General features: G+C 39.6%; 3 protein-coding genes across 6 annotated transcripts; 1 reads left to right on the top strand and 2 right to left on the bottom strand.

Moving 5' to 3' along the window:
- Positions 1-4,501: 4,501 nt before the first annotated feature.
- spcs2 (signal peptidase complex subunit 2) lies at positions 4,502-10,918 on the bottom strand. Of its 2 annotated transcripts, none has more exons than XM_077207660.1 (5): positions 9,768-10,918; positions 8,436-8,519; positions 7,181-7,341; positions 6,924-7,058; positions 4,502-5,784 (listed from the first exon to the last, which is right to left on the bottom strand). In XM_077207660.1, exons 1-5 carry the CDS (start codon positions 9,804-9,806, stop codon positions 5,598-5,600), a joined length of 606 nt encoding a protein of 201 aa, XP_077063775.1. In that variant the 5' UTR covers positions 9,807-10,918; the 3' UTR covers positions 4,502-5,597. The 2 variants fall into 2 exon arrangements, with proteins under 2 accessions (XP_077063775.1, XP_077063774.1); XM_077207659.1 differs by having other exon boundaries at positions 6,924-7,066; positions 7,189-7,341; positions 9,768-10,689.
- A 2,930-nt stretch (positions 10,919-13,848) lies between these two features.
- rnf169 (ring finger protein 169) lies at positions 13,849-23,170 on the bottom strand. Of its 2 annotated transcripts, none has more exons than XM_077207663.1 (6): positions 22,810-23,170; positions 21,539-21,612; positions 20,226-20,312; positions 19,948-20,054; positions 19,383-19,473; positions 13,849-15,648 (listed from the first exon to the last, which is right to left on the bottom strand). In XM_077207663.1, the coding sequence occupies exons 1-6, from the start codon at positions 23,168-23,170 to the stop codon at positions 14,470-14,472; spliced, it is 1,899 nt and encodes a 632-aa protein (XP_077063778.1). In that variant the 3' UTR covers positions 13,849-14,469. The 2 variants fall into 2 exon arrangements, with proteins under 2 accessions (XP_077063778.1, XP_077063777.1); XM_077207662.1 differs by having other exon boundaries at positions 19,383-19,485.
- Positions 23,041-31,923, top strand: lipt2 (lipoyl(octanoyl) transferase 2). Of its 2 annotated transcripts, none has more exons than XM_077207665.1 (3): positions 23,041-23,178; positions 24,846-25,321; positions 27,803-28,616. In XM_077207665.1, exons 2-3 carry the CDS (start codon positions 24,877-24,879, stop codon positions 28,030-28,032), a joined length of 675 nt encoding a protein of 224 aa, XP_077063780.1. In that variant the 5' UTR covers positions 23,041-23,178; positions 24,846-24,876; the 3' UTR covers positions 28,033-28,616. The 2 variants fall into 2 exon arrangements, with proteins under 2 accessions (XP_077063780.1, XP_077063779.1); XM_077207664.1 differs by lacking the exon at positions 23,041-23,178 and adding an exon at positions 24,224-24,286 and having other exon boundaries at positions 27,803-31,923.
- Positions 31,924-72,089: the final 40,166 nt, after the last annotated feature.

Genomic DNA, 72,089 nt, shown 5'->3' on the forward strand with positions numbered 1-72,089 from the left:
AAAAGAAATAAACAAAGGCATAATCTCACAACTGATGCAGATAAAGGAATGAAAACTGTTATTGACTAGACTAGTCCCTCCCCTGAGCCGCTGCTGTACAGTATAAATGTGAGCGGTCAGCCGGAGAGACAGAGATGCTACAACATGAGGGCACTGGGACTGATTATAATAACTCTGCTGCTGCTGACAGCGTGTCAAGGTACGTTTACATTTAAATATGCAATAGCTATACTACATAACAACAGGTCTGGATCTGTAGATATTACTGCTAGTATTAACAATGCTGATGTGCATTGGCAGATTAATAGCATTATTTACTAATTGCTGACAAAAATTTTGACTGTTGTTGGACAAGTATGGATTGTGCATGATGATTGTTGTTTATGTACAAAGCGATCTTCTCCCAACAGCCGATGAGACGGAGGTGCAGCGATGGACCTGTGGATATCGAGGACTGTGCAGGAAGCACTGCTATGCGCAGGAGAACATGATTGGTTATCATGGATGTCCCCGAAGATACAGGTACTGAAATGTTATGCATATATTAAATTTTGTTTTATTTTATATAGTCTTTGTAGATATAGATGTGAATTAAAAAAAAAAAAAAATATTCGCAAATATTCACTTACAATGGAAGTCTCGGGACTATATATACTGTATACATGCCCCATAGACATCCATTGTAAATGCCAACAGAATCTTAAGGCAATTCGTAATTATTTTACGTTTGGCGAATTGATGGCCCGTGTAACGGTAATCAGTGCTGGGCATTAACTTATTACATAAAATCTGGATTACATAATCAGATTCCAAAAATTAAGTACTTGAAATTAAATTATATTATGTTTTAAAATACTCAGACTACAGTTACGTTTGATCGATTACAGTATTACACATTATTCTCACAATGGTGGTAAATTATTAATTTGAATGATCCCTCAGTGAGTTATTTAACCATGTATTACTTTTGGAAGGCTTTTGTCTTTTCAAACACATTAAAATGTACAAATTCACATCATCTCATATTTACACGCAATGCAACTTTTTTGTCAGCTGAACTTCTTTGACCTAATATATTTACTTGAATTAACCCCTGAGATTTTAAGTTAATAAGTTAGGTCAATAATAAAATGAAGTCAATAAAAATTATGTATAATAAACCAGTAACCAAAAGTAAGAACCAAAAGTAAATATAGTAACCAAAAAGTAGTTAGAATACATTACTTTAAATAGGCCTAATGGATTACGTTACTAACTACAATTGTTGTCATGTAATTTGGAATCAGTAACCGACTACATTTTGTAAGTAATCTACTTAGCAATGAGATAAAGATAAAGATATTCTGAAAACCGTTGTAAATGTAAAAGAATAGCAGAAATTCACACCACAACTTTAACGTCACAGAGAAATTAAATCGTTGGAATCATTTTCTGATCTATTTTTTCCAGCTGATGAACGATAAAAACATTGACAGCCAATCAGAATCCATCCTGCTGTAAAGAGCTCGAGCAATTAAAGCAGCAGTCAACAAAACCTGCATGCGCTTGTAATAAACAGAGCGTTATGGACACTAATTAATAGTTATCTTAAAAGTCATCGTTCTTTGTGTGAACGGGCCTCGCTTCGTATGAATTCATCCAATCGTATTCATGCATTTTCATATGATGCGCTTACGCCCCATTAAAGGTTAGGTTTGGGTTTGGGTAAAAGGTGGACCTTCATGCTTTTTTTCTAATAATCGTATGAATTCATACGCAACACCTTGTAACTCAGCTATATGTTTTCCTGTCAGATCAGGTTGGTAAGTGCATACCTGCCAATTTTTTTTTTTTTTTCTGGTGACGCTTTTTTTGATTTTAACTAGTAACCTTAAATATTTCTGTTAAAAAAGTAGCACAAATAGATATTCTAACCAAATATTTGTATTCTCAATTTCTAGGTGCTGTGCTTTGCGCTTTTAACCTTTCTGAAGAAGCTCCTGTGTTATCCAGACTGGATGCCGAACCTCTTCTTTCTCAGAATATAAGAAATGCTGTGTTGATTTACGAATGATAGTGTAAAGGCGCGGTCATATTGGTGAAATTTCGTGAGCAATATTGCCAATAGCGCAGAGATGCACGAAGCAACGCTTGCACAGAAGTAATATTCAAACCGTTCTGTTGGCCAGCAAATCTGTATGACCAACTTGAACACAAGCAGAATCTGCGTGGGGAAAATATTCGCCCTCACGTAAAAAAAACTCACGATCAAGCCGATTCTTTTACTGGAATCTGCGCGGTTCTTATTGGACTTCGCCTACGAATTTTCACCGAGCAACAGTAAATGTGACCGCACCTCAAGAACGATTTATGCTGCAAATTGTAACCAACAGTTTGGATTAAACTGAGTTTGGATGAGTCCATCACCTGAAACAAGGCTGAGCAAAGAAAGCAGCTAAACTTACTCCTAAAGATATATATCCATATTTTGTTTGTCAAAGGGATCAGCCAATATGAACTGAAAAATCTATATTTAGATGGCCCCTTTGTTTACTATTAGACTGCTCCCTTTATACATGCAGTATATTTGTTTGTGATTTGCTCTAACTGGATTAGTGGAGTGAAGCAGCTCAGCTTTGGTCTCCGCAATATGACCTGCACTGATCAAGAGTTCACTGACCCACATATCTCATAACATGACAACAATCCCTTCGATGCACAGAGGGCAAATGCAAGTTTGACGTCCTTTAACAGTTCGGTCATGAAGCAGCTGGATTGCTGAATACTTTGTGTTGTACTTAATCGTGTTTCAAACTGAATAAAATCAATCTTTAAAAAAAAAATAAAACATAGGTCTATATACAGTTTCTTCAGAATGTCAGTGATGCGTCCAATTTAAGATGTATATTTTTGATGGTTTCACACTTACATGGCCGAGGTATAATAACTTATTTATTATAGACGAGGCAGGTCAACACCTTGTTTTATGTAATGATACACTGTTAAAAACGAAGGTTTCTTTATTGCCATGGAATCTTTAACATTACACAAAAGTTTCTTTATCGTGGAAAAACGTTTTTAGATTATTAAAATGCTCTTCACATGGAGAAAACAATGGTTCTTTTAAGATCTGTTCACTGAAAGTTTCTTCATTGGAACAAAATGGTTCTGAGGCATCACTGCAAAAAATATGTTTTCGGAACATTTATTTTGTAGAGTGAATGTAAAATTGACTTGCGCTCCTGATGATTTGACTTAAAAAAAGGTATTTGTTTTATGTAAATGTGTCAGACTTTGAAATCGGTTCTATTCAGATTTAAAATGTCCACAGTTCAAAAGGAGGAATGTTATTTACTACAATGCATTTTTTTCATGAGTTAGTAGAGGCACGTGCACGAACACTTTATTGGATGGGGCCAAATGTGAGTCATTCCATCAATGTGCATACACAGGTTGGCACAATGGGACAAACCCCCACAGCTCTGCCATCACAATGCCAATAATGACAGTTCAAGAATGGAAATAAAAAGCACTGTTTTCCCTTCAAGTTTGCATATCTGGAACTCAAGTAGTATTAAAGATATCCTTATATCATTTTAGACTTTGGTTCTTTCCAAAAATTTTTTGGTATCTTCATTTTTAAGACCCTATATCCCACAATTTTAGGCCCACAATCCCAAAGATATGGAAATTTCAGAGTGGCCCCAGTTTTTATGTTTGTCTTTCTTAAATATAACATTTTAGCTGGGAAAGTTTCTGAAACAAAATGACCATATTTTGAAGTGAATGAGTCCATTTAGATTTTATTGGAATATGGTTCTTTATTCTAATAACATATGCATGTACACAAGGAAGTCAATATTATGGTTTCTATAGAAAACGTATCTGGCACATGCTAGTATTAAAGGGGTGGTATAATGACCCTTTCACAAGATGTAAAATAAGTTTCTGATGTCCCCAGAGTGTGCATGTGAAGTTATAGCTCAAAATATCCCACAGATGTGTTTATATAGCATGTTTAAATTGTCACTTTAGGGTGAGCAAAAACGCACCGTTTTTGTGTCTGTTTGTTGTAGTCCTTGAAAAAACGATTTCTTTAAAATTATATCTCCCTTTGAGCGTTGTAACTTTGCATATGTTGTTTATGCTCAAACAGCGACATTACACACCGACTAAAGTTAGAAAAGTGAAATCATAAAAAAACCACCCCTTTAAATCAGAATTCAGGGTTAGTACCAAAACATCCTGCACACACATCTGGACGTAGTTTTAGGTGAAACAAGATACAGATGGTTGCGAAAATTCAAGAAACCGAAGACATTTTTTGTTGGAATATTTACTATATTACAGTGGATATTCAAAATCTAAAAAAATAGAGTTGGAATCTAATTTGTGTACCATTTGCAGAAACGCTTGATCAGATTATGAACTCCAATTAGAAAATGAGCAAATGAGGTCAATCACAAAAGCGGCAAACAAATTTGGTAAATGTTCCTGAAATAAGGACAGCGAAACACCAATGTAAAAATGCCTTACTTTATTTAGTTTTTTTTTGTTTGTTTTTTTGAGAATAACAGGCACATACAATATGGGTAGCTAAAGCCGAATATCATTAGAAACAAAAACCGTTAAGAAGTCCCCGTGGATTTCAGCAGGCCTAATATTTCACAATATGGAGAAACAAACTGCAACCAGATGTACGGTTCGAAACTTTTCAAAATAAATTACAATAATCTATATGAAAATGGCTGTTGAAAGCTCACCAGGAAATTCAGGTCCATTTACTCCTGAGTGTGAAAAACAGGTCAGACTGATCCGATGCTCACAAAAAAAAAAAGGGAACATAAAACGGTTATCCCTGGTTCAAGCATAGATGGCCAAACACAGAAGTAGCTAAGCGCTAGGGGGACAACATGACAGATGGACAGTTCATTTCTTTCCGTAGTCCTTTAAAACCTAAACAGATCAAATTCAGAACAGGAAAAAAAATATGCAGATGGAACAGACATTTAATAAGGCTCTATATATACACAGTGGTGCTCAGATGTACACAAATCTGCTTGTTTCAGACACTGAACGCTTCACAAGGCGTCGAGCACTAAAGTAGATCATCTCTGATCCAGTGAACACTACTAAAGTAAGGAGGGAATCCTTTTGTTTTATGAAAATATAAATATTCTTCCAACATTTAAACCCTAATGTGAACAGTTTCTGATTACAAAAAAAAAAAAAAAATTTATATAGGCTATATCATGTGAACTTCAAATTAAAGTGAGTGTTTAAATGCATTGATATTGAAGAACACTGGTTTTCTTATCCAAGCATATGGCAGAAATGCCTGGCTTTTTTATTTTTAATTGAGCACTAAACTGAGACACCGGTATAAATTGAACTTGCATTTAAAAAAAAAACATGGCTCACAAAAGAGAAAATTGGACAATTTTTTTTAACATTAGCAATAAAAAAAAACACTGTGCTGACCTCATGTAATAGAGCTGAGAGCTAAACTGTGACAACACTCACTATCCTGAATAACATCTGTGTTTTGTCCCACTATAGCCACTGTTACTGCGTGCGCTGGGTCGCTGAAGGCCTGTGCCGTCAGTTTCCACTAACCGTTACTTTGTCTTCTTGTCTGTGGCCAATGTGTCATGAAGCTTTGAGACATATTTTTCAAATTGGTCCATCACCAGCGTCCCGTTCTCGTCGAAGAACACCCCGACCGACTTTGTAAACTCCGCCTCCCTGAACAGCTTGGTTTTCCCGTCAGTGAAGGACACTCTTAACGTATACTGGTCATCAAACCTAATGGACACAAGGCATTCAGTACTATAGTAAACCACAGGATGAAGCTTTTTTTCTGAGGAATGGCATTGCTAATAGGGGGGAGCTTCAACACAAATTTCACGATTAGATTTAAATTCACTTTTTAAAATCGGATAGCAGTCCTATCAGAGAAAACGCATGAAGTCATCAGGTGTAAACAAGCCCTAAAACAGTGCTTCTCAAACCTGCCCTGGTCACACCCGACCACTGCACATTTTGTATGTCTCCCTCATCTAGCAAACCTGATTCAACTCTTAAGCAAGACTTAAGAAAATACCAAAAGATTTGGCTTGCCTGATCTCAATCGGAAGAGAATTCCAAAGTTTTGGAGCTAATGAAGAGAAAGCCCTATCTCCCATTAATCTCAAACGGGTTAAGGGAACAGTTAAAAGACCAGTTTCCGAAGAACGAAGATGACGTTTGCAGCGTGTGTCCAAATTTCAATCTTAACCGTTCTATTTCATCAGAAACGATCTTTAAACAGGGCTTTAAGTGTAAAATACCGAACTTGTCCTTTAAAACGAAATCAAAGAAATTAACTGGTGTGACGTTATTTCAAACAAAATCAGGCCAAAACTAATCCAAAAATGAACTTTCGCTACGAAATCTTGGAAAAGTTCGCCCGAGCAGGTAAACGCCTTCAAACTATCATTGGTCCGTGGTGATGACATTATAGTTAGGCGTGTCTCTGAGGCTCCGCCTTCTATGATGTGGAAATCTTCTAGGGTTCGTTTCTTCTGTTTAGTCCATCAAGATCAGACGTCCACGAGTAAAAACATGAGCTTGTAATTCTAAATGAAAATTCTAATTATTTTTCATGTTTAATACTGTAAATCTGTGCTATACAATGTTACTTGACTGCTGAAATGCAGAAACATCCATATCGCTATGATCAGATGCTTTCTTAATTCGGTCAATTTTGTTGCGTGTTTTTTTTGGGGGAAGAACACAGAACATATTTAAATATTCATCTAAAAGCCTCTCTCAGCAGTGTGGGCCACGGCACCAGTATATCGCTGGCCATGTATTTCGAACGTCTTTTAAAGCATGTATATATGGGTCTTCATGGGTAAGGGTTTGTTTGATCACCACTAATAAATATAAGAAAAGAAAATCACCTTTTTAGGCTAGAGGACAGCTGCCAATTGTGATCTGGGTCCATTCCAGCTGGGTCCTTCTGCAAGGCCACAAGGAAGATGTTCCTCTCTTTGTAAGAAGTGTACAGGGTCAAAACCCCCATCATTATGAAGTATGTGTTGATCTGTTAAGGACAAGAACTGAAGCAGTGCCCAATTAACATTCATTTACAATGTCAAACCTCCAGCACAAATCGTTGCGTCTCTAAAGTGTTTCGAGTTTGCTCAATGAAGGATATGAAACAACACAACACGCCAGTACGGGCTTGGACTCTGGGAACGGGTGGAGGTAATCCCAAATTAAAGCTACAATGGCGAAAAGGCAGGAGATCGTGCAAATGAACAGACGTCCATCCACTAAGTTGAAGTTCTCAATGTAGCCATATTTTTCAATCAGAACCTATGGGGGGGGAAAAGAAAGAAGAGCAGATGATTTAAAAACTCATCTAATGGACATAACCAGTTTAAAAACAAAGTATGCAAATAAATACATCAAGAAACCACATAAATAGATCACATAATCAGTCAAATGTCTTATTGAGCAATTACAATTTTCTTAATGAAAAGTCTCTTCTGCTCACCAATGCTGCATTTATTTGATTTGAAATACAGTAAAAAATGTTAATATTGTGAATTTGTATCACTATTTAAACTAATTAATAATTCATAAAGTTAATATATAGTTAAATGTAATTTATTCAGTATCATAATCCTTCAGAAATCATTCTGATATGATTTGCTGCTCAGTTATTACTATTATCAATTTAAAAACAGTTTTGCTGCTTAATATGTTTTTTTGTAGAAAACGTGATACATTTTTCAGGATTTTTCGATGAATAGAAAGTTCTAAAAAACAGCACTTATTTTTTTGTAACATTTACGGTCAATTAAATGCATCTTAACTGAATATGCAAGGTATTAATTAGATAATGAGAAAAGTTTCTTGAGCAGCAAATCAGCATATTAGAAAGATTTCTGAAAAATCATGCGACTGAAGACTAGAGTAATGATGCTGAAAATTCACCTTTGATCAGCTTTTTATTTTCAATTGCATTAACATACACTACCGGTCAAAAGGTTTGGGAACATTACTATTTTTATTGTGTTTGAAAGAAATGCTCAAGAACGCATTTATTTGATCAAAAATACGAAGAAAAAAAATATTGCGTATTAATATTATGATTTAAAATAATGGTTTTCTATTTGAATGTACTTTGAAATATAATTTATCATGTGATTAACTTTTAATTTATTTTTATTCAAAACTGTTTCCAACATTGATAATAACGGAATATCAAATCAGCATTATTTTATATTTATTGCAATAATACTTCACGATATTACTTTTTTTTTAATCAAATAAATGCTGGCTTGATGAGCAAAAAAACTTTCAAAAACATCAAAAATAGTAATGTTCCCAAAACTTTTAACGTATGTGTAATATGAAAAAAAAAATATATATATATATATATATATATATATAAACAAACAGACCTTCTTAGCTGCATCATCTAGAGAGTTCTTCACAGCTGCACCGTCCCATTTGTCGATCTTCACTGGCTTTTCATCAATCCTCCACTGAAACACATGCAATATGATTTTAGTAAGCCTAACCAAATTGATTATTTTCATGTGTGAAGTAAGATAGGTAACGTTATGCAAACTAACCATAGTACAGTTACTGTACAACTTTTTAAGCTAAATGAATGTCTGCGTGGCTCCTAAATAGACAGCTATAATTTTTTTTATAAGATTTTATTATATTAAGTTTGTAGTTTGAATTGAATGTGAAAAGGCATCTATTACAGCTTTCAATTGCATTGCCTTCACTGGCTGGACTCTGTAACATATGGTTGCAACTAGTGTTGCATGAATCCTTTAACAAATCCCTCAAAAATACTTAAGTTATTGATCTAAATCAGTCCACTGCTACTGAATTATCATCTGGCATATTACTTTTTTATTTAGTTTTATTCAAGGACAGGAGGTCATCTCTAGCATATTACTGAACAGAAAGTCATCACTTTCAGCCACGTCAGAAATGTTGTGTATTAGTGAAAAAATTAAATCTGCATCATTACTGACTGATTGTTGGAACACATTAACAGCAAGTATTTCAGCAACAAACGACAAAGAAAATTAAAAAAACATCGTTAAAAGACCTGAGGGTATTTGGGGGATTTCTGAATTTATATAACTTGCATAATAGTGCATATAATATAGATTTCCTCAATATCGATAGTATGTTAGTAGATAGCACGATTTAGGCAATTTTGCCTTTTAAATTATATCGGGATTTTTATTTTAAAGCTTGTGCATTTGTATCCAGTATTTAAAATATTGTAAACCAGCTTCTGAAAATCACAAATTTGAAATACTAAGTTTCAGAACACAATTAACAAGAAAGTCACAGTAAAAATGTCTTGTCCATTTTGACCGAAATGGACACCAAATGAAAGCATACTAACGTTATCTCCTGACTGGAAATAAAATGACACGCTTGAAGGCGAAGGAAATGATGAGCAAAACACAATATTGTGTGCAACAGTACAATGCGGTGTAACTTAATCTTCTGTATCTAGACATTTAAACGCTATTCGACAGTTTTCAATACACAATATACAATTTTTACATTAGTCGCGTGCATTCATTTATACAAGTTTACGTTTTATCTCCTGACACGCAAACGAGCGCCACGGTCACATCAACATCCACGTCCGAATAACGAGTGCAAACAATGAAATATGTAACAAATAATAAACTACGTTGTGCCCTCAAGACTCATAAAATCTCCAAAAAAGGGGATATACAATAAAGGTTTCTCACTTTTTCCAGTAGACCATTCTTTCCGTTCCTCGCCGCCATCTTTTCTTCCTGTTCATTTGTTCTGACCTGGGTGAGTGTGATTGGCTAAAATCACTTAAAAATCGTCCAATCGAAATGGGTCTGAAACAGGGAAACAGCTGCTGTAGCGTCTGACGTCAAAAGGGGCGGGGCCAGAGTGGCTAGATGCGGTGACGTTCATCATGTACATTTTAGTACACATAAAAATGTAAATTCTCATGTTTGAAAATAAAAAAAAAACCTGTGCCCTTTATTGGCACGGAGATCACAACACACGAAGTGAACAGGTAAATTAAACTTACTGATTTTCCCGCCCTAACATGACAGCCGCAAATCCTGACGTCATCACCGATTCTCTATGCCCCGCCCACTTTGGAGATTCATGATTATTTCTGTACGTGTACTTGCACACGTTTGCAGTCATGATGGTTACAGGCAGCAAACTTTCAAATAAATATCTAAGTAAATAAGCCGTCTTTTTAATCCTGCTTTTTTTCTCGAACCCCAGAGCATGTATCCCACACGATTCAGGGTTTTCACAAAGATGATGTATACCTGTATGATCTATCCTATTCAGCATGTTTATTAGCAGATATAGCTTTTTGCAGAGGTATGTTTAACATGTTATGAAATAAGGGTGAAGACCTCTAGTTCTTACTTAGCTTTTATCTCCTTTTATTAATTGTATACGATGTTTTTCCCCCATCTTGATTTTCTTGAATAAATTCCTTCAAGGTAAACATGAAAAAAATACAGGAGGACTGCCAAATGTATCAATTGAAATTTGTTTTGATAATGAACACCCTCAGAAGAATAATGCATAAATGCTTAAAGGTGCAGTATGCGATTAAAAAAAAATGTTGTTGATATTTGAAATCACCAAAAACAAAAACGCCCCATCTTGATAGCTCTGCCCATAGATATACATATAAAGATATACCAACTTATACATAATAAAGTATGTATATTAATAAAGTGTATATCTATGGCTCTGCCCCCAAATTCATAAAAAAGTTATGCAACACAGCCACTAATGAGTGTGTACTCCCCTTACTGCTGATTGGCTACAAGTGTGTTTTGCCGCTCAGTTCGATCCGCTTTCAACAGCATTTCTCAGAAATTGCTTGATACACCTTTAAAAACAAACAAAATCTTTAGTTTAAATTATTTTAAAAACAAAAAAAGGCAAAAAACTTGCTTGCAAATTCTGAATGAATGCTACATTATTTAATTCCTGCTCCTAGTGTTTTGTTGACCAGAAAATCATGTATAAAGGCAATATTTAAAAAGATGACATTGTTACAAAGTACTGTTCAAATAAATATAATGTGTTCTTTAGATCTCCACAGAATTCATACATGTGCCACATTCGCTTTCAAATCCAGCAATACCTTTCGACAATGGAAGACAATCCGAATCCTTCGGAAGCCAGTCAGAAACAATCCCTAATAACATCTTTGCATCAGTATCAATATCAATATAGGCAAGTCATATTTTCAAAATAGTACAGTAATGCATTAAAATCTATTTATCTTCTCCAATAGTACAGCTGGCAACCTACAGTATTGTACAGAACTGAAATAAAGGAAAACAAAAAGGAAAGACTGCGTGATTGCAGAAATCAGGCATGTTGGCACATGTATACAATGTATACATGTATACAAAGACGTATACAGGATAGAAATAATCGGTCTATAATAAAAATGAGTTCAGGGTAAAAAGTAGGCAACAGTAAATCGATGTGCATATAGATGTGGTCCAACTGAATGTGTCTTTTTACAGTAAAAGTAACATGATTAAAGCTTTCTTGGCAGACACAAGTCACAAAATAGATCTCTCTAGTAAACAAAGCCTAATAGATAAAGTTGTGAAATGAAGTAGCCCTTAAGAGTGGTGTCTCGCCGTTAAATGACGATCAAGCTAAATGTGAAATATGTAGAAACTCCCCAAAAATACAATGACAGAAACCAATGTCTCAAATACAATCCGCATATCTGTTTTGCCAGTTTCCGAATCAAGTAAACATGCATGATTTTCGTTTTGTCATTATATGCACAGCTTTTGCAGAAGTATCCAAATGCAGTTACCTTATATCCTCTCAATCAGATTAATTATATTTTATTTAGATTACAGTTTGGAGACTGTCAAAACCATAGAGAAAAAATAAATAAAAAAAGCTAGGATTAGTTTAAATAATAAAAGTCAAAATAAAACGATCAGATTTCTTTCGAAATCTTAATCGTCAACATTGTCACACAATGCATTTTAGCATTTTTACATCCCAAAATATTTTATAGCTATTTTACTTAATGATAAAAAAATAAAAATATTTGCACAGTTAGGCCAAAACATACTCTACAGACAAACATGTGACCGCAAGCGCTTTCTAAAGTCTTTCTTTTGAGTTCGATTTCAAATGATGAAATGTGTAACACAAGTGTTGCATTCTCAGCACTGCCACGAGGGGTGCTACAGCAGCATTAGCATAAACCGTAATCTGAGATCAGTTTTCTCTGGTGAACCATTTACCACCTCCTTTGAGGTAACAATGCAAATTCCTTAACCAGACATATTTTGGAAACGCTTCATTTTACAGTACAGTACTTACAGTGTACTTACCTAGAAAGTACTGGGTAATATAAGGTAAGTACATGGGTTTAGGTTGGGTTTAGGGGTAGGTTCAGGGTTAGTACCTAGGTATTACCCAGTTATAATAACTACTATAATAAGTACATAGTATGTACATGGGAAAAAGGACTGTAAAATGAAGCGTTACCCATATTTTTATATAAGGAGATACCAACTTCCGCAGCTCTACCATTAGAGAAAGCATTAAAGGGATAGTTCACCCAAAAATGAAACTTCTGTCAGTATTTACTCACCCTCATGTTGTTCCAACCCCGTAAGACCTTCGTTCATCTTCGGAACACGAATTAAGATATTTTTGATTAAATCTGAGAGCTGGATCACTCCTCCATAGGCTTCTAAAGGGATTGAAACTTGTTCCCCGAAAAGTTATTAAAGACATTGTTGAAATAGTCCAAGTGACTACAGTGGCTCAATCTTAAGTTCATCAAGCGACGAGAATACTTTTTGTGAACAAAAACAAACAAAAATAACGACTTTATTTCAACTATTCATTTCCTTCTCTCTGGGCCTCGAGTCAGTTCACTAGTGTAATAGCGTAAGCTTCTGTGTTGTACGTCACACGCATCACCCACATGACCAGCGACGGCCAATAGTGAGCCTACGTGTGACGTAGCACTACGCAATCAATCTATGTTAACTGACTCGAGGCCCACAGAGAAGGAAATGAATAGTTGAAATAAAGTATTATATAAAGTCTTTATTTTTGTTTGTTTTTAACACAAAAAGTATTCTCGTCGCTTGATAAACTTGAGATTGAGCCACTGTAGTCACTTGGACTATTTTAACAATGTCTTTAATAACTTTTCTGGGCCTACGGAGGAGTGATCCAGCTCTCAGATTTCATCAAAAATATCTTAATTCGTGTTCTGAAGATGAACGAAGGTCTTAAGGGGTTGGAACAACATGAGGGTGAGTAATTACTGACAGAAGTTTCACTTTTGGGTGAACTATCCCTTTAAGCTATTGAACTGTTGTTGGAGTTTTACTACAGTCAATCACTGTCTGCGGATACCATATAAATTAAAATAAGCTTTTTTAGTTTGTCATTGTAAACTGCAAAAATAGTTGAACAAATGTGTAACGGGGTGTTACGCTTTTTTGGTATCCTTAGATGTTTGTCTTAAAGCGGTTCATAGCTAGCTAACTAAAAATAACACATCCTGATTAATGACAAACATTTGAAGGCAACTCTATGGCTGCCTTGAGTACTTATGTTTTTTTCCTTCCCAGTACTTAAGAATGCAGTAAACAGGTTACGCACAAACAAGACTGCACTCTTGCAAACCATTGACCAAGCATTTGCGTCTATGTGCTTGTGTAGAGTAGTTTTCTGACCTAAGGCTACTATTTTACTCTTTCCCATCCAAATAATATATATATATATATATATATGTGTGTGTGTATATTCGTACGAGTTGTTTGATACATCAAGGAAAACTTCCCAGGCCACTGGAAACAAGAAACTCAAAAGAAAAAGGGTTATGCTGCACCTTTGTACAAAGCACCTTCTGTTTTAACAAATGTCCTATGATAACTTTAAAACATGCAAACAAACTTATTGAGGAGCTATTGTGATTGTGATGAGCACAAAGAGATTGTAAGGAGTACTATTGTATCTCTTATATATAAGAAAGCCGAGTTCTTATATATAGTTCTGTATGCATTTTCCGTCCCCAAAACAAAATATACCTAGTTTCCTTTTTTTGAGTAGTAGAAGCCAGTTAAACAGTAACAGAGCTGGAAACAAAACACTTCAGCTTTGAATCCCTATGCATGGGAAAGTTGCCGAGAGCCCAATCCTGTCCTGCGACCATTGGCCTTGAGCAAAGGCACTTAACCCCAGGTTGCTCTAGGTGGACTCGGATGAAACACTTTGGATGAAACGCATCTGTTAAATGGCAAGTGGAAAAAGTAAATACCATATCTTGCAATACTCATCCAGATGTTAGAAAGCCTCTATAGTGCCTAGGCAAAGAAAGTGTTTGCGACTGTTCTGAATCACTACGATAAAACACTACTATAACCGTAAGTCCCTTTAACAGCTATAGTTCAAGTGCTCATTTCTTTTGGAGATTCTTCCTGATCTGCGTGAATTGTGTCCTACCATCCCATCTTTCGTAGCCCAGGACCTGAGTTCGTATTTGTTACGACTTGTTTTGTGCCTGTCCACTTTTTGGCATTCTCTATCAAACTGTCTTTGTAGCTTCAGCGCCAGTTCTCTGTCCACCTTTTCCTGATTCATTCGCCGGAAAATAGGATCATCAAGCCTGTCGGAGGCATTGCAGCTATCGGTCCGAGATATTTTTGCCTGGAGGTTCTCCTCCAAGTGTTTGGTTTTGTGGCTTCTCTTTTTGCCCCTTTTTGAGGTAGGTCTGTTAAGTACACAGTTCCTGGTGGTGGGCTCGTTTATAAAGTTCTCAGGGTCTACATTTCCCTGATTACAAGGTCCAGCGTGTTTATCTAACATCGGCGCACAGGTTTCTGTGGGTTCACAGAGTGCTTCACATCTGCTACGCCTTTTTGGGGATGAAGTATCTGCAATAGTTTGAGTTGTCGACCTGACATGAGCGCTAACTGGCTGTGTATCTTCCTCTTTGTTACACTGATCAAATATAAGCCGTCGTTTATTACAGACTACAAGTTTATCCTTCTGATCCTTAGACCCTTTGGCACTTGACTCACAAATGCACTGATGATCCTTCAAGCCGTCCATGGCTACAGCACAGCTGCAGAGTTGGCTGTCCCGTTCTTCTACGGGACTCAGCTTATGGCTAGGATCCTCTGCGATCGGACTTGTGACTGTACCTTTTGAGGTCACCTTGATGCTCTGACGATCGACTTCAATCTGCTTCCACTTCTGCAAGATGGTGGGGCTGGCCTCGTAGCTTGTGGACTTCTGCAGAGTGCGTGTCAAGTTCCTAGGGGTCGACTTCACGATCGTAGGCTCCAAAAGTCGCCCGTCGGGCAACCTTTTGGGTGGCGTGCATGGTGAGCAGACGATAGGCTTGAAATGGTTGAGTTCTTCCGATATGCTATCATTACTCTCGGGGCTAATGGACCTCTCTGGTTTCGTCTGAAGCACAACAGAAACGGAAGAGGTGTGGATGCCCCTCCAGTGGTGTCTCTTATCTAGGCTCAGTACCGGGGCTGAAAAAGACAGACTGTTCTCCGAGGAGAGAAGGATTCCAGCGTTGTAACTATGAGTGATGCTTGCCTAGAGCGGGGAAAGAGTGGGAGAGTGGTATTAGGGCTGGGTAAAAATATTGATTCATCAATGCATTGCAATTATTTGTTCCTCAATTCAATATCGATTCATCAAATCCTATGAATAGATTCAGCCCACCGGCCAGTGGCGGCGCTGTGGGCAACACTCTAATGAGAGCGTTCAGTTGTACAAGACGCGCTTTACCTAAACAGCAAGATGATGGACAGTAGCTGCACTCCGTTCAAGCCTGCACCACCAACCAGGGACGTCGTTAGGCCTATTTTAGGGGGGCTGAAGCTTCCCAAAAAATGTTCCTAAGCCCCCCTAAATGATAATAAAAACAACAATAAGTCTCCGGGAGTCTCCCGCATATTGATAGCGGCTCCCTGATGTCCGCAAATTAGTTCAAATCTCCCGAAATCTAGAGCTCGCGAGCTCCAAACCGCGTAGCGCGCGCACGACAGAGGAAGAGAGTGAGAGTCCTTGCGTGTTTTTGCAAATGTGCGGGCGTGTGCCTCACGAAGTGCATTTTTGTTATGAGTATGCACATTTTGTGTTTCTGTTTACATTTCTTTTATAACTTGAATGTATAGGAAGAAAGAAATATACTTTCTATTACAGTTACATGCACTTTAGAGGTGTTAATAAAGCACCTGTTTGTTACAGTTGTGGTTTATTCAACACATGTACAATATTGTACAGTATGTTCTGCTAAATAAACCATGACAGGAAACATGCTGGGGTCAATTTGTTCTTAAACATTGGTAATACTCCACACATCATTTAAAAATATACTCAGGTACTTAATTACTTGTGTATTTACTAATTATTGAATCAATATCGAAGCTAATAAATCAATATCGAATCGAAATCGAATCGAAGCTTCAAGAATCGAAATTGAATCGAATTGTGAAATTCCTAACAATGCCCAGCCCTAAGTGGTATGACTGACAATAAAAGTGGATTCACTGGAAAATTTGCCTTTTGTCAAGCCTACCACTGATTGCAACAACAGTCCAATTGTGCTTCTGAAGAGCCAAGGTCTGGCAGAGATTAGCTCCTACCTACCCCTAAAACACTCTCCTGGAAGTTTCTAATCATTTTGAAGACATTGATTAACTGGTTCAGCTCTGTTTAATTAGAATTGGAGATAAACTTCAGGAGCAGGATTGGACACCCCTGTGGGTCGGGTTCGGTATTTGTGGTCTCAAATAATTTAAAATGAATGAGCTTTTTCCGAATGTACGTGAGAAGACTTGAATTCTTTTAAATTATGTTGAGCATTTCACAAAATGTTATTATTTAAATCAATGTTACCTCACTTTTTCGAATTTTTCTCCGAATCCGCACTTCTATGTGCAATGGACTATATGCACAGTTGTTTCTGCAAATCATTGATCCACAGTTTTTCTTCTTTCAACGAGCGTCTTGCATTAATTAAAATAAACTTTAATAATCTTATGGTCAGATAAATAACATTACCTCAAAAGTTATAGGACGTTATGAGGTTACAGTGATGAGTGATTGACATTTTAGCACTTCACCGCGTACTTGTGTGTTCATGTCAAGTGCATTTTTGAGAAACGCATACAGAAAAGTAAAACGTTTGTAACCTCACACACAGAAATCCAACTTATAGCTATGAGATCCATCAGGAAAAGCCATTTTCTTAATTATGCTGCGTGTTCATGCAGGGATTTTCTTTTATGTGTGCACCGTAGATGAGGTAATTAACGTTGCAGACAACACTAGCAAATCAAAATTCACTGTTCACAATTGAAAGCCGAACTCAAGGGATAACTTTTATCCATCGGGCAGGCAATAATATTAAATAAGTAAATAAATAAATGAAAGTAATGGAGCAGTGGCCAAATCAGTCAGCAGGACACTTTATGTTCGGGTCCAGTCGGGTTAAAAAATAAATGCCTTTGGGTAGGGTCGGACTCGGGTCTACTTTTATCGGGTCTGTCTTGGGTCGGGTTTTTCTTTAAAAACAAATAATTTATGCATGTCGTATTTGTGTAAGAAGTGATTTGAGTCGGGTACAAATTTTAGAATCCGAGAAGACCTCTAACATGAACATCTCCAAGTAGAACGTCCCGGGTTGTCTTCTCATAATTACGGTATTTACAACATAGCTTGAACCTATAATCACCCAATCGTTGCCCACTATGCCACAGCATCTATATAGTAGGACATGTCCAAGGCACTCAACGAAGTTTTGGACCCGAACCCCCTTGGATCTCGGGTCGGACCTCAGGTTTTCGCATCCAAGTGGACCCGTGAAGACCTCTAGTTCACGTCCTCGGAATCAGAATTATGCATTTCTACAACAACATTATCAACTTTTTTTTGGGTGGGGGTTGGGGGGGACATAAAAATTTAACTTTTTGTCAAACAATGTGCTGAGCAATGAGCTTTACTGTTAAAATCAAAACATGGAAGAAATTGTGATTATTCCTTAAAAAAGAAATGTTTGATGATAATCTATTTGTATTAGTATTATCATTACATTGAGCCGTATCTAAATTCTACTGTACAACAGTAATATATTTCTATCAAGTTAAACCGAACTTTTATTTTGACGGGTTGCCATGAAGACCTTTGAGTTTCTGTGTGTTTGACATGACGAAATTTTTTCTCAAGTGAAGCGGTTAAATCCTCACGAACTGACTTTCAAAGTGGATCTAGAATCTGGAGATGAAGTTCATGCATTCGTGTCCTCATTTAGGCAAAAAACAGCACGAGCGCCACACATGCTTCAGTGTGTGCGTGTGTGTGTGTGTGAAATGAAATTCTGCGTCATCTGCACCATTCATTCACACTGAACATGTAGGACTCGTATTTAAATAGTATTTTTGCAGTTTAATATTCACACACTATATCGCTATTTGATCTCAAGTGTACTGAACTTCTATATTGCAGAATCATAGCCGCTAAAGTTACAACATAGAGCTCGTGCGCCCGTTTTTTATTTTATTTTTATATTTATAATATATTTTTGTCATTATTTCAGGGGGGGTGGTGAGCGTTTTGAGGGGGCGACCAAACAATGGTGGGAGTAACACTGCAACGGCAAAATGAATCTGGACCGGTCATGTGGCACAAGTCAGAACAAGCTCTCAGACAATTCTGAGTTTAACAAGATGTAATTACAAGTTCTATGAGGACGTGAACTCTTTGTACAAGTTGAAATCTTGTAATTACGGTATTTGAACACACCTATACACTAAAAAAAGCTGTGGATTTGAGAAATAAAAATGTTCTGCACTGAAATCTGTTTTCTAGTGCAGGGAGAACTCCAGCGTTTCTACTCAGTAAGGCAGGTTCGATCCCCAAAAGCATACTTCCTGTGTCCACGTTCCACTGTGGAAAATGAAGTATACCTGAGCCTGCAAACTTAGGTTTCTCTAGGACAGAGTTCTTCAAATCTGGCCTTAGAGGTCCACTGTGCTTTTTTTTCAAACTTGCCTGCTTGTAATTTTCTAGTAATCCTGAAGACCTAGATTAGCTTGTTCATGTGTGTTTAATTAGGGCTGGACCTAAACTAAACTGCTTTGGATAAATGTGTCTTCTAAAGGGTTGCTTACTAAAATATATTCACATTTTTTTCAGCACTCTGAAGTGAAGTCGAGAGCCAAATATATTTCTCAGAACAGGACTGGTGTTTTATCTAACAATACACCCTAAACAACAAATTAGACTGATGATTACACATCCAGGCAATAACTGAAATATTATACCTTGTCAGGAACAGCATGATGTGTGTGAACTCTGCTTTTTCCTCTGCCATCCTCAGAATCCGTACAGCTCCTGCTCCTCTGAACGGCACTGCTATGAAGACAACTGTAATGCAGCACAATGATGGTATGGATGTTTATTATCTCTATGTAACACCTCAAAATTTGATATTTATTGAGAGAAGGATCACAATTAAGTCACAATATTTAAGCTTTCCTTTAAACTGTAGATATTCTGCTATAATCAAACGTACATATAAACCTATATATACATACATATATATATATATATATATTAAAAGGTTCAAACAACATAATTTGCTTGACACTTTTGGCCACTACATAATTTGTATGCCTCCATGCCTAATTTTCATAGTTTTGGTAACTGTTTTTAAAAAATGTGGAAAATTGTCATATAAGGAATAAATAGGTGTTTTTTTTTTCATGTTAGTGTTTTCCATGCCCCGCCGTTCTAGATACAATGAAAAATCGTAATTCTACCACTAATTATAAATACTAAGCACATAAATGCATTTAAAATATGAAGTAAATATGTGAAGTGCAATACCCTCTATTGAAAGCAGGGGAGCATCTCGTTTTTCGTACAAATGCTGAAACGTGTCTGGTCCTCTTTCCCACTGGCTCTTCATTCTCAGAGTCTGACACTCCACAGAACTGAAACACAGTAACTACAGTGTAAGGCAGATGTAATTAAGCAGTAGCTAAATAGTTAATAATAGAAATATGCCAAACTGTGAAGTTTATGAAATAACTGTATGTGTGCATGTTTGTTTACACCCAGCTTGGACCTAAGTGGGTAACAACGAAGAAGAATTTTAAACATACAGGATATTGACAATGTATGAGCATCCCACAGTCTTCTTTTCTATGGATTTTTTTCTTTTTCTCTTCAGTTTCTTCACTGCATCCACCCTGAAAAATAACCCTGTGCTTTATATATATATATATATGCAACTGTATTTCATGCTATCCACCTTATTCCTGACGAGCTTACTGCGTTTTGAATTATGGGCGGCACTTCCGGTTTGGGGAACTCCCATTCAAAAAGACTGAAACGAATCATTTCAAATCATAAGGTTGCCCTACAAATAAAGCTGATCCGTCAGTTTGACTTAATGAGCTATCAGTTTTCTTTCATGTTTTATCTAAGAATAACATTAGAATAACGTAACACTTGGTATTTTAACGTAACATGTTATAACAAGAATATCTATAGTAAGAGCTCTGCATTTTTTTCCTCATGATTATTTTCTCTTTTCCTTTTGAATTTCGCTGTAATAGTATGATAAAGGTCAACATATACTGCACATTTGTGGTCTGTTCTCCCGATTTAATTTACGATGTATAGGCCTACCATTAATTATTCACTGGAATCCTCCCCAAATCCTCACGTCTCTTTCCAGGTTTGGTTTCTCAGGTAAATACAATTTATTATGTGTCAAAATGACTGAAATCACTTTATAACAGTATCACGCAATGCTGAAGTAAAACACTTTTTTTTTTTTATTAAGGCAACATATGTTACATAATACAGATTACCACAGTGATATTTAACCGTCCGATTTTGCTGTGGAAACATTCACGCTTTTGAGATTATTCATGGTCTGTTGAAAGTACCTTGTTGATGCTTTTACACTTTTAAATGTCCTTTTAATGTACAATGGTTGAAGGGTGAGTAGAATAATGTAATGTCATCGTACACGGTTTAAAAAAAAATATATATATATATTATTGCATCCATAGAGCTAGCATTCACTGATTGTTTACAGTTTAACGGAAGTTACACCCATAATTCGCGCAAAGCGTCATGGGCCGCAGGAATACTGTGGATAAGGAGAACAAGTAAAACAAGCTTATTAGAAATGCCAAATATGTGCAGACCATTATTTAAATCCCTTATGAACGATGTTTGTGAACTTTCCACTTTGTTGGAACAATAGTAATTTGATCAAATGTTAATACTGGGGTATTTACAAGGTACTACAGGTTAATAAAAAAAAAATAGCATGGTCCAAGAACATTGTAATACTATAATTTGCATTTGTAAAGTAGGCAAACATTAATGTCATGTGAGAAAATGGCAATGAAGAATGCAATGCAAACAATTGACTCAGTAGTGTCATGACTCTGTAACTTACCTTCATCTTTTGTTTCTCGTACTCTTGACGCATTTCTCCAGGCTTATGAATTGGCACAGGCGCACGAAAAATGTCTAAGACATGAAAACATAAACATATCCGAAATCACAAAAAAAGAAGACAAAATGGTCAATTGGCTTCCCTTTGTTTTAACACCAATTTATACACACTATTGGGACCAAACCATGACAAACACATTTGATGCTCTCTAGACTCTCAGTTTTGTCACTAGCTCCGCCCACTGGACACACACATGCCTGGACAAGTTACCTCTCATTTCACATTCAATCAAGTTTACAAACAACCAGGTTAGGAATAGGATACCAACCACACTAGAATGTCTTGTAAGTCATAGCGAAAACTAAATTTTGAATAAACAATTTTTTTATTATAAAACAAATTCTTAAATTAGTTTCAATACTTAATAAAGTCTAAATTCCATCACGTAGTTATCACGTTGACCACGTTCTGATGGTCATTAACTTGTTTTCTGTGTATTATCCGAGGTCTGAAAACATGCCATATTTTTTCGTTATTTTGACCAGTTGTCATTTTATGCAAATAAATGATCTAAATGACAATATTTATGATTGAAATTTGGAAATAATGTCAGTAGTTGGTAGAATAATACAAAAATGTTAATTTTACTCAAACAGATACATATAAATAATAAATCCAGATAAACTGCTAATTATGCAGTGGGTTCTTATTCTTTTCCCAGAGCTGTCAGAATATAATAATAATAATAATAATAATAATAATAATAATATATATATATATATATATATATATATATATATATATATATATATATATATATATATATATATATATATACATAAAATACGTGTTATAAAATTAGCTACTTAAATCGTCTTACGTTGTGTTTATTTATTTATTTTTATTAAAAACGCTCGTTGCGCGTCACACGCGACGTCACTGTGAATTTGTAGACACAGACCAAACGTTAAAAACAGCGCAGTCAGTCCTGTGTGAAGTGTGTGTGAACGCCCCCCAACAAAACACTGCTGTTTTCCTTCGGATTACAGTTCCCGGTTTTAAAAATCACATTTATGTTTCATATTATAATATCAACACTCGACAATAAAAATATAATTTGTTATTCTTGAGTTATTTGGTGAAACGGTCATCTGAACTGAAATCACTGAACGCGTACAACTGTCTGCAATGTCATTCGGCGATTTCTCCAAGAGTAAACAATGATTTCAAACTCATGATTATGTAATATTCGTCAAGTCACACTGACTAACCCCCGTCCGCGACCTCCCCGTCCCTCTGCTCCATCCTCCGCTTGCATCTCTCCGGGTGACTGAGGCGGACCAGCTCCCACAGCTCGGTGTTGACCAGGCTCTTCTCCCGGGACTGTTTGCGGGCCCAGCTGGACACCCGCAGCCGGCACAGCGGACAGCACAGGCTGATCAGCTTCACCGTCCGCTGGAAGCAGTGCAGGCACACCGAGTGTCCGCAGGGCATCGTCACCGGCTCCAGGAGTATCTCCGAGCACACCGGACACCGAGCCTCCTCCAGAGACAGCGGAGCGGCGTGAGCGCCAGGCCTGGTTTTGCCTCTCTGTCCCAGTCCAGTGGATTTGGCGGACCCCACCGCCGCCATCTTCGTTGGTATGAGTCGAGTGACTCGAGTCTGGGTTTGAAAACACGCCCCGCCCTCTCGTGACGTCACGTGCAGCGGTGGAACCACAGTCTATGGGAGGAACGACCATTTTAATTTTTTGATTATTATTTTATACAAGTATCGGGGCACTTAACTTAATCTTTAAAAAAATATATATATAAAAGTTTTGAACTCACTATTTTTAATGTGTTTGAAAGAAGTCTCATCAAGCCTGCATTTGTTTGATCAAAAATGTAATTTTGTGAAATATTAGTAACGTACAATTTAAAATAATGGTTTTCTGTTTTAATATGTTTTAATATAACGCAAAGCTGAATTTTCAGCATCATTACTGCAGTCTTCAGCGTCACATGATCCTTCAGAAATCATTCTAATGACAATTTATCAACAATGTTGGAAACAGTTGTGCTGCTCAATATTTGTTATAACCTGTGATACAGTTTTCAGGATTCTTTGATGAAAAAAAGTTTTAAAACAACAGCATTTATTTCAAATATAAATATTTTGTAACAATATACACTACCAGATTATCTTTAACTGGACAATAACTAGAGCTGTCCTAGAGCTGTGGTAAAGCCCTAAACAATATGTTACGGTAATTTCTATTATCACTGTAAAGCTGCTTTGAAACCATCCATACATAAAGCGCTATATAAATGAAGATGACTTGACCAGTCAAAAGATTGGGGTCATTATTATTTTTATTTTTTTAAAGACATATAATACTTTTATTCTGCAAGGATGTGTTAAAATGCCAGCAACATTTTTGTTTTTTCAACATTGATAATACTCAGAAATGTTTCTTAAGGATTAAATCAGAATGATTTCTGAAGGATCATGTGACTGAAGACTGAAATTATGTGAAAAAATCAACTTTATAACACAGAAATAAATTACATTTTAAAGTATATTAAAACCATTATTTTAATTTTTAATAAAATTTCACAAAATAAATCTGTATTTTGGATTTAATTTTTAAACTGCTAGCGCACTAAACCAGTAGATGGCAGTACTGCCTCCCGCTTCCGCCTTCTCCGCCCTCTGGAGCTGAAGTAAGTAGAGTAAGTCCGTACTGGCAGCACTACAGCGCGTACAGTAAGAAGAATGACTGTCTTTTAACACATCTTGTGTTTTTACTGTACACGCTCATAAAGCATAGATGGAAATCTCTGCTTAATGAGCGTACAACATCATATTATATTGGAATTTGCTGTTATCATCTTTATATTCGGTGCATCCTCTTTTAGAACTGGTGTAAAATGAGGACATTACAGTTAGTGATGGATTTCTCGGAAAAACTATCAGATTAATTGCAGATTAAGTTAACAGATTAATTGATTCGTCGGGTCATAAAAGTATATATGGATAGTTGATAGATAGCAGAAATTAAATGTAAAGAAAAAAAAAAGAAGTTGTTCGTATTTATTGCTACGTGCTTGTATTATACCCAACATGATTCCATAAAACAGGATTGCTATTTATGAAATTATGAAAAAAAAGTTAAATTACTTTGAAGAAGAAAAAAACTACACTGCAGGAAACTGCTTTCATTACTTCACAATGTCATGCCAACCTCCTTTGAATTATGTTTTATGGACAAATTAAGTTGGGCAAAATATGGAACTAATTGTGACCTTGTTTTCCACCCATGTAGTTGATGCTTCAAAAGCTCATCTGAAGACACAATGTCAGTCGGTAAGGCTGCTGTCAAGGTGCTGCATTTAGGGAGGATATCCTACGGTAGTGCCTTGAAGATACAGCAGCAGCACATAAAGCAACATCTGGCTTCGTCAAGCATCAGCCCAAACACTTTATTACTGTGTGAACATGAGCCTGTGTACACCATTGGCATCAGACAGGCTCCTTACCCTCCTGAGGAGGAGCGAAGACTCAAAGACCTGGGCGCAGACTTCTTCCGTACCAACCGAGGAGGTCTAATAACTTTCCATGGACCTGGTCAGTTAGTGTGTTATCCCGTCCTCAACCTGGGCTGCTTTAAGAAGAGTGTGAGATGGTACGTGTGTGAACTGGAAAGGACTGTGATCAAGATGTGCAGTAAATTTGGGATCAACGCCTCCACTTCTCCAGATACAGGTGTCTGGGTGGGCAACAACAAAATTTGTGCAATTGGTAAGTAACTTATACCACAGTGGGGCGGCCAGCATAGAGAGGACTGACAGCATAATAGGCTGTCAGCTCAAAATGTTTTTGCTCATCTGTGTGTGTATGTATGTATGAATATATATATATATATATATATATATATATATATATATATATATATATATATATATATATATATATATACACTACCATACAAAAGTTTGGGGTGGCTAAAATCTTTTTTAAGGAAAGAAGTTTAACTGGGGCTGCATTTATTTGATTAAAAATACAGTAAAATAGTAATATTGTCGATTGGATTAATATTACAATATAATTAAACGTTGAAATATTTTTAAATATTTTTTTTTTTATCCTTCAGAAATCACTCTAATACGCTTATTTGGATTTCGCAAAACATTTATTATTATTATCAGTGTTGAAAGTTGTGCTGCTTAATTTTTGTGGAAACCATGATATGTTTTTTTTCCAGGATACTTTGAATAGAATGTTTAAAAGAACTGCATTTTTTTAAATAGATTGTTTGGAACAAAGTCTTTACAGTCACTTTTGATCAATTTAATGCATCTTTGCAAAGTATGGAAGCTATTTCCGCCACACAATAAAACATTTTAAAAGATAATTGCGACTTTTTATCTCACAATTGCATGTTTATATCTCAAAACTCTGACTTTATAACCTTCGTAATTGTGAGTTTATATCTTGTAATTCTGACTTTATAACACGCAATTGTGACTTTATATCAGACAATTCTGACTTGTGAACTTCTGAACTCGCAATTGAAATTTTGAGAAACTAGCAATTGTGAGAAAAAAAATACTTTTTTAGCTTCCATGGCAAAGGTTTAATTTCTTTAAAAATAAATCTTATTGAGCCCAAACTTTTTCACCAGTGTATAGAATGTTCCCAAAAGCATTTTCATTGTCACAATTTACATTTGATTGGTTACTTAAAAAAAGTGCATTTTATTTTATCATATAATTTCTTTGTATAAAATGTTTCAACAATATATTTCCTGCTTTAAATGGAGAGAAAAGTCATACGGAAGAGGATTAGGGCCAAGCAATAATAAAAAATAAAACCATCTCGAGAATAAAGCCATTGTGATTCGAGAAAAAAATCGTTAAATTTCGAGAAAAAAAACTAGAAATACAATCTTGAGAATAAACTCATTAAATTTCGAGAATAATGTCATTGTGTTTCGAGAAAAAAAACTCGTTAAATTTCGAGAAAAAAGTCGAAATAATCGTGAGAATAAACTCATTAAATTTCAAGAATAAAGTCGTTGTGTTTGGAGAAAAAAAGTCGAAATGAAATGTAGAGAATAACGCATTCGATCAGTGTTCATTGCATAGCCTATACTGATAGAGGACATGGCAGAGTTAGATCACTTAGTCAAGCTATATTTTAGATTTTCTTTCAGTAACAAAGAAATACTATCAACTTTAGCTAATTATGACAGAATAATAATTAGCATACAAACTTTAAAGAGAATTTGCAAGCGGCTAGCTCTTTTTAGAAGAAAAAATCAGTCCAATTTCCTCAATGTACTCGCTTTTGTCCAACATGAAATGACAACCAGTGGACGAATGCAAGGTTACCGCTGGCTTCACCTACGCGCAATTCATCAGGGTTTCGTGGTTTCACAGGATACCATCAGACGCATTATTATTAAACTTGTTGATCCTCAAGGTATGGAATTTCGACGAAGGAGACGCTTGAGAAGATGCCAGTAGCCTACACTTGCTCTGGCCCAAATGCAGTCTGGCATATGGACAGCTATGATAAATTAAAACCGTACGACATTGCCATTAATAGGCAATAGCCAGTTACTTCATAAAAACAGTTACTGGCATAGGAGGGTGTCCAGTTATTACTGTTGTCCAGTGTGACAGTTATTATTCTGTCATAATTAGCTAAAGTTGATAGTATTTCTTTGTTACTGAAAGAAAGTCTAAAATATAGCTTGACTAAGTGATCTAACTCTGCCATGTCCTCTATCAGTATAGGCTATGCAATGAACACTGATCAAATGCGTTATTCTCTACATTTCATTTTGACTTTTTTTCTCGAAACACAACGACTTTATTCTCGAAATTTAATGAGTTTATTCTCACGATTATTTCGACTTTTTTCTCGAAACTTAACGAGTTTTTTTCCCAAAATTCAACGACTTTATTCTCAAAATTTAACGAGTTTATTCTCAAGATTATTTCGACTTTTTTCTCGAAATTTAACAAGTTTTTTTTTTCAAAACTCAACGACTTTATTCTCGAAATTTAATGAGTTTATTCTCAAGATTGTTCTTCGAGTTTTTTTTTCTCAAAATTTAACAAGTTTTTTATCGAAACTCATCGACTTTATTCTCGAAATGTAACGAGTTTATTCTCAAGATTGTCAAGATAAAATCAGGACCCCAGATTTTGGACAAATAAAGTTCAAGAGAAGAATGTGATCAAGTATTCTGTTGGTAATTGTCTTGTTTTGCAGGTATCCATTGTGGAAGATACATCACCTCTCATGGGTTGGCTCTTAACTGCAACACAGACATGAGTTGGTTTGATAACATTGTGCCATGTGGGATTGTGGGAAAAGGTGTGACCTCACTGAGCCGAGAGCTGGGACGGGATGTCTCGACTGAAGAGGCCAGACCAAAACTGCTGGAAGCCTTTACTGAACAATTTAACTGCACTTTAACATATAATGTTAGCTTCAGTTGAAACACATTTATAATTAACTTCTTAATTGTAAACATTAGTCTTTTTTAATAAACAAATGTTTAAAAATGTCTGCTTGTAATATTATTAAAAAATAATTGCATTTTTTGCATTGTCAATTTACCTTCCCATAAAAATATTTTGTTGGTACCATGGGACAGTGAGGGTTTCAGTGTTGCTATTACTACATGGTACCCCAAAGTGCTTCAAAGAATATCAATGTGCACTTAGTGTAAAAAAAATGTTGTTCATGGTCGACCAAACCAGATTTTCTTCAGGTTTTTTTTTTTAGGAATAATAATTGCTTTACCCAGTAGAGAGACCAATATGAACAATAAAGACCAGGAATGCAGTTCACATCTGCAAAGGTAAAAGTGAGCAATAGATCAATGAGTTTTAGGATCCAACCTTGATCTAACTTAAAATACAGAAACACTAATATTAGGCCTATGCAAAATCAATTAAGGTCATCTGTGCAAATACTAAGATTCTGATTGGTCATGAGTGTAGATAATTCTAGAAATGTTCCAGGATTGTGTTCCACAAAGTAAATGTTGTTATTTAAATAAAATAATTGGTTACCCTTCGATACACTATATTCTTGATTTTTAAGCAAAACATGTTGTTCGCATGTGAATCCAGGAGGGCTGGATTGCCAAAACATTAAAACCACCTGACTAATATCATGTAGGTCCCAAAACAGCTCTGATCGAACGAGGCATAGATTTCACAAGAGCTCTGAACGTATCCTGGGGTTTCAGCCACCAAGACAAGTTGTGAGATGGGAATTGCAAGGCCTCCAGGATCGGATTTGTTGGTTCAGCACATCCCTCAGATGCTCAGTCAGATTGAGATCTGGGGAATTTGGAGGCCAAAGCAAAACCTTGATTTATTTTTGTCATTTTCCTTAAACCATTCCTGAATTATTATTATTTTTTTATTTTATTTTTGCAGTGTGGCATGGTGCAGTATCCCGCTGAAAGGCCACTGCCATCAGGGAACACCATTGACATGTAGAGGTGCCCGTGGTCTGCAACAATCTTCATGTAGGCTGTGGCATAAACAATGTATGTCAAAGTAACATCCACATGAATGCCAGTACTCAAGGTTTTCCAGCAGAAACATTATCAAGAGAATAAAACTTCCTCAGTGCGTCCTGCTGCCATCTCTTCCCCAGGTAAATGATGCACATACACTCGGCCATCCAATAGATCTAAAAGAAAACATGCTTAACCTGACCAGGCAACCTTCTTTCATTCTCCATGGTTGAGTTCTGATGCTCGCACACTCTTATAGGCGCTTTCGGCGGTTGACGGGTCCAGTCATCATGGGCAGTCTGACCAGTATACGGCTGTGGTGAACTTGATTTCACCAAATCCAACATCTCTGATCCTGGAACAATATTCCAATCAACCAATCAGATTTGAGGGACAAGTTTACAGTTTAAGCTTACATCCAGGGTTAGGTGCTATTCACATAATAATTGTTACTCACCTATCATTTCCCTCTCATTTCAAGGTTATGGGTAGGGTTAGATTTAGGGTTAGGGATATTGTTAGGACTACATTTTCGATCAGAACTGTTGTTCCAGGATCAAAAAAATATGTTGACCCAGGAACAGGTCTTACTTGGCAAAATCACGGTGACTCTGTGGCTAAACAGACAGATACTCAGCAAACTGTGATGCACGGTGTGTTCTGACACTTTTCTATCATGAGCAGCCCAATGTTTTTCAGCAATATGAGCTACAGCAGCTCTACTGTGTGATCAGACCATGACGGTCTAGCCTTCACTTCCCACATGTGTTTTGATCGATCGGATCAAAAGTAGATAAAGGAGACACATTTCTGTTTACACCTGGAGTTTTTAGTCTCTAGTCCACTTTCAATCACTTCTGTCATGATTTGTTTGAAGGGGGAGGGTCTATGGGCTTTTTTCAGATATTTCGATCTAATTGACGAAATAAGCTCACACATTATACATATACGGGACTAGAGGCGACGGAGAGCAGCAAGGCATTGAATGAAGTGAGTGCATGTTAGAATGGTGATGGTGGAATGGTGAGAATAAGTAAGTAAAATTTATTTGTATAGCACTTTTCATAGATAAAAATCACAAAGTGCTTCACAGCATAATGTTATACAATACAACAAAGTACAATACAATGCATAGGGAAAAAATTATTAAAAGACAATGGAAAACGTAGAAGCAAAATACCATAAAAAACCCACGTCTAACTAAAAGCCTGTTTGAATAGCAGCGTCTTTAGTTGCTTTTTAAAAGAATCAACGGAATTCACACAACGTAGAAAACGAGGTAAAGCATTCCACAGCCTAGGTGCCACTGCTTGGAAGGAACGATCCCCTCTGGTTTTAAAATGAGTGTGGGGAACCACTAACAACCTCTGACCTGACGACCTCAAACTGCGGGTCGGAGTATGAAGCTGTATCAACTCAGAGATGTAGGGGCGAACTTGACCGTGCAGGGCTCTAAAAGTAAGGACGAGGATTTTAAATTGAATTCTATACTGGACAGGTAACCAGTGAAGTGCGCTAACACAGGTGATGTGTGCTCTTTTGTTAATGTGAGTTAAAAGCCTTGCAGCAGAGTTCTGAACAGCCTGGAGACGGTAAAGCTTGCTCAAACAAGTAAAAAGACTGTTACAGTAATCTAAACGAGATGAGATAAAAGCATGAATAATCACCTCTAACTCGCCCCTTGACACCAGCATACTTAATTTGGATATATTCCTCAGTTGGAAGAAACAGTTTCTGACTAATTGTTTAGAGTGATACTCTAAGGACATCGCAGAATCAAAAACAACACCTAAGCTTCTGAGGCTCGGCTGAACCGAGCCTAAGTCAACAATATGCTGTGTAATCTGAGGGATTTTACTTTCAGGGGCGATAATCAGTGTTTCTGTTTTCTCTGAGTTCAGAAGCAGGAAGTTGTCAGATAACCACTGTTTAATACTGGTCAAGCAGTTGGCTAAAGAAGACAATTTATGGAACTCAGTTTCCTTGAACGAGCAGTACAGTTGAATATCATCCGCATACAGATGGTAAGATATGTCATTGAATTGACTAATTATCTGTCCTAGCGGGAAATATATACAAAAGGAACAGGATGGGTCCCAAAATAGAACCCTGAGGTACCCCACACGACAATCCTGCAGTTTCAGACATGATCTGATTTACATAAACACTAAAACTTCTACCAGAAAGGTACGATGAAAACCATTTTAAAACTGATCCAGACACCCCTATCAGATCATGGAGTCTATTTATCATAATATTATGATCAACCGTATCAAAAGCAGATGAAAGGTCCAAGAGAACCAAAACTGTGTATTCCTTAGAGTCAGCTGAGATCAGAATGTCACTAGAAACTTTAAGTAATGCAGTTTCTGTGGAGTGCTTTTTACGGAAACCAGACTGGAATTTGTCAAACAGCTCGTGATTCTCTAAGAAAAGGGTGAGTTGTTCAGCTACAACTTTTTCTAAAATTTTTGACATGAATGGAAGTTTGGATATCGGCCTGTAGCTCAGGTTGCAATGCTTCCAAACTGGGCTTTTTAAGTACAGGCTTAACAACAGCATGTTTAAAAAAAACAAGGAGCGACACCAGTTAAAAGTGAAGTATTTAACAACTCCACAATTCAGGGGCCAATAGAATCAAATGCTTGTACAAATAGCACAGTTGGGAGAACATTGTGCTTAGTATGTTTTTCATCTTCAAACCAAACTTCAGAAGAATCAGAAAGAGCTTTATTGCCAAGTGTGCTTGCACACACAAGGAATTTGTTTTGGTACTGAGGCTTCCAGTGGACATATACAAATACAAATACAACATGAAACATAATACTACAAATTATAAGAATAATAAAAATAAAAATATATGAGAATAAAACATAAAACAACTTGGGTCTTCAGCCAACGAAGTTTAAATCCTGTCAGGCTAGAGCGCTTCCCATAATGTTTACATGCCAGTCAGTCACATTATAGGTTCTTCATGGAACCATAAATGCCAATAAAGAATTTTTTAAACCTCAGATGAGATTTATGACTCTCAAAAAGGCCTGATGATGTCACCAGAGAGCATCCTCATAAAAAAGTGCCTTATTGAGAATGTCTGAAGCCATGGTGAAACAGTTTCATGAGTCTGTCAACTTCCAAATTCACTAGTTCCATTTTTTTTCTCTGTCCAACTTTTACTTTGTGTGAAAACAGTGCCAAATTTTACGAGCAGTAATTATGTTTTTGGAGCAGCTCTCTGTAAAGACTCTTTTGTAAACATGATTTATAGTCTGTCAGGCTTGTGGAAAAGGCAGGCCTGTGGTGGACCAGCAGTGATTTATAGCTGTTTTTTCCCTCTGATCATTCCAGTGGCACTGAGTGGACGGCTATCAAAGGGACGGGTGCTAGATTCAATTACACGTCCTGTCCTCTACAGAGGGTGTGTGTCCTTGGGGCCAAAATCTTATGATTACATTTGTACCTGCTGCAATGTCACCTTTTGAAGCAGAGACTGATTATTATACAGGATGGCATCTGTCTCTCTTTTGATCGCTACCAAAAAAAAGTACTGTTAATAATTTCATGACAAGAAACAGCCTTTTAGGTATTGGCCTAGGGATTGTTGCATGAAGTAATAAAGGAACAGTTCACCCCAAAATTTTAATTCTGTCCTTATTTATTCACCTTCATGAGCAAAACCAGTTTGCTGACATTTATTTTTCCGTGGCACTAGAAAGGAGAGTTTTTGAAGAATCTCTTCAGCTCTTTTCCAGTCAATAACAGTTGTGAATCTTCAACAATGACAAAAAAGCACGCTAAAAGTATAGTCCATACTTGTGTTTTATTCCAAAACATTTTTGATGTCTAGCTTGCTTATGCCATATTTAATTTAAGAGCCATGGTGGAGTTTCCCAATTAACATAGATCTTGAGTATCGGTCTGTTCCTCACGCAAAGCTTTAGTATGGATTCATAAGAGTTGTAATACAGCACATATGGACTACTTTTTTATTGCTTTTTGGAGGTTGACAGATGTTGTTGCTTTGAACTAAAAACCTTTGGTAGTGTTTCTAGTTTTTGTAGACCAACGAGCTGTGTGAAGGTTCCTTAAAATATAAAACCTTTGAGTGAACTTCTTTTAAATGAAAGGTATTTACAAACCTAAACCAATAGATGGCAGTGCTTCAATGCATATCTGGTTTTGAAAAGGGATTGTGACGATAGATGATAGCAAATGAGAGTTCTGTAGGATTTGTAGTGTTGTAATGTGGAAGCATGTGCCATATATGTGGATGCTTTACTTTGGAATTTACCTTTTGTGACTGGATTAATTGATTTTCATGTTTATCTATCAAGTGACGAAATCATACTGGAAAAAGGTAACAGTGACTATATCTGTATCAAGTATGAACATTTTGTGCATTTGTATGCAAAGACATGAAGAGGAAAGAATGATGCCATAGAAGAAAGCTGTTTTCATTAACTTCTCTAACACCTTCATGCCTGGTACATTTTCTTTGTTCTGTTTTATTGATTGTGGCCACTTGATCATTCATTACCTATTCATATGCAAGCCAGGACAGTTATGTCAGATGTGTCAGTTATTATCAGACCAAGCAATAAATTGATTGTCACCCCAGAAATGTGCATAAAAATGTGCTAAAAGCATGATGTTATCATCACCAAACAAGCTGACCAGCTGGAATATGTTTTTATTGGACAATAAGGATGAGAGTTTGACATTAACAACAGCCCGATACAAAAGAAGTTTGTAAGAGGAGAGCTGCACTTAAAGGCAACCCTAATACAGCCTGTCCTCGGGATTTTAATGGCCCTCTAGAGGATTCCAACACAGCAGTCAGCTTTAATGCAGTAACAAACAAGAACACTGCTATCCTTTGCAATGTGCGATGGTCACGCCGTCCCCTTTGCTTAAATGCTTTCATTGACGGCTAGTTATATTGAGACAAGCACTGTGATTGGATCAGGAAGCACCAGCACTAGGACGTCCTTTTCCTCCTGGAGAGAGCGCTAAAGAAAGCTTGAGCGAGAGGAAGCTTGACCAGTGTTGCCACCTTGTGAACCAACTAATTAGTGCATAAGTGCAAAGTTCATGGAACCTTTCGATTTTTCGAATTAGTGCAATTAAAAAAATGAGCTGTAAGCTACTTTGCTGACGACATTTATGCGCAATGTATGCATACCCTAGTGGATACTAGCCCAAAGTATTCTCTGATTTTTACATGTACACTAGGATATATAGCGAGATGAAAATGTCGTAATCAACATACACGTGTACTTTTCTCAGGTGTGCCTTGATTTTTATTTTTATTTTCTTGCACTTAATAGTGGATCCACAAGGTGGCAACACTAGATCGGCCTGTGATTTAACAGTCCAAAATGAAAGAGAATGGAAAATACAGATTTAAAATACTTTTTTACATGTCGGAATTTTGCAATTGCTTTAATTCCAACATGTCATGAACACATGGAAACCTCGACTCACTAATGAATTTTACTTGTTAAAAATAGAATGTTTATCATGTGTGACGTCATGTTGAATGTTTTGAGTAAGCCCTGGTAAGAATTTCCCAGTTTGAACTTAAAATGCCATTCTGTTGCATTTTTAGCAAGTTAGAAATCTTGATTTTCCTAGTTGAATGTTATGCAGCATAAGTTTTCTTGTAATGATGACTCACTGTAATAGTGCAAGTAGCTGTGAGTCATATAGCTGGTGTATATGTGAAAACTCTTCAAATCAGCCATCATGAGAAGCAGGAGGATGTGAAAATGATGCCACGACCGGTGCTTCAGGCATAAGCCGTAGTGTGGAAACACTCTGTTATCCCTGCTCTACTCTGGGTTGAGCAGTGGGGGTTGAGTTGATGCCAGGAGGGAAGAAGTTAGTGTCAAGAGAGCTTAATGAAGAAGCTGGAAAGTGGTGCTTGTCATCGATCTTTACACATTGAGAACAATGGGTACGCCAAAATAGACCCTAGCTAGCCCACTTACAGTCAGAACCCAGACTCTGTAGCAGGCAAATACAGCATTAACGTGACTTTGCAAAGTATGGCATGTTCCTGGATCAACATCATCTGCTGAGAATTCCTATTACTGTCTCTTAACATAAAGTACAATTAAACTGCACTAGCATCAAATGACTACTTTCAATCAGGTTTCCCAAACATTCTCGTCTTTACTTTTAGTTTTCCAACATTTAAACTCGAAGGAAAGATTTTGAAAACCCCTAACTTCAGTCCTACACCCAAAGTATACGTTCAGTTTAGCATATACGTACAGCCGCCATATACAATAGTCCATTTCATACCGTGGTTGACTCATTCTCACCAGAAAGAATAATCTTTCTCCAGTGTCTGCACTATTTCTCTCCAGAAGTTATGTTCGCTGAATCTGAAATGTTGCTCCATTTAGTTTGAAACTTACTTTGTGGCCGTTAAAACAGAATGGTCTATAGTATAAATGTGTGAATGAAATTCAGACAAACTACATGTTGTCACTGTCATGTGACTTCACCGCCATTCACAAATCCTCTCCCGTGGTCTCTTGGGATAGTAAAGTGTCCATTGTGTACACTTCAAATTCTTGGCAAAGTTGGTCTATTGTTTTTCGAATAATGTGTATTCGGACAAACTACTCTGTTGGCAGGGGCGTAATTTACGGGTGGGACATGTCCCCACCACTTTTTGCTAAGGTCGATATTGTCCCCACCACTTTTGAAACATCTCGCGGCACGGATGTACCCATACAAATAAAATATCTCCAGTTAACTTGCAGAGCATGCATTTCATTCGTTTGTTAAATAAGAGGTGATCTAGCACGCTGAAATTTGTTTTTGAAATCAAGTGATCAAAATGGTCGTTGACTCTGCGATCAGTGGTGCAGATAGTGTTCTGCAGTCTTCACATGAATACTGTGCTTTAATCCGTTTCGGAGACTCTCTATTTGCTCCATTCGATGAAATCACAAAATAAAATGCACTCAAATGTGTCCCTGCTTGATATACATCCACTGATAAACATAATCAGTTCTGTTTCATTCTTACTGACCGCCAGAGGCAGTATAAACACTATGGATTATCGCAGCGCCAGCTAGATAGGTCGAGAGAATATACCAACAAAGTCACGTGGCGTGACGTATGCTGAGCCCTGGAGGTTAAAAGCTATAGTAGCTCAGCACTCTACCTCTTTCGCTTTCTCGTCTGGTTGAGATAGGTTGTATTGATTGAGTGATTATTCGCGCTGTGAAGTGCAGCTTTCAAGAGCAGCGAGTTTCGTCCTCACAAGCTGTGACAGCGCGTGTCTACTCTACGCCATTACAAGGATCTGGAATAAAATTTTGGTGAGTTTATGTTGCTTCGTCGGTGACACTCTGTGCCTCTCGGTGCTATCCGGTGGCTTGTGTTATCCGCGCCTATGAGTTAACGGTCTCCCGTTACTCTATTAGTGTGTTTTTGTCTCTAACCCATTTTACACTTTTTGTCCCTCGGTTCAATCCGCCGGCCATTTTAGACAATTTTTATCTTTTTCGTGAGATATTTCTTGGTATTACCTGTCGGTTCACCCGAGGTAATCCTTTTATTTAATTTTTATTATTTTTAATCCCCCTGAACTTAACCTTACGGTGCTATCCGAGGGTGTTATTAGCGTGTAACTATGGCTCACGGCTCGATTGCCACTGGTTTTCCACTAACTTTTTGGTGTCATTATCACGTTATTTACTTCTCTGCCCCAACAGAGAAAACAAGATGGCGCCAGGATGTTTGCCGGCTTGCCACAGTCTGTCCTTGTCTCTTTTATTTTTAATGTTTCTTGTTTGTTTTATCACGCGCTCTGTTTGCTCCCCTCTGGTATATGATCGCATGACGCTATTTAATATTCGATCGGCTGTGTCTGATTGTTTATTTTGCAATCCCAGAGATGATTGGCATCTGCACTCGCATTATGTGCCAGTCGCATTGAGGAACATGTGTTACCTGCCGGGATGTCTCTGCATGTGGAGGAAACGGAGAAGGAGGCGTGGGAAGCGTTTTGGAGTCCTTGTGAGATCGAAGAAGATCGGGAAGTTTCCAGTCATCGGACCTGCTTCTTCGATGGCGGAGGCCGTGGTCGTGAACCTGAGATGTTCATACATTGTGCCTGTCTTCCCGTCTTCGGCGCTGATGCCTCAGTTTTCGCGGCGACAGTCTGCAGATCGAGGAGTTAATCATCGGAATCTTCGCTCTCTACATGACGGGAGTCCGGTAAAATTTTATGATTCCTCTCTGCAATCCTCTTCCGATACCACTCCCACTCCAGTGACAATGGCGTTGATTAACGCGAGATCTCTGGCAAATAAGACCTTTATTTTGAACGATCTTTTTCTTTCTCATGAAATTGATTTTTTATTTGTCACTGAGACTTGGCTTAAGGCTGGTGAGATGACTTCTCTCTCTGAACTTTCTCCTCCTGGTTGCTGTTTTTTTAGTACCCCTAGGTCTGTTGGCCGGGGCGGGGGTCTTGCAGTTGTTTTTAAAGACAAGTTTAAGTATAGACTTTCACCTTCTGCATCCTTTTGCACTTTTGAATCTCAGCTAATTACGCTGAATTCTCTTAAATCTGTGTTATGTGTTTTGATTTATAGACCCCCAAATTTTCATGGGGATTTTATACAAGAGTTCTCTGAACTTTTATCTGGTATTGTCCCTTCATTTGACAATATTCTAATTTTAGGGGATTTTAATATACATGTGTGCTGCCCTTCAAAGCCCCTGGTCAAAGAATTTTTAAATTTAACAGAGTCATTTGATTTTTTGCAATGCGTTTTGGGTCCAACTCATGAACGTGGTCATACGCTTGACCTTGTATTATCTAAGGGATTCTCTGTTGATAGCGTGAAGATTGTCGATACTGTTTTTTCGGACCATAAGACTGTAATTTTAAGTTCTAACTTTCCTTGTGGCGCGCCGAGTAATATTGCTTCTGCCTCGGTTTCATCTCGCATACTCAATCCATGCACAGCTAGTAGTTTTTCAGCTGCTTTTAATGTCTCTTCTTTGTTTTCCTTGATCGAGTCACACTCTCCCTGTATGGGTTTGGAAGAGTTGGTCGATCAGTTTAATTCTTCTTGTTTAGAGATTTTAGATGTTGTGGCTCTTGTCAAAGTCAGGGGGAAAAAAGTTAAATCACAGCCCTGGTTGAACAGTACTACCCGCGCTCTTAGGCAGGAGTGTAGGAGGGCTGAACGCAAATGGGTCAAAGATAAATTACAAGTCTCTTATGAGATTTTGAAGAACCATTTGAATGAATATCAAAGAGCTGTTAAATTGGCCAGATCAAATTATTTTTTCTGATATCATCTCCAGAAACTGTAATAATTCTAGAGTACTTTTCTCGACTATAAATGCTGTTCTTCATCCTACTGCTACTCCTTCATTCACTCCTTCTGCTAAGATGTGTGAAGAGTTCTTAAACTTTTTTATTGGTAAAGTTGATGGAATTAGATCTCAGATTTCATCTGTTGTCAATGATTGTATTGCTCATGTTGACCCTACGAACCAATTAACCTATTTTATGCCTGTTTCTTTGCAGCAGCTTAATGATATAACTGCTCATATGAAGCCCACCAGGTCTCCTGGTGATGTGCTCCCTTCTTCTCTGTTTAAGAAGGTACTTGATTCAATTGGCCCAAGTATTCTGTCTATTATGACTACTAGTTTGTCATCTGGTGTTGTTCCGGTTAGTTTTAAGCATGCGGTTATTCAGCCCCTTCTAAAAAGAAACGGCTTAGACCCCTTTGACATGAGTAGTTTTCGTCCGGATCAGTTCAGTCGTCTGGACAAGCCCAGTCCTCCTCCGATGATACTTTGGCTGTGCTTCGAATGGCAGCTGCTCGTCTAGGACTTGATGAGTCACCTGTCCAATCCACCCAAACGAATGTGTTTTTCAGACAGACCACAGCTGCAACTTCTTTTGCCATGCCACAATGTAAGGATTTTGTGGCTGAATTCTCAAATGCTCTCACTTGTTCTGATCCACCGAAGCGGCGCTCTAAGATTGCTCGAACGCTAGCATCTATGGCTGAAGCAGATACTATCGGGGTGGGTCATGCTCTGGAAATAGAGCAGCCTGTGGCAGCTTTGGTGGTGTCTCCTGATGAGGCTCTACGAGAGAATGTGCGATGTCCCAGTGCGCAGTGCGGTCGTACGGATTCCTTGCTAGAAAAGGCATATGAGTCTGTTGCTTACATTACTCGAGCAGAAAACACAATCTGCCAGTTACTTCTTGCTGCCACCAGTACGCTAGAACCTGCAAATGCAGATCCATCTATTTCACAATTCCTGCAAACTGCTCTGTTGGCTACAGGCCATGTGACCCGCGAGCTGGGTAGTCTTACAGCCACGCTTCTGGCAGCCCGCCGCCAAGTGTGGCTTGCCCAAGCACGAATGCCGGAGGACTGTAAGAAAACCTTGAGAGATCTTCCTTTTGTTCCCGGGCATCTTTTTGGTCCGAATGTTCCGGAACTGTTGGAAAAGAGGGTAAAGCTGTCTGAAGCTACTCGTCAACTGACGCAGGTGCAGCGCAACCCTACCTTTAGGATGCCAGCGGTTCAGACCCGACATCACTATGCCACATCGGAGCTACGTTTCCGCCGGCACGCTACACCTCAGTCACAGCCCCCACAAAGACCTCGTGTTCCTGAAGATGCGAGAGTTTTTCACCCACCTCATCGTCAGTTTCCGGGAGGACCCCGTCAGCGTCCCCCCCGGCCACTACAAATCGTACACATAAAGCCTGAGACAGTCAGGCCGGCGGTCGATCGTTTTTCTATAGATCAATTGGAGTACTGGAGATCCAACACAAAAGACCCCTGGGTGTTGGCAACTCTGAGCAGGGGATATACTTTACAATTTCGAGGCCGGCCTCCCAGATTTTCAAAAATCGTTCCTACGATTGTCAGAGACGCGGTTCGCGCAGTGGCAAGGTGTGTGAGTGTGGCTCTGTCCCCTCTTTGGATGAGAGGACTGCGTATCCTTCCTTATTTGGACGACTGGCTTCTCTGTGCCCCCACAGAGCGGCAGGCTGTACAAGACTCCAGAGTGCTTTTGAGACATGTGCAGAAGCTGGGTTTTTCTGTGAACGAGAAAAAGAGCCGTCTGATTCCATCACAGACCCCTACGTTCATAGGAATGACCCTGAATTGCTGCCTAATGTCTGCCTCCCTGTCTCAGGAATGTGTGACGAACATTCTGCAGCTTTTGGCTCGCTTCGCCTGGGTGTGTCTTTGCAGTACGAGGTGGTCCTACGACTGATAGGGATGTTAACAGCGCCTACAGTGGTGATCCCCTGAGTTTACTCCACCTCAGACCACTCCAGTTATGGAACAACAGTTTGCGGCTAGATCCCACCAGACATCGCCATCGACTGGTTATGATTTCCCACAATTGCATATGTGCGTTGAGGCAGTGGAGACAGTTAGAGTTCCTAAAGGTAGGAGTGCCTCTGGGTGTTTTTCCCTCTCGTCAGGAGTTGGTCACCACAGACGCTTCCCTCACAGGATGGGGGGTAATGTGGAATCGGAGGGGTATTTGTGGGCGCTGGACACCAATCCAGGCCACAGAACATATCAACCTGCTAGAACTAAGGGCAGTGTTCTTGACTCTAAAGTACTTCATGCCGGTTCTGGCAGGCCGCCATGTTCTCGTTCGGTCAGACAATACCTCAACAGTGTTCCATCTGAATCACCAGGGCGGCACGAGATCCCTCAGGTCTCTACTGCTGACTCACGAGATTCTGACATGGTGTCAGCCACGACTCGCTTCACTGAGGGCAGCTCATATTTCAGGAGCATGCAATCAGACAGCAGATGCTCTTTCCAGGGATCAAGTACATCCAGGAGAATGGAGGCTTCATCCAGAGGTAGTGCAGGAGATCTGGCTACGATTTTGAAAGAGCAGAAGTGGATATTTTTGCTTCAGAGATGACCACCCACTGTCGCTTATGGTTCGCAAGGACAGAAGTGTCTATCCCCCTGGGCCAGGATGCGCTGTCTCACGAATGGCCGAACTGCCTGCTCTATGCGTTTCCACCTTTCCCTCTGTTATGGGAGACGTTGCACAGGATCTCCCTGTGCAAGCACAGAGTGTTACTCGTGGCACCACAATGGCCAGCCAGACCGTGGTTTCCTTTGTTGCTGAGACTTCTGACAGGCAATCCATGAAAGCTTGCCCCCAGGAAGGACCTCCTCTCCAAGCTGGAGACCAGTGTCTGGCACCGGGACCTGACTCATCTGCAGCTTTGGGTCTGGCCCTTGGGTTAAATCCTTCCCTGGAGCATTGTGACCCTGCTGTTATTCACACCATCTCTAATGCTAGGGTTTCTTCCACACGACAGATTTATGCTTCCCGTTGAAAGCTTTTTTCTGCATGGTGTAAGGAACGGGGGCTTCTTCCTGCAACATGCGATATTCCAAGTATCTTAAGCTTTCTTCAGCGTTTACTGGAGGAAGGCAAAGCAGCTTCCACGTTGAAAGTGTACGTTGCTGCAATTTCTGCATATCATGTTCCAGTTGGTGGCTCTTCTCTTGGCTCTCACAGTCTTGTCTGCAGTTTTCTGAAGGGCGCGCGCCATATGAACCCAGCTCGGAATCCTCATTTTCCTATGCGGGATTTGTCACTCGTGCTTGCATTCCTGTGCTCACCCCAATTTGAGCCCTTGCAAAGCATTGACATTAAATGGTTGTCCTTGGAGACTTCTGTTAGCTATTGCTACTGCAAACCAGGGTCAGGGAGTTGCACGCATTGTCTGTTAGTGAACTGTGCTTGAGTTGGTTACTGGATGACTCCGGGATGGTTCTACAACCCAATCCTTCTTTTCTTCCGAAGGTCCTTCTTCCTCAGTTCATAAATCAGCACAATGCATTGGCATCCTTTCAGACTTCTTCAGGGTCTGATTCAAGTGCCCAACTTTTGTGTCCTGTTCGGGCATTGAAGTGTTATGTGAACTCTACTGTTCAATTTAGACAGTCAGACCAGTTATTTGTCTGCCATGGTGGTGTGAAGAAAGGTGCTCCGTTGTCGAAGCAGAGGTTGTCGAACTGAATAGTAGAGACCATTATGCTGGCTTACAAGGCGGCAGGGAGACCACTGCCCTGGAGACTAACTTGCCATTCCACTAGGGCCATTTCATCTTCATGGGCTGTTTTTAGAGGAGTTTCCCTGGTGGATATCTGCACTGCCGCTACCTGGGCTTCTCCATGCACGTTTACCAGGTTTTATAAGGTCAACATTGCTGCTCATCATGCCGTTAGTTCTGCGGTTCTTCTGGAGCAGCCTTAATTTCATCAGGTGAGTGGCATTCCTCATGGTATGTGTCATCCATAGTGTTTATACTTCCTCTGGCAGTCAGTAAGAATGAAACAGACCGCTAGTTACGCATGTAACTGTGGTTCTGTGAATTCTGGATGACCGCCAGAGTTCTCAGTCACTCGGAATGTGCGAGAAAGGCGTACTGAGGTAGAGTACTGAGCGACTATAGCTATTACCCTCCAGGGCTCAGCTTTCGTCACGCCACGTGACTTTGTTGGTATATTCTCTTGACCTATCCAGCTGGCGCTGCAATAATCCATAGTGTTTATACTGCCTCTGGCGGTGAGTAAGAATGAAACAGAACCACAGTTACATGCGTAACTAGCGTTTTAATGAGAAAAAAAAAAACATCAAGAGGGCGGATTAGAACCCAGAGCCTCTGACAAGCTTGGCAAAAATTCTGCCACTGGACCATTAATGTACATATGTATTATTGTTGCGGCAAACCGCGCGTCACCCCGCATTCCATTAATTGGTACCAGGTGAAACTAATCTGTAGTCAGTTGCGCGTGCTCAGGCTGGATAAGGCAACGCACCATTGCTGTTGTTGGGGTGCACTGGGAGCTGACGCTACGGCAGACAGCAGCGCTGGCTCGAGAATTATAGCCTGATGTCTGTTCTGAACACTGTGCGGGATTTGGGTACTCACCAAAGAACTCTGAAGTGACAGCCGGTTTTTTACCTACATGAATTCTAATAAATGGATGGAAATAATTCAAGGCCTAATCATTGAGTGGAATCCAGTTGACAAGTTCAAATAGTGAGAACCTATCTCTTTCAAGTGTGGGGAAACGCACAGTCAAACAAACGCTTGACAATAAAAAACCGCAGCCAGGATTGGAGGACCTTGAAACTCACCTGGAGGCCTGGGAGAAGGAACTGCTGTAGCATCATCCCAAAGTGTGCATAATTATTCCGTTGTTCCAATCAGAGGACATGGCGGAGACAAAGTCGTTGGAGCAGCTCAAAGCTGAAAGAACCAGCGCAAAAAGACTCTTTTCTCGGCTCGCCGATTCTGTTTCTAGGACACATGTGGACATGTGTGAGGAAGAGCTCAAAGAAAGCTTCAAAAATCTTTCACTACAAGCCACAAAGGTCATGGAAGCAAATGAGGACATAGGGGCTGCTTTGATCACAGAGGTTGAGGCTGAGCTGGATGAAGAGGATGTGCCAGCATTAAGTTCGCAACAAAAAGCTGATCTAGAGAAGACGGCAAGAGAATGTGACCAGAGACTGAAGGAGGTTAAAGCTCTAATCTCGAAGACGCTCTGGGATAGTTTTGGGGACCCCCAAATGTCCCTGGCTTTTCAAGTGGCAGAGGCGGAGTGTGACCGGGTCTTTTCTGTTCAACCATGTGCGAACCTGGAAGCATATGACTTCATGCTGAACCACCTGGGGGAATTGGTTAAATCTACAAGAGAAGCGCATGTCCAGTGGAATCGTTGGGCACCTTCTGAGGGGCAAAAAGACTTTAAAAGCCGTCTGAGAGAGCTTGAGGTTAGTCTCCCAAAGCTGGTTTCCAGAAAGGCTGAATTCATTCAGGCAAAAATCAAGCAGGATTCTGAGAGAGCTGTTACAGCTCATAGTTCTCCAAGGCCAGGCATCAAGTTGAAGCCTACTTCCCTTCCCAGGTTTGCCGGAAGTAGACGTGATTTTCATCGCTGGAGGAAGGAGTGGGAAGCTCTGCAAAAGCAAGGCGAACCAACCGGATCAAAAGAGGTGAAGAAAATTCAGCTGCTGGACAGCCTTGATGATAAAGTGGCCAGAGAGTTTCGACTTACAGCTTATAATACAGCAGAAGAAATATTCCGTGTCCTGGAGAATCGCTTTGGGAATAAAGCTGCTATTGCCTTGGAAATTGTGGAAGAGTTGCAAGCAACGCCACCAGTTAGAGGTCACCAAGCCAGGAGAATAGTGGAATTGATTCAAATGATTGAAAAAGCCCTGTACGACCTAAGTGAGCTTGGAGATACCGGCGCCATGAAGAATCCCTTGGTGATAAGATCCATTGAGAGCAAACTCCCTGAGTCACTGAAGAAGGAATGGCTGGGTTATGTTGCTGATGAGAAAAATGCTGTTTCACCACAAACTCGTTTCGACAAGCTCCTTGAATTCCTCAAAAACCAGGAGGCAATATATGAGCAGCTGGAACAGTTAAGAGAAGATGAGCCCAGCAGGAAGGAGACCAGGTCTGACCCAAGGCATGCCAGGACAAGAGCCACCAACTTGAGCAGTGACCCAGCAGGTTGTATTGTGTGTGGAGACAGCAAACACAAGAAGAAACTGTATTTCTGCAAGAAATTTAGGACCCTGAAACCTTCAGAGAGAGAGAATGCGGCGAGGAGGCCCAGAGCATGCAAAAGATGTCTGGAAATCCATGAAGGAGGTGCATATTGCAAAACCACTTACTTGTGCAGGAATGTGGAATGCAAAGACCAACAAACCCCCGAGCATCATTATTACCTGTGTCCATATGCTGAAACCAGAAGTACACCCCAGAGAAGAACAAAAACTAGTTCGTTGGGAGGTGGAAAGTGCACAGAGTCTCAGGAGGAATTCCTCTCTAAGCTGTTACCTGAGTTGGCTCAGCAGTGTCGAGATGCATTCTGCAATTCAGCATCCAGGACCTTCAACTCCGGGGCGAGTGAGCAGGGGCTACTAGCAGAAAGTGGTTTGCAAGAATTTCCAGTTGTCATGATGCTTCAACAGGTAACGGCAAATGCTGGACAAAAAATTGGAACCTTGATTGATCTGGCCTCAGATACGAACTACATAACTCATAAAGCTGCAAATGAATTGAACCTTCGAAGCGAAGACGTCACTCTGGTGGTTCATGGAGTCGGTGGGATGAAGGTATCAGTTGAAACCAAGCGGTACCTGTTGAAGATCAGAGTTAGCACCCCAATAGGCACTCTTAAGTCACACCAGTTAGTGTGTTATGGACTCGACAGTATTGCAGAGATCCATTGGCATGTGACGGCCAAGAAACTGCAAAGAATATTCCCTGATGTTCCACTGCATGAGCTGGTAAGACCCAGAGAGATCCAACTCCTGATAAGCCATAAGGAAGGACAGCTGGTGCCCCAGAAAATTCGTGCAGTTGGAGACCTTGTCCTCTGGGAGGGCCCACTGGGGAAAACCATTGGAGGTAGTCATCCTGACCTTTTTGAAGAGCTTGCTGTAACTGCACATATGTCAAAAACTCATTTTGCACGCTCAATGAGGACTGCAGCAGTTAAGTACGAAGAATTCACCTGTAAAGGTCCAGCTGTTCATCAGTCTCCCATGTATCCTGCCGCTCAATCTAGCACTGCAGCCCTCAAGCGAGACTTCCTGGAATGGTGGAAGTGGGACAGCATTGGGGCCGCTTGTGAGCCCAAGTGCGGTGGTTGTCGCTGCGGGAATTGCCAGCCAGGGGGCAAAGAGATGACACTCGCTGAAGAAAGAGAGGCAGAAATGGTGAAAGATGGCTTAACATATGTGAATGGAGATGAGCACTGTGAGGAACCACACTGGCATGTTAAATATCCATGGATAGAGGATCCGGTTTCCCTGCCAAACAACAGAAGGGCTGTTGAAGCGACATTCCTCAGGACAGAGAAACAGCTGGCAAAGGAACCAGAATGGAAGGTAGCCTACGCAGCCCAAGTGCATGACATGGTCTTTCGCAAAGCTGCTGTAAAGTTGTCAAATGAAGTGATTAAGAGCTGGACCGGACCAGTGTGGTACATCAGCCACCTAATCGCTCCAAATCCTCATTCAGTCACAACCCCAGTGAGGCTTGTCTGGAATAGCAGCCAAAAGTTTAGAGGTTTGAGCTTGAATGATCTGCTGTTCAAAGGTCCTGATGTGCTCAACCCCATTCGTGCTGTCCTGTTGAGGTTCCGAGCTGGAGTCTTTGCCGCCTTGGGCGACATAAGGAAAATGTATAACTCTGTCTGGCTGGAAGAACGAGAAGTCCATCTGCACCGATTCCTCTGGCGTGATTCTGGAGAAGACGAAATTGAAGAATATGCTATAACAAGGGTAAATATTGGAGACAAACCAGCAGGTTGCATTGCTCAACTGGCCATGCGAGAGACCGCAAACTTACCCATATTTAGTCACCTCAAGGAAGAGCGACGTGTGCTGTAAGAAGATGTTTATGTTGATGACATCCTGACTTCCCACAACAGTGTGGATCAACTGAAACTCATCACATCTAATGTCGAGCAGATCCTAAAAATTGGCGGATTCCACATAAAGCCCTGGGTATACTCCGATCAAAGTGGGAGGAAAGAGTCCAGAGACAAAGAGACTGAGGCACAGGCTATGATCTTACCAAATCAGCTGACAGAAGACGACAATAAAGCCCTTGGCCTGGGGTACACGGTACAAGATGACAAGCTCCATGTCATGATTGCTGTAAACTTCTCAAGGAAGAAGAGGAAGATGAGGCTTGGCCAAGATCTATCAAAGGAGGAGGTGAGATCGCAAGCGCCAAATCCACTCACCAGAAGAGAACTTCTAAGTCAAGTCTCAGGGCTGTATGATCCACTAGGCTTGGTGGCTCCTGCTAAGCATAAGGGTGCAATTCTGGTGCGAAGAGCCTTTCAAGAGGCAAAAGTTAACTATGGCCTAACCGAGAATACCTGGGATGCAGCTTTGTCGGAAGGGCTCCGGGAGGATGCAATCAAGCTTCTGGAAGAGTATTCTGAGCTAGGACAGGTACAATTTGTCAGATCCCTGACACCCCCAGATGCTGCCGCTGAACCCTTTGGCATCACCTTCTCGGATGGCAGTGAGCATGCATATGGGGCAGTGTTGTATTTGCGTTGGAGCTGCAGTCAAGGCATTACCGTGAGACTCGTTGAATCCAAGGCCAAACTAACTCCCCTCGACCATAAGGGCGATGCCGTAAAAGCGGAGGTGTGCAGAGCTGTCTTTGCTGCCCGGTCAAAGAAATATTTCCAAAGGCATTGCAGGATTCAAATTGAGAAGTGGTACCATCTTGTTGACAGCCAGACCATCTTAGGGGCAATACAGCGTGAAAGTTATGGTTACCAAACCTTCTTTGCAAATCGAATTGGAGAAATTCAAAGTAGCACTAACATGCAGGATTGGTGGTGGGTTCCAGGGCAGATATCATCACGAGAGGAGCTGGCCCTAAAGATTTGAATGAAGACTCGGAGTGGCAGTCAGGTCCAAAATTCCTCAGTCTACCAGTAAATGAGTGGCCAATTAGATCTGCTAAAGATGTTGCTGCTGCAGCCAGAGAAAACATCACCAAGATCCAAAAGAAAGTGTTTGTTGCTGCACTTACCAGAGCTCAGCTGAAGAAACAAGAGCCGGAGGAAAACCGGAGTTCAACCCGGATGGAGCCAAGTAGACCACCTGGTGGAATAACAGTTCAAAGGTTAGTTGATGTGAAGAGATTCAGCAATCTGACACGGCTGATCAAGACGGTGGCATTGGTCTGGAGAGCTGCAAAGAAGTTCCTTCAAATCAAGACAATGGACAAACTAAGGTGGGAGGCAGTATCTTCAGCTGGTATTATCACTCTCCAAGAGAGAGGAGATGCATTCAGGGACCTCTGCCTAGCAGTTCAAGAAGGTGTGACCTTCTCAAACACCACAATAGATCGACTGGTTGTCTACAGAGACATGGCAACTAGTCTGTTGGTGTGTGGTGGCAGAGTTCAAGTCTTTCATGAGGACCTCAAAGCTGTTCCTCTCTTGCCTTTTGATGCCTGGATTGCAACCTTGCTGGCTCGTGAAGCTCATGATGAGGGCCATGATGGAGTGGCAGGCACCTTGCTGAGGATGAGTAGGAAAGCATGGGTTTTGAGAGGGAGAAGAGTTGCTCAAAGAGTCGTTAACCGATGCGTCTCCTGCAAAAAGGCAAAAGCTAGAGCATGTCAACAAGTGGCAATCTACCTGAAGAGAGAACGAGACCTTCCGCACCATTTGAGTTCACCGCCATCGATCTCTTCGGACCTTACCAAGTAAAGGACGATGTCAAGAGAAGAGCGTCAATGAAAGTATGGGGAGCTGTCTTCTGCTCTATGGCAAGTAGAGCTATTCATGCAGAGCTGGTTAACACACTATCTACAGGGAGCTTCCTATTGGCATACCAGAGGTTTACTGCACTCAGAGGTCATCCCCGAAAGGTCTGGTCAGATCCAGGAACCAATTTCATTGGTGCAAAACCTGTACTGAAGGATCTGTATGGGTTTCTGGAAAGTCAAGATAAAGCAACCTTGTAAGAGTATGCAGTTAAGAATGGAACACAGTTTGTCTGGAAAGTACATCCAGCCGATTCACCACATCGAAATGGTGCTGCGGAAGCTGCAGTGCGTATTACAAAGAGAGCGCTCCAGAGTCTTGGAAAAGGATCAGACCTCACTTTCAGTGAGTTTTTAACAGCTCTTCAACTAGCAGCCAATCTAGCAAACGAACGTCCCATTGATGCCAGAGTTCAGAGCCGGGAGGGCTGCATACAATATGTCACGCCAAACACACTTCTCCTTGGTCGAGCCACGCAGACAGGGGACTACAAGACATTCGATTTTGCTAGCTACCCCTATAAAAGGTTGCGAGAGATACAAACTCAAGTAAATTACTTTTGGAGATCCTGGAGCCAACTTGCTGGTCCAAACTTGTTTGTTAGAAACAAGTGGCATACAGCAGAGAGGAACGTCGCCGTTGGGGACATCGTCTGGCTATGCGATCAAAATGCTCTAAGGGGACAGTTTAAGCTCGGAAGAGTCATTAGTACAAACTCTGATCCAAGGGGCATCGTAAGGGATGTAAATGTTCGAGTTCCTCCAAACCATTGTGTCCCTGTCCAGAAGTCAACGGTCAAAGAATCTGCATCTTCTGATGGGAAGAGGGTCTGTCAAGGTACTGTGCTGCACAGGGACGTTAGACGCCTTGTTGTTCTTCTCCCAGTTGAAGAGCAGATGGAGGAAGAGTAAAGACTATAAACGACACGGTTGCCAAGCTGTGCGATCTTCAGAGAGGACTACAAAAGATCGAGTGGGAGGTGTTGCGGCAAACCGCGCGTCACCCCGCATTCCATTAATTGGTACCAGGTGAAACTAATCTGTAGTCAGTTGCGCGTGCTCAGGCTGGATAAGGCAACACACCATTGCTGTTGTTGGGGTGCACTGGGAGCTGACGCTACGGCAGACAGCAGCGCTGGCTCGAGAATTATAGCCTGATGTCTGTTCTGAACACTGTGCGGGATTTGGGTACTCACCAAAGAACTCTGAAGTGACAGCCGGTTTTTTACCTACATGAATTCTAATAAATGGATGGAAATAATTCAAGGCCTAATCATTGAGTGGAATCCAGTTGACAAGTTCAAATAGTGAGAACCTATCTCTTTCAAGTGTGGGGAAACACACAGTCAAACAAACGCTTGACAATTATAGTCAGATCTACATATTTATTCACGTGAAAATTATCAGCTCTAACAACATATATAGATCTCATTAAACGACAAATTAAACCCAATGTGCTATTTAAATGTACCCCACCCAACCAACACACACACACACACACACACACACACACACACACACACACACACACACACACACACACACACACACACACACACACACACACACACACACACACACACATATGCTAAGCATTCATGTCAAAACAAAGTATACTTTGGTATTAAGCCTTACCCTAAAACCTGAATGTTGTTCCAGGACCCAGCAAACACAGAACGTTGCCACAAGGTAACCAACCTTTTAACAATGTTTTAACAACATGGCCAAAAGGTTGCTATATCTACGTTGTGTGGGGAAGGTTGTTACAGCGTTGTCACAATGAGGACATTGAACCACCGTTCAGGGCCATTGCTTAAGGTTTTGCCTAAGGTGTCTGGACAACCACTAGACGACATATGTACTCGTCACTGCCCTGAAGCGTGAAAATCAGCCTTTTAAATTTCATCCACCCCTTGGGCCGTCTCATTCTTCATCGAGCAAAGATACTTGAGTATTGTGTTTAATATACCTCAGATAAATAAGATACGTAATTATTCAAACACAACCTATAACTTCCTTGTGTAATGTGACATTTATTTGTTCTGTCGAACTGAAGGGACATAATAATGTTAGCTGATAAATCATGGAGTTTTTGTGATCTGGTGTAAATTATAGTACCAGTGTATGCTAATGTTAGCTATATTTCTTTTAGTATTCTGATATCATTTAATCCTTACCGTTAGGAAAAGTGTTGAACATCTTCTGGTCAGGTATGACAAATATTTTTACTTTATGCCAAAAGTTATAAGCCATAATGATGCCAAAATGACTTTGATGAGTAATTGACATATCAGCACTTCTTGAACAGACAGAAACTTAAGCGCGTAAATTACTTGTTGCACGTTAATGTTTTTTCCTTTTTTGTAAACGCACAAAGACTGTTTTTGTTTGTAACCACTCGCACACCTGTTTTTCTTTTCCTTTGATTTGTCTGCTATTTATGCTATCATGTCTGCTCATGCTACTAACGTTACTCCCTGTATAGTCCTGTCATGTGAAACAGTTTACCTGTGCCTGTTCATTAAATGTTCTGATCTGCCTTTGCTTTTTATGTTTAATTTATTATAAAATAAATGTGTGTATTCATATATATATATAGATTTTTTTTCTTTCTTTCTTTCTTTCACAAATGTATGACTTTTGGAAGTGCAATTTGATTGCCATATGCAGTTTTAATAAAGTTGATTTAGCTAACCTTCTGTGTCATTTTTACTCTTTAAAGTGTACACTTGCAGGTGTTGATTATAATTAATTTACTGTTAGGCCCATAAAAAATAATAAGGATAAACAATGTTTAAAATGTATATAACTATCTAACATCTGACTAATTGAAAATGAACCACAAAACATAACATGCTAAATGGGGATATCTCAGAACGTCGTCTCGCAGTAGCTAAATATCACGCAACAACGTTGCTCCAGCCCTGTCGTGTCTTTCAATTCTACGTTCTTACAATGTTGCGAGCACGTAGACAGCGACGTTGCCATAGCAGAAATGCAACGTTGCCACAACGTAAATATGTTTGCTGGGGAGGATGTTGATCCAGGAACACACTACTTGGTGAAATCACAGTCGCCTGAAGGGACTCCTCCTTCCAAAGAAATGACTTTGATTTTATGAGGTTTGTAGCAAATTAGTGGTGAAAAATAAGCCTAGTCACAAACAAGGTTTGTGCCACTTACTGTACAGCATAGAGACAGAGGAATAAAAAGAGTGGTTGAACCGTTGAAGGAGGGATGTATTTTTTCCAAACCACTGTGGTTATGCAGCAGTGTGTGCAACATGCTGTTAGAACAGGGGCGCTACTATTTTGGGCTGTTGAGCTGTCACTGGTTAGTTTGACAGGAAAGCTGTAAGGTAGGGTGGATGAGGGAGTCAGGGCAAATGTGAAAGTGAGCAGCACTTTGAAAATGAGCTTTACGAGGTGTCATACATTGAAATGGACGAAGAGAATTTTCAATTGGATTAGAAAGCCTACATGTGGGAATGGGCTTGTACTCACATACTCGCTCCTGGAGGCCCATTAGCCACAGCAGAGGAGCTGTTATTGATCTGTGCACCTCTAGACTCCTTGTTGTCTGAATACAACATTATTGCAGTGAATTATTGGCATCGTACGCCATTAATTCTCTTATGTTTCACAATGAATCAAACATGCTGTCCGTATGGTCAATTACACCCTCATCTGCTTCATGGTTTACTCAGGAAATAAATTGTACATAAAGAAATAAATAAAAGCCTAAAGCCATTTGGAACATGTTCTCTGAGCGATGGTACATTTATGAAGGATAAACAAGCCGTTGATTAATGTCTGAAATAAAATCTGAGTTAAAGGTTAAGTGTCTAATTGTTAAATGTTAATATGTTTTCTCTTAACACAATTATGATGTTGAATCATTCTTGTTGAACAAGGTAAAGACTGTGAATCTGTGGAGTTTGTTCGAGCCAATGTTCAGACTATCAGTCCAAATCCGATTTCAGGCTAGGTTCACAGTCCAAAATCCGATTATTTGTGTATCTGATTGGAATGACCGGTTGACTGTCCACACTGTGTATCACAAATGTTTAGATCCAATTGGTGTGTCCCGTGGCACTCTTTCATTTTCCGGAATATCTGCATTGGTTTCAATGGCAATGGTGTTGTGATGGTAGGTATACCTCAACAACAACAACAACAACCGCAACATGGATGGGTTTGCATACAGATGTTGTCTTATGTACAACATGACCATGTGAAGCCGCCGCGCTGGACTACTGCGTCTTCTGAGGCAGCGCAGAAACGTAGAAAGCCGATATGTATGGCTTTATTCCATGCAGTTGTCTTCATCAAATCATGTCTACGTTATATTGCCATTTCCTGCTCGTCTAGCACTTTGCAACAACAAAACTTTGTTTCTGCAGAGACAGCATGAAATGAAGCTGTGCATACCAGCTGCCTCATAAGAAGCAGCATTTGTAGCCTTTGGCTTTTGGTTTGCTTGGGTACACTTAAAGGTCCCATATTATGCAAAATTCACTTTTGCATGCTGTTTGGACATAAATGTGTGTTGGCAGTGTGTGTACACAACCACCCAATAGTGATAAAAATCCACTCACTCATTTTTTATTAATCCCCATAAATCATCAGCAGTGTCTCCCAACGACCTGTTTTCAGAATGCTGTTTTAGTGACGTCACTAAGTACAGGTCACGAGTGTTGACAGACACTGCCGTTCTAACATAGACCCGCCCTGATCGAGTTCACCGCTGCTGCACTGACGAGAATGTCTCCCAGCGTTGTAGGTGTTGTGTGGCTGGATGTATTTATCCACATAGCTCTCTTTAGTTACTTCCGAAATCTGAGGCAGCCGCTGAAGACGAGGTGGAATTATTTTGTTTTTAAAGAAAATGCTCCCTCAACTCTACCGAAATTCGTTTATTTACTTGCGCACTTCTATTACTGTTTACTCAGCTCTTACAGTGAGATTCTGAAGTAAAACTGATGCTTCATCTTTAGTGTTATGTACAATAAACTTTATTAAACTCATCAGTATATGTTTGATCATCATTCGGACCTGGTCCTAAAGAGCAGACTTGTAGGCTATTAATAGTGGATACATACAAGCAGATGACAAATATGTTATAACCGTAATTAAACTACTAAACTATACCTGTTCCATCTCTATACAGCACTCTGACTCTGTAGGCATTATTGTCCGACTCCGGGTCGAAATGAACACCGTTACTGAGAGTTTCTGATATTATCATCATCATTGTGTGAGATGAAATTGTCCTGAGACTGAGCGCGAGCTCTTGAAGCTCCACCCCCTGTGTCGTGCTCATTTGCATTTAAAGGGCACACACTAAAACAGCTTGTTTTTCTGAGCACCAAAAAATGACAATTTAAACATGCTGTAAAAATGATCTGTTGTGTATTTTGAGCTAAATCCTCACATACACACTCTGGGGACATCACAGACTTATTTTACATATTGTGAAAAGGGGCATAATATGGGACCTTTAATATGCAACATTATTATTGATCTGCCTGCATTGACACCATTATATGAGAACTGAACTGAGCTGGACGATGGCATCACAGTTTTCTCCAGAGCGGTTATATATATATATAAATGAACTAAATTAATAACTTTACAACAATAATGAACCATCACTGAACTGACTATAACGCAGTTTTCTTCTAGAAACAAACTTTGTTGCAATATTTTACTGTTATCACTGCAAAGGACCTTGCAGTTCTAAGTCCAAAATTCTAGTCCGAAATTTTCACACGTTAAAAAAATAAATAAAACCTCACATTATGTCAAAAAATTTGGTCTTACACACTACCTCCGAAACTTTCGTAGATCATAAAAAATCATAAAAAAATTCAAATCGGGTTAGATTTTTTTTGCATTTTTACGCATCCAAAGCATTTTGATAGGTGTTTTGACAGTTCAGAGCCACCGGATGACGAATACAAAAATTTCAGACTAAATGTGCAAGGACCTTAAAGGGGCATTCGGCAACTATTTCAGCTAAATAAAACCGTTTAGAAATCATTTGGATGGTTTAATACCTGTTCTGGTGAGAATTGTGACTTTCCCGGTAACACTTTACAATACGGGTGCACTAATATGCATTAATTCATGTTTAACTAATGCACAGATAATCATGAGTTAATGTATGATTCATGAAGAACTAAACCATTAATTAATTATTACTGCATCAGCAACTAATAAAGAGTCTATATGATTAATAGATTAAGTAATACATGAATTGCTATTAATTCAATGTGTCATTGTGTATTAATTCCTTAATAACATATTTTATTAACTGTTAGTGTAAATTAATGTGTTAATTACCACAATTAGTCAAAGCTATGCACTTCAACTACCAGTTGTCTGCTTTAATTAATCATTAGCTAATGATTTGCAAAGGTATCATTATGTTATGACTTTACTTGTTGAGGCACATCATTATTAACTAGTCATTTAGTAATTGTAGTAATTTACACATGAATTTGCACTAACAATGAAGTAATTAATCATGTATTAATGTGTACCTGTATTATCTGGAAGTTGAAATACAAGGCTTTGGCTCATTCTGGTAATTAGCATATTAATTAACACTATTAGTTAAAAAAAATGAGTTATTAGGGAATTAATTCACAATTACATATTTAATTAATAACAATTAATGTATGAACTAATACATTAACCATACAGACTCTTAATTAGCTCAATGTGGTAATCATTAATGAATAGCTTAGATAATCATTAGTTACACATTAATTCAGTATTATCTGTGCATTAGTTAAGCATGAATTAATGCTTATTAGTGCACCCATATTGTAAAGTGTTACCACTTTCCCCGCTCCCCCCAGTGTTCCCATGCAGAAAACCAACATTGCAACATGAGGATTAACATCCCGGTAAGATGGAAATAGGAAGTCTCGTGAGAAGCGAGAACGAGCGAGAAACACAAACTGTATTGTAAAGTGGGTTATGTATTACCCACCTCGGTAGACATAGCTCCAAACGATAAAGTTGGCCGGCTCCGATAATAACAAATGCACATGAGCAGCGGTAGAAAGGGGGAGAAGGGGGCCGCAAGTAAGTTTCTTTACGACATTGTTGTGAAATATACGCCCCACAGCTGTAGGGGGAGCTCGTTGAGAAAACATGCGACAACAAAAGTGAAAATCAGCGAAGAAATAGCTAGAGTTGCCGAATACCCCTTTAAAGCTGCTTTGAAACAATATGTGTTGTAAAAAAGCGCTATATAAATAAAGGTGACTTGACGCAGTAGTCCAAAGCGTCCTTGTCATGTTGTAAAACAACATCTGTACTGCACACCCCTCCATGTTGCTGTTGTGTTTTTTTTTGGCGTATGCCTACCAACTCAACATAATTGCCATAGAAACCAATGCAGATATTCTGCAAAATTAAAAAGTGCCACGGGACATAAAAATTGGATGTGAACAGTTGTGATATACAGTTTGGAAAGTCAATAATTTAGATCAGATTCCAATCAGATACACAAATAATTGAATTTGGACTGACAGTGTGAACGTATACCTCAATGGCAGAAGCTTGGCTGGTGCAAGGGTATTCTGAAGTATGTGATTTAAATTCAGCTGTCTTTGCTTATGGGCAGTCAAATTCTGGACACATCAAAGGACACAGTTGTAAATATTATGTGACTAATCACACTGGAGCTGCATTGACCTTGAAATTTGGGGCAAATTTTAGGTTGATTCAAAGGAAATGGAATATCTGAACTGGACTGAGAGCTATATTGGATTTTAAAGCGATGCATTTGCCTGTATTGCACATGGACACATGCATTCGCAGAAAACACCAAGGTTTAAATCCAAATTTATCCAAATGAGTTCCAAAGATGAAAATCTTTGAGTTCCAAAGATGAAAATCCTAAAAACAGCACAGAGGGCTAGATTACAGTAAAGGGTTAGGGTTAAACATGTAGGATTACATTACTACAGGTAAAGATTCTGCAGATTACAATGGTTACATCTCTGAGATTGCAGGTCATAATGTTTAGTTGTTTTTTGCTGTATAGCTTGCCATTTATTCTCCTCGAGATGTTAATTTCACTGCCTGAAACCTTATTTGCATTTACCAGGGGATCTTGCTCAATCGTATTTGGCACACCAAATGATTGCATTACGCATACCTTAATACTATAGTGATCATAACAGTGTCAGCTATATTAATACTAAATGAACACAGAATGTATTAACTGAGCACAAAATCTTTTTTTATAAGCACGTCTTTTTGTTTTCATTTATTTTCCTTGGGTTTCCTTTTCTTTTTACACAGAAAAATAAAATCATATTAAAATGTCAATGCTGTTCTTTTTCAGAAAATGAAATTGAATGGTGATCACTTTGTCAAGTCCAGTAAGCAATTTTAATTAGTTGATTTAAAAAAAAAATGAATAGATGATTAGGTAAACAAGACCTGTTCAACTAAACTAACATGTTTATAGCGGGCAATGATGTGGTGCGCATTTTTTTGTCCTGTCTATTAATTTATTTCAAAAGTACATTAGAATGCAAGTCATCCATACAGTGACTTGAATGAATCCCTTCTATGAAGAAATAATTTTTATTTTTTTTATTTTTAGGTGGCGTAAATGGTTTTGTGATACCATTATAAAAAAATATATTCTTGCATTGGAAGAATACACTGTCACGTTTATGTTCAGTTTGTTTGTTTTCAGTCATTGCCTTCTTTCCACTTGCCTTGTCATTTGTTTCTATGGTTACTGATTTGATTTCTCATTCTGTCAAGCTGTTCCCTTTGTTAATCCCCTAAGAGGCTGTTTACACAACACCGTTTTCAACTAAAAACATAAAACTTTTTATGCGTTTTGGCTGTTCGTTTACACGACAACAGCGTTTTGGGTGCCTGAAAATGCAATGTTTTGAAAACGGGTTTCAAAGTGCAAGTTTTTGAAAACGGTCTCCGTGTAAACAACAAAAACGCGAATATCTGGAGACGATGATGCCATGCACATGCGTATTACATGTTCAGTCTAGTGTTTCATCGCCATCTAATGGCCTGACAGCAGAATACAGGGGGGTTTATTAGTTTTCCCGGATCCGTGTAAATGGAGAACGTTTTTCCACATTCCGCATTTATCCGCAGTCTGTAGAGGCATCCCTCTGGTCTGACACACCTACTCAGAGGAAGAGCTATTTCTGCTGGGTTTTATTTCACATGTTCAGGTGAACGCAGTGCCAAAGCAGAACTCTTTCCCGCCATGGAGTTGTGTTATTCAGTGTGTCAGTACAAAAGCAGCCAGCCATGGGATTGGGGGTTCTGGTCGGGCTAGATCCTGTAATTGGACTGGTGCATATAGGCCCATCACTGATGGTCAGGGTCGAACGGCCTGTCAATCAAAGTGGTTGGCCTGTGGTGTTAGTATTCAAGCACAGTGCTTGGGGGTGAATGGAAAGGAGAAAAGGGGGCAGGACTTGGACTGCAATGGCAAGGATGGAAGACACATCAGCATGCAGTGTGAAATGTAGGTTTAAATGAGGCAAAGTGGAGGATGACGAGTTCTGATGAGAAATAACTCTCCCGAGCTGCTGCTTTTGTCAGATGAAACGAAATGCAATGTTCTCTAACCTACAAAACATTTTCAGCCTTCATAAACAACACTACAATCGCCTATATTGATTAGACGTATACCAATGCTGGAAAGTGTCACGCGGAGAGAGACTCATATAAAACCCCTCAGCCTGTCAAATTAAAACGAGATATGACTCTCCAGCAAAGGTGCAAAAGTGCAGCAGAATGAATGGGTTTCTGCAGAGAGTTTCTTGCCCTTCTTTTTTGTCTGTGAATCAGGAAGGGCTTACTCTTTCTACAGGACAATCGATTACAAATCCTGTCTTAAATAGACATTAACTGGGTGGGAGAAAGCTTGGTCTGTCGCTTTTGCCCTTTGGAGAATTCAGGGTGCACAAGAGCTCACGAATAATAATTTCTCCCATTTAGAGTTTCCCGGGGCTCTCATGGTCACAAAACCAAACTTTTGACTATCAGCATGATGTCTGGTCCACTTCGCAACAGAACAACTCATTTAGACAGGAAGAGTCACCTGAATTAGATGATTCCGGCCAAGAGGGGCACCTCAACCGATGAGGGCTGGCCAGTGGTTGTTGTTTCCGTGTTGGGGTTGTCATGTTTTATAGGGACTTTCCATAGAAAATATTATTTTTATACTGTACACATTGTATGTTCTATCCCATAAACCTACCACTAACCCTGACTGATGTATTTTAACAATGTGATCTCAGTATTTCTAAGTATTTTTTTCTACCACACTTACATTTACATACTAATGCAATTAATGTCCAATTAAGTTTGGTTTAAAGCACTTAATTAATTTTCCAATGTTTTTCCTTCACTTAATCTAAAGTGAGAACTATTTATGGTTAATAAAGTTGTTAATAAAGCATAAAATCACTATCTAACTCTTTACATATGAGTTAAACAATAATAATTGTGTTCATTTAAGTGACAATGAATATACTAATTTATGTATTATGAATTTAGACTGTTAATGTATGTAATACTGTCGAGACTACAGTTTATAAATTAAGTATTAACATAACATTAAAGTGTAATTAAAGGAAAGGTGATGTGACACAGTGGTAAACATGCCTCTGTCCCAACTTTTTTTGGATTCTGTTGCAGCTATCAAAATCAAAATTTGTTTAAAGGGCTACTATTATGCCCCTTTTTACATTCAGCCGTACATGTTTGAACCGGAATCAGACCCAGATGATGAAGAGACTCCGGCAGAAGAAACACAAATGAGAATGGACCAGGACGTCTCGGAATGGTTATTTGATACATTTATGTACTTATAGAGTTGTAATCCCGTCCCCTTTGCAATTATGGATGTGCAACACACACACAGAAACACACAAACTGTGATAACGTTGGCGCAATTTTTTGAAACTACAAACACAAATACTGTGATAACGTTTGCTACGTAAAACGAAATTACATTTATGTGATGTTTCTGTCTGCACGCCAATATCCCTCGTTCTACAGCTTCGTGTCGATGTGCTGGCCTTTGTATAAACATAGCAATGTCTTGTCTTTACAGAAAACATGCACAGTTTTAATACAATATCTTTAAAAAATATATTTATAAATGTGTGGTTACACACTATACAAACAAGGTTTAAATTATATACACAGATATCCTACGACGACTACAACAACTTTTGACGCATTTGTTGTTGAATTGGCTGACATCGACTGAAATGACTATTTGCTCAAAAAACATAAAATACACTTACTTCTACTGGAGGTGACGTTGGATCGCGAACAGTAGGCAACTTTGAAGCAAGACCTGCTTTGAATTGACCCTCGTTCACAAAACAGTCAGTCAGAAAATGATTCGCGCAAACATAAGCGTATTTTGGAAGTTTAAGTGACGCCTTTCCTTCGAAAATAAAATCCATCCACTGCGTTTTCAATGGCTCTGATGTCGGAAGTAAGTGAAAACTACTATGTACATTATTACATCCCACAACAGAACACTTATATTTCTTAGGAGGCATTTTCGACAAGGCAGCACAAACCGTCAGAACACCGGCTGTCGTTGAAACAATGGAGGCTGGTGTACAGATCACCGAGTCTATGCCAAAACCACAGTGTCAATCAAACCACGTCGGTGGGGCTTGCGCAATTCTACGTCACATTGAGCCGAATCTTAGAACAGCTCGTTCTGAGACAGTGCTTATGATTTATTGAGATTGTAAAAAAAACACTGGGTGGATTTTTATCATTCTAGGGTGGTTTTGCTCACACACTGCCAACACACATTTATGTTCAAACACCATGTAAAAGTTAATTTTACATAATAGGTGCCCTTTAAATTTACAAAATACATTTATGTTAAATGTTGGTCCGTGAAAACATTGCAAATCTTTTCTTTGTACTTTTTTCAGTTAAAAAAAAGATAAAAAATAATTAACAAATCACAGATTGTGTTTATTATTTCACTTTACAAAATGTCCCAACTTTTCTGGAAATGGGGTTGGTACATGTGAAGTACTTGATAACAAATTTTAATCGCAAACAGTTCACTGTAACTCGAAGAAACCAACAAAGGGATAACAATGAATTAAATTAAACACAGGTGTGGGGAAATAAATAAAAAAAACATGTTAAAAGAGAAAAACAGGAAATGAATACAGAAACAAAAGGACAAAATAATATCAAAATAAGAGTTAATGGGAACAGAACACATTTGACAGCTTGTTAGTAAATTAGGCAACCATGAATGCTAGTTAGTCGATTCGCCAATTCACTTTAACCATATTTCAAAGACAATACAATTCGGAAATTACATATAGGCACAGTTTCACAGACAAGGCTTAGATTAAGCCAGGATTGGAACTTGACACAAAACAATGGCACTGACAGTTAAGAAAGATATGTCAATGCACATTGCTTTTAGTTTAGACAGCTTAAACATGCATTTTAGTCCAGGACTAGACTTAAGCCTTGTCTTTGAAACTGGCCGATAAAGATGTACTTAAGTCCTACTTAAGTGGGTCAAAAGAGCACTCTAACGTTCAGCTAATTGCATTAAATATAAATTTAAACTACAGAAAACATGCAATTAACTGTCCGGAAAAATTAAGAATTATTTTTAAAAATATAAAGTGTACTTTTTTTCCACAAAACTGATCAGCCAAATTATAATGTGCATAATTGTTGTTTTTAAATGTTTTTTTTTTTTTTTTTTTTGTCCATTGGTCATGTTTAATGTCACCTACGGCATTGAGTGTGTCAGGACAGACCCTCATAAAAAAGCAGAAAAAATAGTTGATGTTCAACTGGTATTTCATATTTTGTTGTTGTCAAATGATTTCTGTCATTTTATCAAATAGAATGGAGTGAGACAAACTAGCTAATACCACAAAATCATTTATGTTTTGTTGCTGATTTTTTGCAGTCAAATGTGCTGTTTTCCCATCTAAATGATGTCACTTCTTGGATGTTTGTTTCAAAAGTATTTCTCCTTCACCTATCTGTCTTGTAAACACCACAATTTTTCTTGCGAAATCAGTAAAAACCTCTTGAGAACTCCAGAAAATTGGCTGCCAGTAAGATTTTTACCTTGCCATTTTGATAAACCTTGTAGGTGTCAGGATTATGTTCTTTTCAGTGTGTTTGTTTCTGTCATTCTAAGTTGACCTAGTTTCCCAATCTGTGTCAGTTTCATTCTGTTTACCTGGCGTTTGTTAATTATCTCATTTGCTCCCTTGATTTGTTCAGTCCTTTGTTCTGTCTCATCAGTGTTTTAGGTGGTTGTATTAATCGGTTTCCTGAGTTTTTGTTGCCGTTGCCAGCCACCGAGCCCCTGACTCCACCTTGGACCTCCGACCCAAAGGCTCCATCTTGGCTCTACGCTCCCTCAGCTCCACCGTGGCCAGTCATCCCACCATTTCCATCAGACTCCCTCGTCCCCCTGTATCCTCCTTGGTCACACACGACCCTGGTTCCACCACTGGATTCCTGTCACCCGGTGACACATCTGTCCTCCATCCCTTCAGCTTCACCATGCTCTGGCTCCACCGTTGTCCTCATTCGCACCGGCTCCACTGCGATCTTCCGGTTCCCCACCTCCCCCTTGGTCCCATGAGCTGACAGCTCCACCTTGGCCCTCCAGTCCTGCAGAGTCACCATGGCCCAATATATCCCCGGCTCCGTCTGGATCGCCACCGAGGTTGGCTCCGTCGCAGGAGATCACATCCCTGGTTCCATCTCCCAAGGCTTCACCATGGCTCCTCCCTCCTGCGACTCCACCTTGGAACATCATGCTGACTGTGGCCTGGGTCATCGCCTGGCCCCATCTGCTCCTGGCTCCTACCCCATCCACTCCCCCATGGACTGTTGTGTTTCCCCCTGACTGTGTTTGTTCCTGTCCTGTCCTCTTCCACGTCCTCCTCCAGAGCCCCCACCCTCCCTCCTTCCTCAGATGGACCTTCTACGGCGTGAGGACGAACCTTTCCAGAGAGGGGGGGGGGGCATTATGTCAAGATTATGTTCTTTTCAGTGTGTTTGTTTCTTTCATTCTAAGTTGACCTAGTTTCCCAGTCTGTGTCAGCTTTATTCTGTTCACTTTGTGTTTGATAATTATCTCATATGTTCCATAGTTTAGTCATATATATAATCCCTGTTTTGTTCAGTCCTTTGTCCTCTCTCATCAGAGTTTTACGTGCTTGTATAATTATGTTTCCTGTGTTTTCCTTGCCTTTTGGATTTTCTTTGTGCGCTTTATACAGCCACCTGTGCCGCTGACAGTAATAATTTTGTACTGCAGTATACATCATTTGTACTTCAGTACACATCAGACAGTCATAACAGACTGTGGGCTCACCGTGCAGCTGTTAAGAGGCTGAAAAGAGTTATCGCTTTGAATTAAAGAGGTAACCTCCATTCTTTTTTACCCTCTATCTTTAATCTATCTCTGATGCTTTTGTTCCCACTTTTATGTGATAGCATTTAGTAGGATATATTATTAGGCATACACTTTAGCTGCTTAAACGCTTAGCTTTAACACTTGTTCTTGTTCAAGATTTGATTAAATGGGCAATACTGGAGAAAGGGCAGTGAAAGTAAATACATTCAGACTGAGTGGACTTGAAATGGGTTGCTGTCATTGTTTGAAGAGCGTGACACAGTGACGCACAACTCCAGCCTCCCTCCTTTAGGCAGCAGTTTTTCATTTCCCATCTCCCAGGGCAAACAGACTCGACTGGGCTTTGTGTCTCAGCATCTTTCCAAGCATTCTTTTTTATAAATAATCCAGGCAAATGGATCTTCCATCCGCTTTGTACTCTATGACACAATTCAAGGCCCTTTTAAGGCTCATTTTGATGCTTTAGAAATGGCATGTTCCACCTCCCTCTAATCTTCAGCTAGACGGCATTTCCACGGCTTAATCATATTGTGCATTGACACTTTCTTATTAACTACACATAACAGAGTTTGCAACCCATTTTACTTCAGTAATGAGATGCATTACTGACCAAAACAGTAATTTCAAAGAGATTCTAACATCCCTATAGGTATTGACACAATGACCTCTAGATGCATGCAAATATGTACTGTATATATGTATTTATACACTGTGAATCCATTTTCAGAGTATGTATGCCTGTCTGTTCAAAGTGTTATGTGTATCCAAACAGTCTTATGTTAGTTGTTATGGATACCAGTGATAAGAGCTCATGCCTGTGCTGAGGCACACTGCCTCGTGTCGGTAGCAGTAAAGTGATACATTTCCCTCATCAGTCTAATTAAACTAAGTGGCAGTCCTCTGAATACGGTTGTCTAGTGACATTGTTATGAAGGTCTTTGCTTTCTGGTGAGGATTGATAGACTGGATTCCAGTAAAGGATGCGTATAAGCCAGTCAAGTGAGCAACATAGGACATACTGCACCTGGGAGACATTTCTGTGTCATGGTGACCTCTATATGGTGTCTGCTATACAATGACACCCAGACTGTGTCTGCTCACTGAGTAATTAAGGGAAGAAACAACACAATAGGTTTTCCTCATGCCAATAAAATAAAGAACTACCATGATTTCTCCAAGGATACAATCAAGGCAGTGCAGTACATGTCAGAAAGAGGGAAATAAAGCAAAACAATTAGTGCAAAATTTGAAATTAAATAGTGTGAAAAAGCCAATTCACACTGCACCGGCATACGCTGACCAATGGCAACAGACACATTGTTGGTCGGTTAGCCCTGTCTGCGTCTGCTGCTATTGGTCTGTGCTTGTTTTCGCTAATTGAAAATGTTTAATCGACATTTGTCGGGTCGTGGAATGTCTGAGAAGTGAGGCACTGTAATTTGGTGATTGTCCGCATTGGTTGGCATCTATCGGTGAAGTGTGTCTTTTGCCCTTCTTGAGCTCATTCTATACTCAATGAAAAGTCATGTGAGATGAGGCAGTGCCTCCATAGTTCTTTGATTGGCTGATTACCCTGTCAGTGGAAAAATTACCGCCATTGCTGTCACAGTCATCTGGACTCATTCACCTTTAGTTTCGTTTTCATGGACTTTCAGCTTGTTTTCATTTGTCATATGTGTTCCTTTGTTTGATTTTCCCGCCACTCATCAGTAACCATGGAAATTCATTCATCACAGCTGGTCATCATTTTTTTTTTTTTTTTGTCACCACCGTGTATTTAGTTCCTCTCTGTTCACTCTGTTTCTGTCGGTCGATGTTTGCATGTTGTGTGTGTTTACACAAAGCGTGCCGCAAAAGCCCTGAAAAGTGAAGCCAAAGCGTCTCAATCGCCCCCGGTGACTGGTCCTAGTATAGGTCATAAACCACGCCTCCCATGTTATTCAACGGAACGTGAGACGAACTAAACAATTAAATTACACTTCACATATCTTTTTTCTAAAGATAGTTTCTATCATTTACTGTAGTTTTTATCACGCTAATGTAATTTCAAGTGTTTGTTTTAAAATCAGTTTTTTTTAGTTATTTGTTATTAGTTATTACTTATTTGATGCTATAAAAACGGTGCTGTGAGGTCATGATTGACAATTGTTTTTAAAAGATTCTCTGAGCGAAAGTAGTCACTGAAGCACCAACGGACTTTCTTTCGGGATCTTCGGAGTTATATTTACCTTATTTTAACAAGGTACTGCAATCAGCAGACATCAAAATTGGAGCAGAAAGGAGGAACGGAGCAGACAGAGGCCACTTAAAAAAAATGCAGGGGCTTGTGCTTGCGATTGATTCAGCGAGAGTGAGGGCGGGGCGTTTATTTTGCGGCTTTTTACTCCTGTTCACAACTGTGCAGGTCTGGTCCCGAGATCGCAACTGCGCAGACTCAAGTCCCAAGATGTAAGCGCCATATCGGGACACTGGCGGCTTCACTTCTCGCCAATGGAAGAGAGCGTCGTCCATCTTTTTTTACAGTCTATGGTTTACTCCATGTTTCACACACAAACTGTTAAACCTTCTGTCTATTCCTGTGTTTGCTATATTATTAAAATCACTTCATATAGGATTTCCGCCTTCCTTCGATTTTCCTTTTTTTTTCGCACAGGTTAGTTGTTCACACGGATTCGCTGCGTTGACATAAATCTGCTTTGTTTGAAAGTGACTTCTTTATACAATGCAGATTGTTTCAAATGAGTTTTACAGTGAGAAACCGTAAAATAATGATCAATGATGCAAGTTTAATTCTGCTGTAAAGCTGCTCTAAATAAGAAAATAGTGTCATTATCGGAAGTCAGTTCAGTGTTGATTCAGTTTGGTTCAATGATTGTGTAAAATTCATGAATTATGAAATGAGTTCAATTCAGCTATAAGAGGGTATGTATACAGAAGACAATAGTCTCAATATTAACATTGAAAGAAGAATCAACCAAAAACCAGCTCTGCAGAAGACAGTACCGTCATCATCCAGCTCAATCCAGTTTAAGTTTTGTTCTCATCCAATAGTGTCACTGCAGTCAAATCAATAATATTACTTTCTTGACTCGACTCCCTAACCATTTGACTTGCAGTTGTAATAAATCACAACACTTCATAAGCAAAGTTTCTCATTTTTATAGACTTTCTTCAGGCTGGTGGTTATCAGGCTTGGATGTTGACTCTTGTGTCTGTGTTTAATCCATTTCATTTTCATGGTTGGTTAAGATTGTATGAGCCTTTCTCGGATAATGGCCAACAACTCATCCACATCCCTGTTTGTGCCCTCATCCTCACCTTTGCTTGTCATTAACGGATAAAGGGAATGGCAGCATTTCAAGTGAAAAAGGTCGAGTCAACACATTGGAGTGATGAAGATGTAATCCCTCTGCCTAATATAACACATCTCCCTCAAATTCAAGGCAATGTTCTTTTGATTGAGGCACATCACATGCAGACAGATGAGATGAAAAACGTTAGACAAATGAAATGCCATTACTGATGAGGCAAGATGTGGGAAGTGCTAATGCAATTTCTCCATTTATTACTCTGCAGAAAACTGCCATGGGAAATCATAACACCTTCCGCTTGCCATGCTTGTGGTGAGCTCTAGCATTGTTCCAGTGTTCAGCATGATAAAAGGTACAGTATGCCTAAGTTATGTACAAGTTATAGCTAGTGCAAAGTGGACTATCAAAATAAAGTGTAGCCAAAAAATGGTGTTAAATATGAAAAAAATTAAACTTTAACAAAAATTACTATTGTACCACAGTGTATTTCTTATACCAAAAGTTGACATGTAGATTTGACATGTAAATCAAGTAAAAAAGCTACTGCTTCGGGGCTCTCCTACAGCAGGATTTTTGTTGGTAGGTTTGAAGAGCTTGAACACTCCATGTCCCAGCGGGGTCAAAAAAAGAAAGAAAGAAAAGCCTGTCAAGCCTTGTACTGCTTCTCTATCAGGCTTCTGTCAACTGTGAATATCATGTTTTCCTTGAACAAGCTCAGGAATGAAATCACAAAATGTTTTAAGCTTAATAATAATGGGTTAGTTTAAGAAATTATAGCTATTCATTGAAAATCGTTGTTGATTTAATTTCATGATATGCTGATTAATCAAAGAATTGCAATTCATTTTATGATTATATTTATAATTTATGATAATTTAAATATCACATTATTGTGACTGGCAAGTAGACAAAAAGTGGATTTAGAAGTCAATCTAAAATCATATAAGCTTCCAGTCCACAGCTATCCACTTAGGGGCCATTAACACAGGATGTGTTCTCACATTAAGTCTGCACTATTTTTAATTGTCTATGTACACATGTAGATTAACATCTTTGGCTGTTGCATTGTTTTTTGTTTTGTTTTTTCACTTAAGCGTTTTATCTGTTTTTCCCCCCTCCATATACTTTGAAAAATATGTCTTGAAACCTCTGCTTGAAAAGTGTTTATTCCTGACCACTCCTCGAATTTCTCTCACTCATTCTAATGAGCAATGCTTTTGAGAAGACTGTTAACAGATTGACCTTGGCCCTCCGCAGGGGTTAAGCACATTACAATTTCTAAAATATAATGAAGCCTTTATTTATTTTGTCCACAGTGTGAGAGAAATAAATTGCTAATATTTATTTGCAACCATGGAATGTTGAACTCCTCTTCAATGGCTCCTCTTCAGTCAACAACCTGGTCAACTCTATGCGATGGAGATGTGTTGCACTGCGTGAGGCAAATGGGGGTCACACCAGATACTGACTGGTTTCCCCCCCAGACCCCCCCCCCCCCCTCAAATACAGTATAAAGTTTTTAATAAAACTGTACATTTTAGAGTGGCCTTTTATTGTGACCAACCTAAGGCACACCTGTGCAATAATCATGCTGTGTGGATGGATTATCTCTGCAAAGGAGAAGTGCTCACTAACACAGATTTAGACAGATTTGTGAACACTATTTGAGAGAAATAGGCCTTTTGTGTACATAGGAAAAGTCTTAGATCTTTGAGTTCAGCTCATGAAAAATGGGAGCAAAAAACAAAAGTGTTGCGTTTATAATTTTGTTTAGTGTATATTCTGTATGTTTGCTGATAGCCCTAAATTTATCAGTATATGCACACTACTTCCTTACATTTGCTTGATGGAGAACAAGTGGCTCTGTGGAACTGGCAGATGTAGGCCTGCCTGCCTGTCAGAAGTCCTGATGAATTATGTAGAGAACCATGCTGGCCAAGGTCTGCCTGAGAGATAGATGGCCTCAGTGGACTTGACAGTTGAGATCCAGCACAAGCACTAAACATTCAAGTCCCCACCAAGAAGGCTTCGCAATCCCCCGAGACAGTCCAGAAGCCAAGCACAGGCACGTGGAGAGAGATTGAAGAAGATTACAGAGATAACGTGTCAGGAGACCACACAGAGAGACTCAGGGGAGAATGAAAGAGTCATATCTTACAAAGCAGTCCTCTAGCGTAGGTACATTACTCAATTGATGCCATGTTATCTACAAGAGAGGGCTGTTTTGCTATTCAGTTCTGTTGGCTGTCACAGTCTGAAAAAAAACAACCTAAGAGGCTTCAACAAATTGCTTTGGCTTATTCAGCTAAGCACTTTTTTCTGAAGATCTTCTCTCTCATTTTATATCCTCAATTGTATTGGTCTCTCAGTTTCACCTTTCAAGTATACAACCGTTTTTTTTTTGTTTTGTTTCTGTAATATGTTATGTCAATTATTCTTAAATAACAAGTATATTTTGTGTTCTCCTATAAGGCAATTTCCAACTAATTTCCTAACAGGCAATGTTAGTGTCACGTTTGTGTCTGTTTGATTCTGTTCTGTTTAGATCTTCTGTTTGTTTTCAGTCTTAGTCACATGTCTTTTGTTTTCCTGCTACTCACCCGTTGCCATGTCAACCTTCATTAGTTCATCTTCATCACCTGTGTCTTGTTAATCACCTTCATCTGTGTCACCAGGTTTATGTTAATCAGTGTCTGTATTTAGTTCCCTCGGTTCAGTCAGTCTTTGTCTGATCTCGTATATGTAATGTTGTTGTGTGACCTACCTGTTGTATCACTGAAGTTAATTGATAGTAAAATAGTTTGGATTTGAACCTTCAGCCTTCTTTGTAATCTTCTGCCTGCACACACCCTGACAGAAGAAGGGACCTCAAAATGACAGAAGGACGGACCCGGACTCCTTTAATAAGGAATCTTGCTTCCATTATTGTTGCACCACTGGGCGGCCCTCACAACTTTAATGGAAGTGCGATCTTCTTGTCTCAGGATGATAGAAACCTGGAGGAATACGTGAAGGATTTCGTCAACGTCAGCCACCTTGCCCAGTGCAACGATTTTGCACTCATGGAGGGTTTCTGGGTCGGACTGGACGACGAGATGCGGCTGGTAATGCCACGGCGAAAATCCTGTTGGACACTAGCCAAGTACATCAACTTCGCCCTCTGGGCCGCTGGTCCCCTCCAGCTCCGAAGCTTTACCGCAGACTGTCCACATCCCGTCTGCCCAGCCAGAGACTGTCCACGTCCCGTCTGCCCAGCCAGGGACTGTCCACGTCCCGTCTGCCCAGCCAGAGACTTTCCACGTCCCGTCTGCCCAGCCAGGAACTGTCCACGTCCCGTCTGCCCAGCCAGAGACTGTCCACATCCCGTCTGCCCAGCCAGAGAGTCTCCACGTCCCGTCTGCCCTGCCAAAGACTTTCCACGTCCCGTCTGCCCAGCCAGAGACTGTCCACGTCCCGTCTGCCCAGCCAGGGACTGTCCACGTCCCATCTGCCCAGCCAGAGACTGTCCACGTCCCGTCTGCCCAGCCAGAGACTGTCCACGTCCCGTCTGCCCAGCCAGAGACTGTCCACGTCCCGTTTGCCCAGCCAGGGACTGTCCACGTCCCGTTTGCCCAGCCAGAGACTGTCCACGTCCCGTCTGCCCAGCCAGAGACTGTCCATGTCCCTTCTGCCCAGCCAGAGACTGTCCACGTCCCGTCTGGCCAGCTAGAGACTGTCCACGTCCGGTCTGCCCAGCCAGAGACTGTCCACGTCCCGTCTGGCCAGCTAGAGACTGTCCACGTCCGGTCTGGCCAGCCAGAGATTGTCCACGTCCCATCTGTCCAGCCAGAGACTGTACACGTCCTGTCTGTCCAGCCAGAGATTGTCCACGTCCCGTCTGTCCAGCCAGAGACTGTCCCGCTCCCAGAGCCTGTCCCAGAGTCTGTCACTCTCCCCAAGAAAATTGTGGGTATACGTCCTCGGCGTTGTGCCTACGTCCAGGACGGTACTGGTAGCTTGGAGGACCAGGACGGAGCGGGCTGTGCAGGTGGCCGTGGCGGTGAAGACCCTCCGGGCGGCCGTGGCTGTGAAGACCCTTCGGGCGGCCGTGGGCCTTTGGACAGCCACGGCCGCCCGGAGGGTCTTCACCGCCACGGCCACCTGCACAGCCCGCTCCGTCCTGGTCCTCCAAGCTACCAGTACCGTCCTGGAGTCATCGGTCCCTGGTGTCCCTGGGGAAGACTCCAGGATGCCCAGCCCCCATGGGGAGTAATGTCATGTTTGTGTCTATTTGATTTTGTTCTGTTTCGATCTTCTGTTTGTTTTCAGTCTTAGTCACATGTCTTTTGTTTTCCCGCCACTCATCCGTTGCCATGGCAACCTTCATTAGTTCATCTTCATCACCTGTGTCTTTTTAATCACCTTCATCTGTGTCACCTGGTTTATGTTAATCAGTGTCTGTATTTAGTTCCCTCTGTTCAGTCAGTCTTTGTCTGTTGTCATCTATTTAACGTTGTTGTGTGACCTACCTGTTGTATCTCTGAAGTTAATTGATAATGAAATAGTTTGGATTTGAACCTTCAGCCTTCTTTGTCATCCTCTGCCTGCACACATTCTGACAGTTAGACCCTTAGGAGACTTGAGATATATTTTTTTTTTTTTTTACCTCATGTCCCCTATATTTATTTTTTATTTTTTATTTAACCTTTATTTAACCAGGTTAGTAACATTGAGATATATAAACTCTTTTTAAAGAGAGACCTGTCTAAGATAGCAGAACAAATTAGATCACACAATCCCAAAACAAACACAAAAGAGGCAAAGACAACTCAAGTGCATTTCAATTAATTAAAAGTGCCATTAATTAAAACATTTGCACATGTGAATGGACTCATGTTCTATAATTTTAACATAACCGTTAACATCTTTTAAGTTTAAAAAGAAAATAATTTAAATCATTCATAATCTGTGCTTATGTGATCTCTCTTCACATTTTCTCTAACAGTGCCTGTCAATCTGGATCCTCCATGTAATACTTAATACTAGTACCCAACTATCATTTATAATGATCAATCCTCTAGTCCGACGACAGGGCTCGAAATTTTCAGCCTAGAGCGCTGCCCCACACACAAATCCAAATACGACACCATTGCTGATATACTGACAAAAAACAGAATTGTGATTGGTTTATTTTTAAATTGTCAGTTGGGCAAGCACCACGACCTGCCACTCATAGAGCCAGAAATATTTCTCTGAGATTTACTACTATAAGATATCTGTAACTACAGTTTACAAATTCTAAAACTATATGAGAAGTGTCATAAAGTGAGAAATCTTCTTGGAATTAGTCCTGGACTTTGTCAGGTTATTGATTCCAGGATCCCTTTCCCTTCCCCTTCCCCTTACGTTTTATTAAAAGTGCCCCGAGTATTCTTCGCCCATGGATAAATAGAATGATTGATTGATTGATTGGATACATTTTTCAGGCTTCATTGATAATCACACAAAGTCCACATTAACAATCTTACATAGTTATATTTGTATTAGAGCAGCCTCTATTAATGAGTTTTGTTAAGCTCTTTGATATTTTTCAAAAGCTCAGCTAGCAGTACAAGAACAAGGCTGAGGACCTCATCCGTCAACTCCAGCCGCTGCTCCATTACACTGTTTAATTAAGGTCATTAATCCTGCTTATTTTTCATGAATTTCTCATTCGTTCCATCAAAAACCCAGCCTAACTTCACTGCGGGCACACACAGTTGTCATCCCCGTTAATTACAGTGAGTACTGTTTAAAACAGTCGGTTTCATTATAAAAAAAAATGCTGTAAATGAAGTCTTAGACATCACAGGAACTACTTGGCTCAGCACTGAAATGTGCTAATTGCTA

Source organism: Siphateles boraxobius, unplaced genomic scaffold, assembly GCF_051911475.1.
Source record: "Siphateles boraxobius isolate OS27281-9 unplaced genomic scaffold, OSU_SipBor_1 6, whole genome shotgun sequence".
Lineage (NCBI taxonomy): Eukaryota > Metazoa > Chordata > Actinopteri > Cypriniformes > Leuciscidae > Siphateles > Siphateles boraxobius.

Bases quoted from the DNA above. Each gene is read 5' to 3' on its own strand.
- spcs2 (XM_077207660.1), bottom strand. From the start codon at position 9,806: ATGGCGGCGAGGAACGGAAAGAATGGTCTACTGGAAAAA. The intron at 7,342-8,435 runs GTCTGTTTGTTT...CCCCCCCCATAG, and splicing joins TAGATGATGCAGCTAAGAAG to GTTCTGATTGAAAAATATGG. The intron at 5,785-6,923 runs GTGATTTTCTTT...TGTGTCCATTAG, and splicing joins CTGTCCTCTAGCCTAAAAAG to GTTTGATGACCAGTATACGT.
- rnf169 (XM_077207662.1), bottom strand. From the start codon at position 23,170: ATGGCGGCGGTGGGGTCCGCCAAATCCACTGGACTGGGACAGAGAGGC. The intron at 20,055-20,225 runs GTATGTTTAAAA...ACTGTGTTTCAG, and splicing joins TCATACATTGTCAATATCCT to TTCTGTGGAGTGTCAGACTC. The intron at 15,649-19,382 runs GTATAATATTTC...TCCCCGCTCTAG, and splicing joins ATCATGCTGTTCCTGACAAG to GCAAGCATCACTCATAGTTA.
- lipt2 (XM_077207665.1), top strand. From the start codon at position 24,877: ATGTCAGTCGGTAAGGCTGCTGTCAAGGTGCTGCATTTAGGGAGGATA. The intron at 25,322-27,802 runs GTAAGTAACTTA...CTTGTTTTGCAG, and splicing joins CAACAAAATTTGTGCAATTG to GTATCCATTGTGGAAGATAC.